Consider the following 72,089-nt stretch of genomic DNA (forward strand, 5'->3'; position numbering starts at 1 on the left):
ATAACCAAACCCCGAAGGAAATAGGGAGTAAGAAATGCTCCGCCTTCCTCACTAACCTAAACAGGGCGGCTTTTTCTGGTAACTGTGAATATAGAAACTGAGGCGGGCAAAGGGGGTGAATAGATCCAGGCCGCCGCAGCAAAAACGGCCGAACCAGGCTGTGGCTCAGAGATCCAAGCCGAGGAAAATCTGATCCTGTGGCAACCCGGGCAATACAAGCTAACACTCGCGCCAAACCCAAACAAAGAAAGACAAGCGGAGCGGCCATTTTACCCGGTCTCCTGGTCGGTGCGCAGTTAGTGGAAGAGAGATTTCTTCCTAAGCCGCGGAAGTGGGTACCCGTGTTGCCCCACGGAGAGGCAGGGTCAGAGGCCTTTCTGTGGGCTGAGGGCAGAGTCTCTGGGCAGCCCCAGCGCTCTGGGAAAGCCACGCACGGGAGGGAGTGAGAACTAATCCCAACGGTGGAGATTTTCCGTGCTGGAGGCTGTTTCACTCAGAGCGAAACGCGGCCGGCCTCATATCCTGGTTTGCGCGCGCAGATAAGGAGTGAGCGATTCCTCTGAGTGCCTCGGCAGTGCGCGCCCGTGTTATCGCACAGAGGGGCAGAGTCAGGGGCCTTTGTGTGGGCCAAAGCGGAATCTCGGGCCGCCCCAGCGCCTTGCAAAAGCCGCACACGGGGACGGAGCGAGACTCAATTCCAACGCTGCAACTTTTCCCTGCGGTTGGGGGTTTCACTCAGAGCGTGAGACTGCTGGCCGGATATCCTGGTTGCAGACAGTGAGTGAGAGTTTCCTCCAAGCGCCCCGGAAGTGGGCGCCCGCTTGTGTTACCGGATAGAGTGGCAGAGCCAGAGGTCTTCGAGTGGGCGGAAAGCCCGCCTGATTATGCTAGCAGCTCTGACTGACTGAGCCTTACCCAGAGCCCTGTGCTGAGTGGAAATACAGTGGGGAGTTGCCAGCAATTTGAGCCTCTTACTATCCAGGCAGAGGCAGCAGCAACCCCATACCTGGACTATCAGGCTACTAATTGAGGAAGGAAAGACTAGGAGAAAGGCTCCAGGAACACGGACTCTCTCACTGTCGGAGCCTATAAATGCTAATGAGCCTCGACTCCCAACGAGAATAAAGCACAATACATGACATTGCCATAGAGACTTATCAACTGCAAACCTCTACCTGAGCGTGCCAAAGGGGCAGAACCCGGGGTACAGAGTCACCGACCAGGAAGAGGGAGAGAAAAGAAAAAGCAAGAAGATAACCTCTCAAAATCAAGAATAATCTGCAGACTTTATAACCTATCCCATTTTATTATATTTGTTCGTTTGTTTCTATTATCTTCATTCTTGAGACTTTTTTTTTCCTCCTCCAATTTGGCCGATTAACTCTCTACCGGTCTTACTCTCTCCTCTCCCTGAACTACACTACCCAAAAGTGTTACATCTCCCATTATCATTTCTCTTCTCTTCCTTTCTCTCTATGAGGGTTGCACTCCAAAACCCTTAACTCTCTCTCTCTCTCTCCTTTCTTTTTTCTTCTTTTAGTGGTTCCCTCTTTTTTTCTCTCTCTCTCTTTCTTTTCTCCCTCTATATTAGTTTCTTCCTTTCTCCTTTACATCTCCTCTCATTCAAACCTCAATAACAAACAAATTATCTTATCTGGGACTCAAACCTATGTTTGTGGCATTTTGGGGGGTTTTTACTTCACCTTTTTAACTCACTAGCAGTGCTCCCATCCCTGGCTCTCCATATTATCTAGTTCTTGTTCCACTAAATACAATAGTAAGTTTTTAATTTGTCCCCCCATTTTTGCATTTTCCTCTTATTCCTCTCATCATAACTCTTAGAAAACCAACACCTAAAAGCAAATCATTTTATTCTTGACCCAAATTTTTTCCTTATTTGCTTTTTGTGGGTCCATACGCTCTTTTTTTTTTCTTTTATCTTTTTTTTTTTTTTTCCTTTTTTTTTTTTTTTTTTCTTTCTCTCTTTTTTGCCCCTTTATTACTTTTCCCCAAATCAGGCCCTCCATCACAGGCATTGTTTGTTATAACTCACAGTCCACCACAAGATTTTCTCAAGAAAGAGGGGAGAGGAGAGGAGAGGAAAAAAAGAGGGGGGGAATAATTTCCTTTTTTAAAAATTTTTATTTTATTTTAATTTTCTTTATTTCATTATTAATTTTTTTTAAAAAAAACAACTCTTTTCGATTTGTTATTTTTTTATTTTTTTTAACTTTTTATTCTTTATTAAATCTCATTAATACTATCAACAAAACCACCCTCAGATGCCATTAAGGAAGAGAAAATCGAATATCATGGATACAAAAGAAAGAGAGGTAACACAGCTAGATGAGGAAAAATCTATGGAGAAAAAATTTAATATATTGGAAACCTTGGAGCTAAATGACAGAGAATTCAAGATAGAAATCCTAAAAATCCTCCGAGATATACAAGAAAACACAGAAAGGCAATATAGGGAGCTCAGAAAACAACTCCATGAACACAAAGAATATATGTCCAAGGAAATTGAAACTATAAAAACAAATCAAACAGAGATGAAAAACTCAATTCACGAGCTGAAAAACGAACTAACAAGCTTAGCTAATAGAACAGGTCAGATAGAAGAGAGGATTAGTGAAATAGAAGACAAGCAACTTGAGGCACAACAGAGAGAAGAAGAAAGAGACTCAAAAATTAAAAAAAATGAGATAGCCCTACAAGAATTATCTGACTCCATCAAAAAGAATAACATAAGAATAATAGGTATATCAGAGGGAGAAGAGAGAGAAAATGGAATGGAGAACATACTTAAACAAATAATTGATGAGAACTTCCCAAGCCTGTGGAAAGAACTAAAGCCTCAAGTTCAAGAAGCAAACAGAACTCCAAGTTTTCTTAACCCCAACAAACCTACTCCAAGGCATATCATAATGAAATTGACACAAACCAACAGCAAAGAAAAAATTCTCAAGGCAGCCAGGGAAAAGAAGAATACAACATATAAAGGAAGGCCCATTAGATTATCATCAGATTTCTCAGCAGAAACTCTACAAGCTAGAAGAGAGTGGACCCCAATATTTAAAGTCCTGAAAGAGAGGAACTTTCAGCCACGAATACTATACCCATCAAAGCTATCCTTTCAAATACGAAGGAGAAATAAAAACATTCACAGATACAGAAAAGATGAGGGAATTTATCATCAGAAAACCCCCACTACAGGAATTACTAAAGGGGGTTCTCCAATCAGATACAAAGAACAAAAAAAAACAGAGCCACAAGTAAAAGCTCCAAGAAGAACACAATAAAACCAAATTTAAACTGTGACAACAACAAAAAGAAAGAGGGGGAGAAGATGGAGATTAACAGTAGCAAAGGACGATGGAGTGCAAAAGTACTCACAAAATAGTTCGCTACAATGAACAGGGTAGGGACCCTTTTCATTACTCAAAGGTAACCACCATTGAAAAAACCACCACAGAAGCACATGAGATAAAAAAGATAGCAACAGAGGAAAGATGTATGGAATACAACCAAATAAAAACAAAAGATAGAAAAACGAAAGAGAAGGATCAAACAAGACACAAAACTAACAGAAAGCAAGATATAAAATGGCAATAGGGAACTCACAAGTATCAATAATTACACTAAATGTAAATGGATTAAACTCACCAATAAAAAGGCACAGAGTAGCAGAATGGATTAAAAAAGAAAATCCAACTGTATGCTGCCTACAGGAAACTCATCTAAGTAACAAGGATAAAAACAAATTCAAAGTGAAAGGCTGGAAAACAATACTCCAAGCAAATAACATCGAAAAAAAAGCAGGTGTAGCAATACTCATATCGGATAATGCTGACTACAAGACAGGAAAAGTACTTAGAGACAAAAATGGCCATTTCATAATGGCTAAGGGGACACTGAATCAAGAAGACATAACAATTCTTAATATATATGCACCAAACCAAGGAGCACCAAAATATATAAGACAGCTACTTATTGATCTTAAAACAAAAACTGACAAAAATACAATCATACTTGGAGACCTCAATACACCGCTGATGGCTCTAGATCGGTCATCCAAACAGAGAATCAACAAAGACATAGTGGCCTTAAACAAAACACTAGAGCACCTGGATATGATAGACATCTACAGGACATTTCATCCCAAAGTGACTGAGTATACATTTTTCTCCAGTGTACATGGATCATTCTCAAGAATTGACCATATGTTGGGCCACAAAAACAATATCAGCAAATTCAGAAAAATTGAAGTTGTACCAAGCATATTTTCTGATCATAAAGCCTTGAAACTAGAATTCAACTGCAAAAAAGAGGAAAAAAATCCCACAAAAATGTGGAAACTAAACAACATACTTTTAAAAAATGAATGGGTCAAAGAAGAAATAAGTGCAGAGATCAAAAGATATATACAGACTAATGAAAATGACAATACGACATATCAGAATCTATGGGATGCAGCAAAAGCAGTGATAAGAGGGAAGTTCATATCACTTCAGGCATATATGAACAAACAAGAGAGAGCCCAAGTGAACCACTTAACTTCCCACCTTAAGGAACTAGAAAAAGAAGAACAAAGACAACCCAAAAGCAGCCGAAGAAAGGAGATAATAAAAATCAGAGCAGAAATAAATGAATTAGAGAACAGAAAAACTATAGAAAAAATTAATAGAACAAGGAGCTGGTTCTTTGAAAAGATCAACAAAATTGACAAACCCTTGGCAAGACTTACCAAGGAAAAAAGAGAAAGAACTCATATAAACAAAATCCAAAATGAAAGAGGAGAAATCACCACAGACATCATAGATATACAAAGAATTATTGTAGAATACTATGAAAAACTTTATGCCACTAAATTCAACAACCTAGAAGAAATGGATAAATTCCTAGAACAATACAACCTTCCTAAACTGAGTCAAGAAGAATCAGAAAGCTTAAACAGACCTATCAGTAGAGAAGAAATAGAAAAAAACATTAAAAACCTCCCCAAAAATAAAAGTCCAGGCCCTGACGGCTATACCAGCGAATTTTATCAAACATTCAAAGAAGACTTGGTTCCTATTCTACTCAAAGTCTTCCAAAAAATTGAAGAAGAAGCAATACTTCCAAACACATTTTATGAGGCCAACATAACCCTCATACCAAAACCAGGCAAGGATGGCACAAAAAAAGAAAACTACAGACCAATATCTCTAATGAATACAGATGCTAAAATACTAAACAAAATACTAGCAAATCGAATACAACAAGATATTAAAAAAATAATACATCATGATCAAGTGGGATTCATCCCAGAATCTCAAAGATGGTTCAACATACGTAAAACGGTTAACGTAATACACCATATCAACAAAACAAAGAACAAAAACCACATGATCTTATCAATAGACGCAGAAAAGGCTTTCGATAAAATACAACACAATTTTATGTTTAAGACTCTCAACAAAATGGGTATAGAAGGAAAATATCTCAACATGATAAAGGCCATATATGATAAACCATCAGCTAACATCATATTAAATGGCACTAAACTGAAGGCTTTCCCCCTTAAATCAGGAACAAGACAGGGTTGTCCACTCTCTCCACTCTTATTTAATGTGGTACTAGAGGTTCTAGCCAGAGCAATCAGACAAGACAAAGAAATAAAAGGCATCCATATCGGAAAAGAAGAAGTAAAGGTATCACTTTTTGCAGATGATATGATCCTATACATCGAAAACCCCAAAGAATCCACAAAAAGACTACTAGAAACAATAAGCCAATACAGTAAGGTCACAGGATACAAAATTAACATACAGAAGTCAATAGCCTTTCTATATGCCAACAATGAAACAACTGAGAAGGAACTCAAAAGAATAATCCCCTTCACGATTGCAACAAAAAAAATAAAATACTTAGGAATAAACATAACAAAGAATGTAAAGGACTTATATAATGAAAACTATAAACCATTGTTAAGGGAAATCGAAAAAGATATAATGAGATGGAAGAATATACCGTGTTCTTGGCTAGGAAGAATAAATATAATCAAGATGGCTATATTACCCAAAGCAATATACAAATTTAATGCAATTCCCATCAAAATTCCAATGACATTTTTTAAAGAAATAGAGCAAAAAATCATCAGATTTATATGGAACTATAAAAAACCCCGAATAGCCAAAGCAATCCTAAAGAAAAAGAATGAAGCTGGGGGCATAACAATACCTGACTTCAAACTCTATTATAGGGCCACGACAATCAAAACAGCATGGTATTGGCAGAAAAATAGACACTCAGACCAATGGAACAGAATAGAAAGTCCAGAAATAAAACCACATATATATAGTCAAATAATTTTTGATAAAGGGGCCAACAACACACAATGGAGAAAAGAAAGCCTCTTCAATAAATGGTGCTGGGAAAACTGGAAAGCCACATGCAAAAGAATGAAACTGGACTACAGTCTCTCCCCCTGTACAAAAATTAACTCAAAATGGATCAAAGATCTAAACATAAGACCTGAAACAATTAAGTACATAGAAGAAGACATAGGTACTCAACTCATGGACCTGGGTTTTAAAGAGCATTTTATGAATTTGACTCCAATGGCAAGAGAAGTGAAGGCAAAAATTAATGAATGGGACTACATCAGACTAAGAAGTTTTTGCTCAGCAAGGGAAACTGATAACAAAATAAACAGAAAGCCAACTAAATGGGAAATGATATTTTCAAACAACAGCTCAGATAAGGGCCTAATATCCAAAATATACAAAGAACTCATAAAACTCAACAACAAACAAACAAACAATCCAATAAAAAAATGGGAAGAGGATATGAATAGACACTTCTCCCAGGAAGAAATACAAATGGCCAACAGATATATGAAAAGATGCTCATCTTCTTTAGCTATTAGAGAAATGCAAATCAAAACGGCAATGAGATACCACCTCACACCTGTTCGATTAGCTGTTATTAGCAAGTCAGGTAATAGCAAATGTTGGAGAGGCTGTGGAGAAAAAGGAACCCTCATACACTGTTGGTGGGAATGTAAAGTAGTACAACCATTATGGAAGAAAGTATGGTGGTTCCTCAAAAAACTGCAAATAGAACTACCTTATGACCCAGCAATCCCTCTACTGGGTATATATCCCCAAAACTCAGAAACATTGATACGTAAAGACACATGCAGCCCCATGTTTATTGCAGCATTGTTCACAGTGGCCAGGACATGGAAACAACCAAAAAGCCCATCAATAGATGACTGGATAAAGAAGATGTGGCACATATACACTATGGAATACTACTCAGCCATAAGAAATGATGACATCGGAACATTTACAGCAAAATGGTGGGATCTTGATAACATGATACGAAGCGAAATAAGTAAATCAGAAAAAAACAGGAACTGTATTATTCCATACGTAGGTGGGACATAATAGTGAAACTAAGAGACATTGATAAGAGTGTGGTGGTTACGGGGGGGAGGGGGGAATGGGAGCGGGATAGGGGGTGGGAGGGGCACAAAGGAAACAAGATAGAAGGTGACAGAGGACAATCTGACTTTGGGTGGTGGGTATGCAACATAATTGAACGACAAGATAACCTGGACTTGTTATCTTTGAATATATGTATCCTGATTTATTGATGTCACCCCATTAAAAAAATAAAATTATAAAAAATAAAAAAATAAAAAAAAAAAAGAAAGTTTAAAATATAGTCAATGCCTAAATAAATATCAATAAACCACAGTTAAATACAAATAAATTCTTAAGTGCAAGTGAAAGTTATATTTTTTAACTTAATTCTAGATTAATTATAAGTTAAGACTAAATAAATAAGTAAAGTATATACAGCACACAGAAAGAAAAAACAGAAAATATAGAATGTGAATATTGTGGAAAAGAAAAGATAATGCGGAGTGGCAAGATGGCGATGGAGTAGGCGAATGTCCCAACTTCCACCTCCCAGAACCAAAGTGGATTACAACTTAGTTTTAAGAACCATCATCTAGAAAAACCAACTTTGGACTAAGCTAAGAGGAGTCTTCAACCAAGGAACACTGAAGAAGCCACACTGAGACTGGTAGGAAAAGCAGAAATACAGAGAGAGCTGCCCAGCTCCCTGAAGCAAAAGGCAGCCTGGAGAGTCTCACGTGGTGGGAAGTGAGTTTAGTGGAGAGGGGAAGAATCTGAGCCCCAGGAAAAAAGTCCCAGCCTGAAGCCCCAGAACCTAGAACAGGCATATGGACAGTATTTAGCTGTGAAACACATCAAAATACTGTTGTGAGAGATAGAAAGAGACATTTCTCAGATCCAGGATTCTTCTTAAAGGGACCATGCAGAAAACCTCTCTCACAACCACCCACCCAGGGCTCAGGGGGACAGGGAGAGAGGAGCAGACCAGAGCAGCAGAGAGTGTAATATAAGAGGCACAAAGAGAAACACTTTGAGGGACAGCAACCCTAACCCCTGGGCTAAGTCACTCCCTAAATCTGAAGCAAATACAATGTGTCTGTAAAGTCATGGTGCAGTTTTGACCGGTCACCGGAAAGCAACAAAAGATAATAGAAATGTGAAATCTGCACCAAATACAGGGAAAACTCTCCCAATTTCATACTTATTCAGTGCAGTTTGATGTGGGCTCACGCACAGATTTTTTAGGGCTCCTTATGTAGTTAGCTATCCCATATAGCCTCTATAGACTCATCATTGACTGATGGCCTACCAGAACAGGGTTTCTCAACCAAACTGCAGCTTTCTTTCAACTGCTTATCCCACAGAGTAATGTTATTCCTATGTGGTGGCGCTTCGTTATAAACGCTCTGATATTCACGTTGCACTTTGGTCACAGATTCAAATTTAGTGAGCCACAGAACACACTGAACTTTCCTCTGTACCATCCACATCTTGACTAGCATGGCCATGAGCTGCTCTACTGTATACACGGTGCTACATCATCATCTGTGCATGCGCACATGCTGTCACATCATTCTATAGAAACTGGAAGAGATTTTTGGTGCAGATTTCACATTTCTATCTTCTTTTGTTGCTTTCCTGTGACTGGTCAAAAGTGCACCATGACTTTACAGACACACTGTATTTTCCCCTGGAAACAGCAATACCAGCAAAGGGAAGCAGGACACCAGCCAAACAAGCTCTCCTGCAGCACTCAGAGCTGAGTCAGTTAGAAGGAGGGAGCTTTTTGGACTACAATATTTAGTGTTAGGGTTTGAGCTGCAGCGCCCCCACCTACACAGCTGAGGGCTCTCTGGAGGGCAGTGGCGGTGGGATGCAGAAGGTTGGTTCCTTTGGCAAGCTTGGTAGCTGGCTGGCCACAACTGAGGCCTGGGCATGAGCTCAGTCTTGCCTGGCAGGGGGTGTGTGTGTGCAAAAGTGGTCAGGCCCAGCTGTGGGCCAGCCTGCAATCCAGCTTGCAGGGGAAGAGCGGGAGCCTAGAAAAGGGCGGAGACCTGCTGCTGAGCAAGGGGGCATGGGTGCACAGCCTCACCCAGCCTGCGGAACTGAGGCTTGTGACCCATTGTACGAGCTGGCTCCTCCAGCGGGGGTGGGGTGAAAGCCCAGAAACAGGCAGAGCCCCACAGCTGAGCAAAGGTGCTCACCCCTGCCTGTAGTGCCGAGGTTTGCAGCCCAGTCATGGCTCATAACCTCACCCATGGAAACAAAGAAAAGGCAGAGGCTGCTGAGGCTTGTAGACCCAGGAATGTGATCACAGCCCCTCTTGTGGAGGAGAGGCAGAAACTGCAGCAACAGCCCCAGTGGGCTGGCACTGGCAATGCCCATACCCGAATGCCCTAGGCAGCAGTGGTAGAGGGGGTGGCAGGCCTGCTGACAGATCACACTTAGGGAACACAGAGGTCACACACATTGGACTCCAGAGGCCAAAATCTTCTTATACACAGAGAGTATGACAAGGCAAGAAATGCAACACAAATAAATCAAGAGAAATCCCCAGAAAAGGACCTGAATGAGTCAGAGATAATCAAATTACCCAATGCAGAGTTTAAAATAATGATTATTAGGATGATCAAAGATATTAGAACAACAATAAATGGTCATTACAAACACCTAAATAAAAAGATAGCAAATATAAAAAAGGGCATTAAAATAATAAAAAAGAATCAATCAGAAATGACAAATACAATATCAGAAATGAAGAACAAAATGGAAGGAATTAAAAGCAGGATGGATGAAGCTGAGGATTGAATCAGCAAGTTAGAGGACAAGATAAATGAAGGCATGGAAGCAGAACAGAAAAAAGAAAAGAGACTCAAAAAGTCTGAGGAAACTCTAAGACAGCTCTGTGACAACATGAAGAGAAATAACATCTGCATCATAGGGGTTCCTAAAGACAAAGAGAAAGTACAAGGGATAGAGACTTTGTTCAAACATATCATAGCTGAAAACTTCCCTAAATTAATTCAAGAAAAAGACGCACAAGTTCAAAAAGCACAGAGAACTCCATTAAAGAGAAACCAAAAAAAATCTACACCAAGACATCATAATTAAAATATGTGATAAAGAGAAAATATTAAAAGCTGCTAGATAAAAAAAGACTATCACCTACAAAGGAGCCCCATAAGGAGCCCTGACTTCTCAACAGAAACACTTGAGGCCATTAGGAAATGGCAAAAAATATTCAAAGTAATACAGAACAAAAGCCTACAACCAAAACTACTTTATCCAGCAAGGCTATCATTTAAAATTGAAGGGGAAATAAAAAGCTTCCCAGACAAAAAAAAAAAAAACAAAACTCAAGGAATTTACTATAACCAAACCAATGCTGCAAGAAATGCTAATGGGTCTGTTTTAAACAGATCAGAGGGGAAAAAGAATATAGTAAAAGAGGAATACAAGTTTAAAGAATAAAAAGGCAATAAACAATTACATATCAATAATAACTTTAAATGTAAATAGGTTAAATGATTTGATCAAAAGACATAGAGTAGTTATGTGGATAAGAAAACAGGACCCATACATAGGCTGTCTACAACAGACACACCTTAAAACAAAAAATGCACATAGGCTGAAGGTAAAAGGATGGAAAAATTATTTCATGAAAATAAAAATTTTAAAAAAGCTGGCATAGCAATACTTATATCAGACAAAATGGACTTAAAACCAAGGCTATAGTAAGCAATAAAGAAGGTAACTACATAATGATAAAGGGAGCAATCCAACCGGAAGATAGAACCATTATGTATATCTACGCACCTAAAATAGCAGCACCTAAATATATAAAGCAGATTTTTATGGATATAATGGGCGAGATCAGTAGCAATACTATAATAGTAAGGGATTTCAATACCCCACTAACATCACTAGATAGATCCTCAAGAAATAAAATTAACAAAGAAACAGCAGACTAAAGGACACACTAGATCAACTGAATTTAATAGATATCTTCAGAATCTTTCACCCTAAAGCAGCAGAATATACATTCTTATCAAGTGTTCATGGTACATTCTTTAGGATAGACCATATGTTAGGGCACAAAAGTGATCTCAACAAATTTAAGAAGATTGAAATCATATCAAGCATCTTCTCAGATCACAATGGCATGAAACTAGAAATCAACCACAACAGAAAAACTCAAACACATGGAAACTAAATAGCATGTTATTAAATAACAAATAGGTTAACAATGAGATCAAAGAAGAAATTAAAAAATTCCTAGAAATTGATGATAATGAGCATACATCAACAGAAAATTTATGGAATGCAGCAAAAGCAGTCCTGAGAGGGAAGTTCATAGCATTACTGGCATACCTTAAGAAGCTAGAAAAAGCTCAAGTAAACAATTTGACCCTGCATCTAAAAGAACAGCAAGTAAATCCCAGAGATAGTAGAAGGAAGGAAATAATAAAGATCAGAGCAGAAATAATTGACATAGAGGCTAAAGAAACAATATAGAGGATCAATGAAACCAGGAGCTGGTTCTTTGAAAAAATAAACAATATTGATAAACCTTTAACCAGACTCACCAAGAAAAAAGAGAGAAGACTCAAATAAATAAATTTAGAAATGAGAGTGGAGAAATAACAACAGACACAACAGAAATACAAAATATTGTAAGAAAATACTATAAAAAACTATATGCCAAAAATTAGACAACCTAGATAAAATAGACTAATTCTTGAAACATATAATCTTCCAAAAATTAATCTGGAAGAATCAGAAAACCTAAACAGACTGATTACAACAAATGAGATCAAAACAGTTATCAAAAAACTCCCCAAAAAGAAAAGTCCTGGGCCTGATGGCTTCACAAGTGAATTCTACCAAATATTCTAAGAAGAACTAACTCTTATTCTTCTCAAGCTATTTCAAAAATTTCAAAAGAAAGGAAGACTTCCAAGCTCCTTTTATGAGGTGAGCATAATTCTGATTGCAAAAGCAGGCAAAGACAACACAAAGAAAGAAAATTATAGGCCAATATCCCTGAAAAATTTAGATGCTAAAATCCTCAACAAAATATTAGCAAACTGGATCCAGCAATATATGAAAAAAATCATACACCATGATCAATCAGGATTTATTCTGGGGAGGCAAGGCTGGTACAATATTCACAAATCAAACAATTTGATTCATCACATAAACAAGAGGAAGGACAAAAACCACATGATAATTTCAATAGATGCAGAAAAGGCATTTGATAAAATCCAGCACCCATTCATGATCAAAACTCTCAGCAAAGTGGAAATACAGGGAACATACCTCAACATGATAAAGGACATCTATGACAAACCCACAGCCAACATCATACACAATAGGCAAAAATTAAAAGCAATCCCCTTAAGATCAGGAACAAGGCAGGGGTGCCCCCTTTAACCACTCTTATTCAACATAGTTCTGGAAGTCCTGGGCACAGCAATCAGACAAGAAGAAGAACTAAAAGGCATCCAAATTAGAAAAGAATAAGTAAAACTATTATTATTTGCAGATGGTACAATATTGTATATAGAAAACCCTAAAGTGTCAGTCAAAAAACTACTGGACCTGATAAATGAATTCAGCAAGGTGGCAGGACATAAAATTAATATTCAGAAATCAGAGGCATTTTTATACACCAACAATGAACTGTCAGAAAGAGAAATTAAGGAAACAATCCCCTTCACTATTGCAACAAAAAAAATAATGTACTTAGGAGTAAGTTTAACCAAGGAGATTAATGACTTGTACTCGGATAATTATAAAACAGTGATAAAAGAAATCAAGGAATATACAAACAAGTGGAAGCATATACTGTGCTCATGGTTAGGAAGAATAAAGATCATTAAAATGTCTATATTACCCAAAGCAATTTATGAATTCAATGCAATACCAATTAAAATATCAATGCCATACTTCAAAGATATAGAACACATATTCCAAAAATTTATATGGAACCAAAAATTAACATAAATAGCCTCAGCAATCTTGAAAAGGAAGAATAAAGTGGGAGGTATCACACTTTCTGTTATGAAGTTATACTACAAGGCCACTGTACTCAAAGCAGCCTGGTACTGGCATAAGAACAGGCATATAGATAAATGGAACAGAACAGAGAACCCAGAAATAAACCCACACCTTTATAGACAACTGATATTTGACAAAGGAGGTAAGACAATGGAGTAAAGACAGCCTCTTTAACAAATAGTGTTGGGAAAATTGGACATCTACCTGTAAAAAAAAAGTGAAACTAGATCACTGACTTACACCATTCACAAAAATAAACTCAAAATGGATAAACGACTTAAATGTAAGCTGTGAAACCATAAGCATCTTTGAAGAAAACATAGGCAGTAAGCTCTTCATCATCTCTCTTAGTAATATATTTGCCGATTTATCTCCACAGGCAAGTGAAATAAAAGACAGGATAAATAAATGGGATTATATCAAACTACTAAGCTTTTGCACAGCTAAAGATAATAAGAACAGAATAAAAAGACAAACTACACAATGGGAGAACATATTCAACAATACATCTGATAAGGGGTTATTAACCAAAATTTATAAAGAACTTGTAAAAAACTCAACACCAGGAAGACAAAGAATTCAATCAAAAAATGGGCAAAATAAGTGAATATACACTTCTTCAAAGAGGACCTAGAGATGGCCAATAGGCAGATGAAAAAATGCTCAACATCACTAATCATTAGAGAAATGCAAATTAAAACCACAATAAGATATCACCTCACACCAGTCAGAATGGTGCTTATCAACAAAACAACACAGAATAAATGCTGGCGAGGATGTGGAGAAAAGGGAACCCTCCTGCATTGCTGGTGGGAGTGTCGACTGGTGCAGCCACTATGAAAAAAAAGTATGGAGATTCCTCAAAAAATTAAAAATGGAACTGCCTTTTGACCCAGCTATCCCACTTTTAGGAATATACCCCAAGAACACCATAGCACTGTTCCAAAAGAAGAAATGCACCCCCACGTTTACGGCAGCATTGTTCACAATAGCGAAGATCTGGAAGCAGTTCAAGTGTCTGTCAGTGGACAAGTGGATTAAAAAACTTTGGTACATATATACTATGGAATACTACTCAGCCATAAGAAATGATGACATCAGATCATTTACAACATGGATGGACCTTGATAATATTATACTGAATGAAATAAATAAATCAGAAAAAACTAAGAACTATATGATTCCATACATAGGTGGGAGATAAAATCAAGACTCAGAGACATGGACAAGAAGAAGGTGGTGGTTACAGGGTGGGGGGAAGAGGCAGGAGGGAGGGGGGCACAAATAAAACCAGATAGAAGGTGACGGAAGACAATTTGACTTTGGGTGATGGGTATGCAACATAATCAAATTTCAAAATAACCTGGAGATGTTTTCTCTGAACATATGTACCCTGAATTATCAATGTCACCCCATTAAAATTAATAAGAAAAATAAAATAAAATAAAAAAAGATAATGCTTAGATATTTTCAATTATATTCATAATGTGTTGTTTCTTAATTTTAATTGAAGGTACGTACATAAATGCTCATTATAGAACTATTCTTAATATGTATCTACATAATATATTTTATTCAAAAATTAAATGTAGGTTTAGTTTTATACATACATATATAATAAGGTCCATCATGTTTTATATATTAGTATATATTTTATATATTAAAATATTTCCAAAAATTTTTTAATTTTATATCTCACAAAAACTTTTTTTTATGTGTAGGTATTCATATCTATTTTTTGTTTTAATTTCTTCAATTATTTTATATTTACACTATTTCTATCCTGATATAAAATAAACATTTGGTTATAAGTGCTTCTTTATCTTTTTATTTTCCCCAAATATGTAACTACTTAATCCCATGAAACTAATTTTGGTAAATGCTATTAAATTAGGATTTACATTTCCTTTTCAGTAAACCAACTTTCCTAACTCTAGGTCTTAAACAACCACCTTTTCCCCATTAATGATTAACACCTACTTTACACGTTTTAAATCCTAATATAAATTTTATTACATTCAGTTTTGTGATTTACACCAGTCTCAAGGTTTGGGAATTAATTTTGTTAATGGTATAGGCTGAAACATAAATTCTTTATCAGTCTGGAACCTATGGTGGATGGGGAAAATAACTCAGAGTTCTGGGAAATAATGAGAATTAAGGGAATTTTATTCCTAGGACTAAGATCTTGGGATCCTGTTTTCTTTCCTGCTAGATGCCTCCTTGAATTGGAAGATGTGGAGAAATAGGGCCCAACTTTTGCCTCAGGGATTGGATGGAAATTAGATCAGTTTGTCACTTAAGCAAAGTTTTTTCTAGTTCCTTTGTACATGTGGGTCAAATGAAGTATGAATGCTTCCTGTTACCAGACATGAATCACATGGAGAGAACAACTGGTATTACATCATTTTGTTTTTGTCTAAGAGAAAATTCTCGAACCAGGGCTGCCTTTGGAGTGATCAACCCTCAGTGAGGCAGCATCATGTCATAGAATAAGGGAGACACTGAAATGCCCATCAAAGGAGCCATCAGAAACTCGGTTCTGCCACTTAGCTTCATCCAATTTCAGTAGAAAATTGCTCCCACATGTGAGACTATGCTCCTTTCCCCTAATCTTCAAGCTGGATCAGAAAATATGATACATTTAGGAAACTGGAAGAGAGACAAATACTAGGCAGGAAACGAGGTACAAGGACAAGCTCTTTTTGCCATGAACAGCCAGCCCACTCAACTGACAGATATGTCATTCATCAAGTTTGCCATTGTGCCTGTTTCTCAGTCTGCATATTCTAAGGTTTGAACTGAGGCCAGGACTGTGATTTTATATGACAAATTACTTTCTATTACTCGGGAAGAGCTGTAAAGTCACTAGGTCATTCCATGTCTTCATCTAGGAATTAGAAGGCCATCCTATTGAGTAAAATGTTAAGAACAGTAGCATATAATAAAAAAGTTATATTTTCATTATATTCTACAAGCTAGGCTTGCTTTACATGAGGGATACAGATATTATCTGCCTGCAGAAATGCTTGGGTGGCTAGATAGGTCTTCACCGAAGGATGAGATTGAAAGTGAGCCTTCAAGGACGGATAGAATGGCAAAATGTCCAGATAATGGAGAGGAAATCAAAGCCAACCTCATATAGAGGAAAGAGCAAGTACTGGGGCTAATAACAGTAGTAGTGCCAGTAGTAGCAGTAACAGTACATATAAAATAATAGTAGAATATAGCCTTTATTAAAAGACTTAAAATATTCTGGATACTGCGCTATGGATAATAAATGCTACTGCTTCCCACATAAAAGTCATCAGGATGTACAAGTCTCAGTTCTATCTAGGGAAGGGTGAGTTGTTCAGTGTGTCAGGGACATGGGTTTCACAAGGCAGTACAAATGGTGAACCTTAGAAATTAAGTTGGGAACATTTTCTGCCGGATCTTAAATGTAGTGCTTAATAAGCATATGCATTGCTCAGCAGAGAGCCACTGTTTTTCAGAAGTGGAGTGACAAGTTCATAAATGTGACATAGGGAGTGTATTTGGGGAAAAAGTGTAGAGGATTTATCAAAGCTGGAAAGGGAAGAAATAGGCAAAGTTTTCAGGGATCTTAGCGCAAGAGCAATATTTACACCCAAAAGTGCCTGGGACTAAACTGATTGCAGAAGTAGTGAGTAGGAAACGTGTATTTTAAAATATTTTCCTTTTCTGTTTTATTTATATATTCACTTTTTCTTTTCTCTCTCTCTCTCTCATGTGTGTGTGTGTAGGAGGAAGGTTTTTGGAGGGTAGGTAAGCAGTAGCAGGATGGGTGCACAGAGGGAGAGGAACATGGAGGACCCGGTTGGAGCCTTCAAGGTGACCAGAAACCCCAGAATTCTGAAGCAATATTTAGAAAAAGAAATTAGAGCCTTGTACAGCAATGCTTGGCCCAGATGACACAGGACAAAGTGGAGCTGAGGGCATTTATTTCTCTCACAGGCTCACCCCCATTCACCTCAATTCAGGCCAGAATGCTCCCTCTGCCTCTGAGGTTCCAAGGCCTGCAGGGGACACCGTAGAAGAGAACAGAGGCAACCCAAGAAGAAAAAGTCCTTTCGCAACAAACTTCTGAACAAACTCCTTGTTTATTGTCTTATATCAATCAGAGAGCACCCTGTAAGAAGACAGGATGAGAAGTGGCTTAAGGGCTTTGACCTGAGGGTTTGAGGGTAGCCACAAAGATAGGATCCACACCAGCCAGCGGATGGGAATTTGGGGGAGAACTGGCATTTCTGGAGTCCAAAGAAGATATTGTTCTTGCAAGTTCAGAGTCTCCTCTGGGTCCACTCAGACTCTGAGGCAAGTCTCTGAGAGGGGAGATGACATCCTTGACAGTTTGCTTTCCTAAGTCAGCTCTGCTTGGCTGAGGGTCCACTTCAACAGCAGCCTCCAGAGGACTGACCACTGCCCCCTCCGCAGCAGCTGGAGTCTCCTCCGCAGCAGCCTCCAGAGGACTGACCACTGCTCCCTCCACAGCAGCTGGAGCCCCCTCCGCAGCAGCTGGAGCCCCCCGAGGGCTGGGGGCAGCACTCAGAGCTTCGGTGTCTGAGGCGGAAAGACCTGCGGTGCCTGTGGTGGCTCAGGCAGCAGCCACCACCCCCAGAGCTGTGGCCACAGCAGCCACCACTCCCAGAGCTATGGCCACAGCAGCCCCCAGAGCTGACACTGCAGCAGGAAGAGACTGGCGGGCACTTGGGGGGACACTTAGGAGGGCATTTTGGTGTGGGGCACTTGGGTGTGCACTTGGGCGGGCACTTGGGAGGGGGCTGGCACTGCTGCTGGTTCTGCTGGCAGGACATCTTGAGGAGTGGGCAGACGGGCGTTCAGGACCTGAGGGAGAGTCAGACTGAGAGTCAGCCCTACACACAGGCCATCCCTGTCCCTGACTTTTTGGCATCATTTCTACTATATGTATTTAAATACCTTGTTTAGGATCAGTCTGAGAAAACAAATCCCTTTCACTGTTATCATTTCTAATACTGTACCTGGCAGTGTCTCCTCTGCACCACAGCTTACCCCTTTAAAGTAGGAAGGTATCATCATTTGTTTTACCAGTTGGAAAACTGAGACCAAATGATGGTAAGAAAGTGAAGAACAAAGTTCTTCCCTTATGCCATCCAAATGCTGAAACCGTTCCACAGAGACTAATTTAGAACTGCAATATTTCCTTCATGGATAAACATGTCTTGTGAAAATAACACTCTAAATAGTTTTATATTTTAGACTCTGGTAACATCAGCTTAGAAACAAACCTTGGCCATTTCCTGGCTGGCTCATTTTATTCAACAGGAAGTGAGTAGTTTTCTTGACTCATAGACTGATCCTCTGATCTTTTCAGAAATACCACCTCTTAACCAATATCTTAGCCTAGTGATTATTCAACTTCCTGTGTTTTTTTCAACTCCAGAGTTTTAAAATGCGATCCCAGGCCTTGTATTATACCCATGTGTGCAGCAATCCCTTAAATGCTTCTGATCTGCTCCTCATTTGAGAATCGCTATCCCCAAATTGTACCTTCAGGGGATACAGTGGTATCTTACAGGTAAAATTCTCTCTGAAACCTCTCTGGGACATCAGAGCAGTCAGAGGTCTCCTTCCCTCATCCTGAGAGTCCTGCACAGGTGCAAACAGGCTCCTTCAAGCACACAAAGCCTTTGCTAGAACATGGTGCTCTTATAGTCTTTCTGCCTGTTCCTGGCTCCCTTCTTCTGGGCCTGCTCTCTTTCTAATACTATAAACTCCAACCCCCACTCTCCCAGGCTTTCCCCCTGCCCTCCTGCTCTGGTCTGAGTGTCCCTCTGTGGAAAGCCTGTTTCTTCCCCAGTGGACACTTACCAGGTACACAAGCAGCACAGGGTCTGTCACCACCTCGGAACGGAGTGATGGAGTTGCTCTGTCCCCAAGGCCCTTTTATCTTGGCCTTGGGCTCCGCTCCAGTGGGTGAGACAGGGCATGAGCATGAGAAGACTGCCTCCTGTCACCCCCACTGTCCTGTGACAGAGATGATTGGCAGTTCCTCCCTTCCTCCCTCCATGGGACTCAGTCCATCCCCACCATCAATGCCTCATCCTCCTGACAGCCATTTCGCCATCACACCTCCTTCTTGGAGTTTGGCCTTTTAAATCTTCATGTTCTATGGTCCTGATGGTCTGCTTTGAGCTAAGACTAACAGAAACTTTTCTTTTTTTAAGTAGGATTTAATTTTATAAAAATGTCTTCCTGATTCAAGTGACAGAGAGTAGTTTTAAGAACAACGTAAAATATCCTGTTTCCTACCATCCAAAAGTAAGTATTAAACATGCTCATCTGTATCTTTCTATTTGCCCTTAAAATGGTATCTTGACATTTTCACATTTTTACCATATATATACCATTTTTATCATATATATACACACACACATATGTGTACAAATGTGCATTATATATACTGTAGAAACAAATATGTAATTTATAGAAACATGAAATGATATGAATATGAGAGTGAATTATATATATATACATATATATGTATATTATGCATATACATATACTTACTAGCCTCATTTCTCTCATTCAGTTTCCTGAAATACAAAAGAAATGATAAAAATTACTCTCAACAGTGCTGTGAGGGTCAACAGAATCATGGACAGACAATGTCTGGAAAAGGTCCTGTAATATGGTGGCCCTTCATGTGTGAACTCTCCATCTATAATAAAAAGAGGATACATTTTTTTAAAATTCACAGCCATTTTTCAGGAGAGATGCATCTGATGTATAAATAGCCTTTTTTCTCAATTGAGTTCTTTCATATAACAATTTTTATATAACAATATCCCTGTATATGAACTAGAGAGAATCGGCATTGCTTGGCACAGTAGAATGAGATTTGTTTCCCAAGGCTCTGACACAGGGGAAGATGGGGAGCCCATAAATAAGGAAACAGAAAGAAGAGACAGTGGGAGGGCTATGCCTGGGGCACATGTCAGGGAGGACCCTGTGGAAATGATCCTGCCGCTTAGGCCCCAAGTAGAGGAGACAGGAAGACCATTCAGAACATGAGGGTTTGAGATTCAGCAGGAATCTCTAGTGTTACTGCTCTGTTCCTACATAGACACCAGGGATACTGAAGATATTTTTTTGTATTTGAACATTTTTAGAAGATTAAGATAAAGACTAAAGTTAATTTGCTATATGGCTGGTACTTTTTCCAAGCTTAGAGGGTAATATTATAAAAAACCTAACCCAATTAATTAGATAAGCAATTTTTAACTGGTGTGCCACAAGAATTTTTAAAACATGCAATACTTGACTATTTGGTCAGGGGCATAGATCTCTTTTTCCTTAGATTGTCAAATTTAAAAAAGTGACAACAGCCAACACAAAAATAGCCATGTGGTGTGAATGAATCAAATTATATCTGTTTTTTTGTCAGATCAGAAAAAAAAATTTTTTTTGATGTGCTGCAGAATTTTGGTAATTAGTTTATGTGTGTCCTGAGATGGAGAAGATTGAAAATCACTGACTTAGATGAAGGCATATCAGACCTATGGGTATTTACAAGAAAAAAAATCTTCCCTCCAGAAGTGTCCAGAATAATTTTCCAAAGTCTGGAATAAGATATGTGGGTATTTAGACTGATTATATTTGAAAGAATATACATGTGTATAAATGCATGCAAACATAGAGATATAGAGATATAAATATGGACACAGATATATAGACACAGAATCTATTTTTCTATTGTTCTCAGCATCAGATATCTTAAGGTGAGTGGCCTTCCCCAAAGTTCCACTGCCTCCCATCTGTGTATTTTCTCTTTGATTCTAATCTTCACTGGGATCCAAAAGTTTAATTTCTCTATCATTCTCTACTCCAGAAATCATTAGCCCTGACCTTTAAGGAAGCCCCATCCAAGGCTTTGCAGTGTGTTCAGGGTAAGGACATTCAAAGCTGTGTGCAATGTGACCCAGAACAATTTCTGTTTTGCTTTCCAAGAAGAACTGGTATTTTGATGCTACTGTAAATCTGTCTCTTCCTACCCTACTCCTATGCTTTATTCCATGATATTATCTCTATGAGACAATGTGGTTCAAGTCCTACTTGCTCCATTATCCTTTTTGTGACGTATCTTACAAATGAGGTTTTAAGAAATCTTTTAAAAGGACAATTGTGCCCTGTTTTTATTCCCCATCAGCATCTAGTACGAGGTTGTTCACAAATGGTGGTTTTAAAAACCCTTTCACTACATTAGCAATGACTTTATAGTTTACAAATAGCCATTGCTTCTGACTTAGGTTATCTTTCTATGGGGACCACACTCTGAGACACAGGGAGGCGTGGTGGCCACATCACTTTGTAGAGATAGATCTGCCACTGTTTCATCAGGCATGGCATTTGCTCAGGTTGTTCCAATGGGCTTAGTTATGGGGGTGTGGCCAGGATAGCCATGCCTTGGCTCACACAGGAGCCCAGCTTCTGATTCCTAAAATAATGGGGTGAAGAGGTCATCTGGGCCACGCCTCTGCCTCAAGAGAGGGCAGCAACCAAACAATCGATCTATCGTTATAACCATAGCATTTGAACTGAGGTCTTTCATACATTTTCATTTAGAATGGATGTTTGACTGGCCCTTTGGTCTTGGACATTAGTTATCAATGGTTCTGAAACAGTTCAAGAAACATTTTGATGAGCAAAGGCTTTCTAAGGTGACACATTTATCTAAGAGGTCTGTCTTTACCTCTTCATTCTCTCATCTCAGGAGCCTGGGGGGGGGCACTGCTGAGAGTTTATGGGAAATAATTCAGACTGAATTAATTTTTCTCTGTTTTTCCACTCTCCTTCCTTCTGAACTATAAACTAACACTTTTACAAATTTTAGAGTTTTTCCTTCCTGAAAACCTTTCTTTTAATAATAAAATATAAAAAAGTGTCCTAAAATAAATAGAAAATATAAATAACTGTTGCTTAATTATTAAACAGTGGAAGGTATTTTTTTATATAAATAAATTTTTATTTTAATGGGGTGACATCAATAAATCAGGGTACATATATTCAAAGAAAACATTTTCAGGTTATCTTGTCATTTAGTTCTGTTGCATACCCATCACCCAAAGGGAGATTGTCCTCCGTCACCCTCTATCCAGTTTTCTTTGTACCCCTCCCTCTCCTCCTCCCCTCTCCCTCCTTCCCTCCCCCCACCCCCCGTAACCACCCCACTCCTGTCCATGTCAGTGGAAGGTATTTTAAGAATGGCATAAATCCTGTAGTATATAAAGAAAGGGATTGATAACTTAAATTACATAATAGTTAAATTTTATATAATATAAAGTATCACATATAAGGCTAAAAGACAAATCAACTGGGGAAAAAACAAACACACATGACTAGTAAAAAATGACTATTTCTAAGATGTAAATCTATCTTACAAATCCAAAAATAAATAAACATACAAAAGCATAATGGTCAAAGGTTACAGATCTCTCTCTCTGTCTCTCTCTCTGTCTCTCTGTCTCTCTGTCTCTCTCTCTCTCTCTCTCTCTCTCTCTCACACACACACACACACACACATTGTATTGGTCAGACATCTTCAGAGAAACAGAACTAATAAAATGTATACCAATATAGGCAGAGGTTTATTTTAGGAAATTGTCTCACACAATTGTTGGAGGGTGCAAGTCTGAGATCTACATAGCAAGCTGGCAGGCTGGAGACTCAGGGGAGAGTTGATGTTACAACTTGTAGTCTCAAGGTCATCTGGACGTAGAATTTCTTCTTTAGGGAACCTAGGCTTCACTTAACATTTTTAATGGATTAAATGGGGTTCACCCACATTTGGAGGGCATTTGGCTTTGCTCAGTCTACTGACTTAAATGTTAATCATATATAAAAATATACCCTAGCCAAGTTAATACATAAAATTAACCATTATAATTCATCTCTTGTCAACTTGGCACCCATACACCTTTAATCTATAATCTCCAAATAAAAACTGAGACAAGGTCACACTTCCAGCCAACATGATAAAATTATCCTGAGTAAAACTGAAAATACACTAGCCTTTTCCTCAGAAGAGGGTGCAAATCCCTTGAGTAATGCTTCTCTTATTATCAATATCCTGTAACTTAAATACTGTAATATAAAATTGAGCAATACATCATCAGTCAATACAGCTTATGTTATATAATAAGAGAATAAGAGTGGGGAAAACCTAAAGATACTTGAGATATAAATACACACAGATTTATAACAATACAAGAAGGAGATACTCATATTAATTACAGTCCTGGTTGTGGTTCTTTTAACCTGGTAGGGTGACTCAATATTCATTCCTGAAGGTTCTGGACTATTAGTATTGAATCTGAGTTGTAGTTTTTCATTGGTTTTAATCACAGGACGTGATGATACTAAGGGACACACTAAGGGATCTCCTATATTCCACACATATTTTTCTTTACATACATTGTAAAATAGCAATACAATTTTTCCTTAGTCATCAAGATCAATTACTGTATCAAGCACAGTAACTTCCTTTTTGGTTTGTTGATTCAGGCAAAGTGGCCTCTTGAGGAGACCAAAGTGGCCTGGTGTCAGTCTTAACTTCCAGTTCAATGGAATCATGTCTCCTGGTAGAAGCATTCCTCCCTTTGGCACTAAGACCTTTAGACTAGCAGAGCTTAAGGTCAAAGGGATAAGAGCCAAATATTTTGCTAGCAGATCACTAAGGGTAATAGTGAGTGATGTCTCTCCCATTCCACCTTTTGGTTCCTGAACCTGTGTATTCTGGCTATAAAAGAAACAGAACCATATATTGAATGCTGCTGTAGAGTATATACAGCCTTCTGAAGAGCTTTTCCTCAGCCTTGCAAGGTTATTACCACCTAGCTGATGCTGTAACTAGATCTTTTAAAGACCATTCCACTGTATTATCAAGCCAGCTGCTTGAAGATGATGGGGAACTTGGTAAGAAAGTGAATTTCATGACCATGATCCATTACCATACTTTATTTACTTTTTAGTAAGTGTCCTTCAGAGGAATATCTATCTATCTATCTATCTATCTATCTATCTATCTATCTATCTATCTATCATCTATCTATCATCTATCATCTATCTATCTATCTATCTATCTATCTATCTATCTATCTATCTATTATCTACCATCTATCTATTATCTATCTATCTGTCATTTGTCTATCATCTGTAAGAAATTGGCTCATAAAATTAAGAAGCCTGAGAAGTTCCAGGTTCTTCTATTTGTAAGTTGGAGACTCAAGAAATCTGGTGGTATAATTTAGTCCAAATCTGAAGGCTTAAGAATCTAGGAATCAGTGGCGTAGATTCTAGTTTATGTCTGAAGGCCTGAGAACCAGGAGAACCAGGCACAAGAGAAGATCAGTGTTCTGACTCAAGCAATCATATAAGAAGTAAAAAGGACCAAATTTCTCCTTCCTCTGCCTTTTGTTCTCTTCAGGTCCTCAAAAGATTAGATAATGTTCACCCACATTGGGAAGAGTAACCTATTTTCCTGAGTCCACCAGTTCAAAAATTAATCTCATCTGGAAACACCCTTGCAGACATACTGAGAAATGTTTTCTCTGGGTCAGTAAAGTTGACAGAGAATTAACCATCATGGAAACAATGCTGTGAGGAATACCATAATAGGATGGACAAGGCATCTGTAAGTCCATAAATGAGAGCTTTAGAAGAAGCATGGCTTGAAGAGAAAGCAAATACATGTGAAAAGTCTCTATCCCAGTGAAAACAAAACACTGCCCCTTCCATGATGGACATGGTCTCTAATATAATCAGTCTGACACCAGGTAGTTAGCTGATCATCTCGGGTAATTGTGCTATATTGAAAACTCAGTATTGGTCTTTACTCCTGGCATATTGGACTCTCAGCTTTTGCTGTAGACAGATCCACCTTGGTGAGTGAACTCAATGTTGCTGAACGTATGCATAACCTCCATCCTAGTCACCATGGCCACTTTGACCACGAACTCATTAGGCAATGACAAGAGTGATTGGTAAAAGAGGCTGTCTGGTACCCATAGAATAGGTCATCCTATTGATTATTGGATGAAGTCATCATCCATTTGATTATTAAAATTTTCTACTGAGGTCATTGTTTAGTGAACGGTCACATGAGATACAATTTTCTTTACCATTTTTGTTCATTTGAGAGGTCTGTCTACATATCATTTCCTCATATTTCCTTGCCACCAATCTTCTAATCATTGTTCCTTCTAAGTTCATGGCCATCCAGCCAAACCATTGGCCACAGCCCGTGAATCAGCTTATAATTGCATGTCTGGTCATTTCTCCTTCCAAGCAAAACAAAGGTACACTGCTTAATGTTTTTCCCACTGTGAGAATTTCCTTTCACCATTGTCCTTCAATGATGTCCCAGAAAGTGGCTATAGTGCTACAGCTGTCAACTTTCAAATGGTGTCTGCATATAGTGCACAACCATCTGTAGACCAGGCTGGTGTTTTCTCTTCTTTTTTCAGCTGATTCTAGGGAATTCCCTTGAGGATGTAGGTGCAGGCTGGGAGAGACAAGGTAATGTAGCAGGAGGTACCATGGACATTTGGACCACTTCTTCATGAACCTATTATGTCTTCAGGACTTGCTCAAGCCTGATCTCATATGTACCACTTCCATTTGATGTACACTTAACTTCGTGGCTTGGTGGGTCAGATGATACCCAGCTCATGAAGAGTAGAAGCTCAGCTTGTAAGGTAACTCTTATCCATGTTTATGTTTAGTTTCTACCATTAGAAAGCAAAAGCTGTTTCTCAAGATAAAAGTAGTTATCCACAGAGGATTGAAGGACTTTGCTCTAAAATTCTAAAAATATACACCATGATTCATTTATAGGGGCCTTCCAAATTCTCTAAATAGCATCTTTGTCTGCCCCTGACACTTCAAGTATCACTGGACCTACTGGATCAGATGCCTAAGTGACAGAGCAGCTTGCACACAGCCTGGATATGTTGCAAGAAACTGTTCCTATTCTGAACCCCATTCAAAATTAGAATGGGGCTAGTTTTGGCTCCCTGGGTAAATGGGCCGGAATAACACACCCAGGTGAAGATTATGTTACCTCCAAAATCCAAAGAGGCCCACTTGGTGTTGTGCTTAATTTTTGCTTGTTGGAGGGGCCAGATCAGTGATAGGATGCAGTCAGTTCGCATCTGTTTGGCAGTACCAATATCTAATTTTTTGTTGAGTTTGGCGAATCAGTTGTTAAAATGGCACTTGTAATCAGAGTTCTCTCTAAGGTGGGCACCTGGACAGCGCCCAATGTAGAAATCACAAACTTACAATTCTTACTCTTTTTTAATATTCATCTGTGCAACAGCATATTCTAAGTGCCCATAGTAATGTTCATTCCATCCATAGGTGAAAAAAATTTGATAGAACCATGCTTGTAATATTCATTTTTTCATTTCATGAAACTCATTATACTATTGATGAAGTATTATATTTTAATTCTGTCATGTTTGTTGCTTCAGTAAACAAACATCTAAAGTAAACAGAAAAAGTGCCGAACAACCAGGGAGTGACAAGCTGTCATTGGGAATAACTTAAATAACAGTTTTATTGTTTCTTGTCAGGTATTATTTAATATTTTTTATTAATATTTTAAAACTTTTTATAACATAATGTAGTTTTGAGTACCTCTTTTATTGCTTTAAAGCAGGGGTCTCAAACTCGCGGCCCGCCGAACAATTTTGTGCGGCCCGCAGACTAATCCACGAAGTTCAAAATATTTTGGATAAAATTAAGTAAGCCCGTGGATTAGTCTGCGGGCCGCACAAAATTGTTCAGCGGTCCACATGTGGCCTGCGGGCTGTGAGTTTGAGACCTCTGCTTTAAAAGCATGAAATAATAAACTACCTTTTGGTATATATGTATGTGTGTGTGTGTGTGTGTGTGTGTGTGTGTGTGTGTGTGTGTGTGTATATATATATATATATATATATATGTTTTTTACTTAAAATGGTCATTAGGACAGAGAACCGGTGGTTAAATTATTTGAATCCCACCACTGGGCCAAATATAACAACTTTTTCATATTAAAAGGGCTATCTTGATATGCTCCACATGACAGGACTGCCAGCAATATCACTGAGGTAGAAGGCTCCTGATTTTTTTAGTTATTTACCACTCTCTGATGTACAAATGTCTTACCAATAAATTTAATGTAGTTGCTACTTCTTGCTATGTCCAATCAGCATATTATCATTGAGAGGTCTTGTGGAAAGGAAATACAATCAAGATGTCTAAGAACTAAATTACGACTTAGCTGGAAGGTGATAGACTCCTGAGGAAGGACAGTGAACCTGTATTGCTGGACTTGCCAGCTGAAAACAGACTCTGCTTCTGGTGGTTTTTACTAAGAGGTGTGGAGAAAAAACACATTTGCCAGGTAACTAGTTTCATACCAGTTCCCAGGGGATGTGTTAACTAGCTCAAGCAATGAAACCACATCTTGTCCAGCACCTGCAGCTGCAGGTGGACTCACCACCTGGTCCAACTTATAAGAACTTGCTATCATTCTTCAAGATCCATTTGTTTTCTGCACAGGCCAAATAGGTGAGTAGAAAAGGGAATCATCATCTTTGCATCCTTCAAGTCCTTCATAATAACACTCCTGGAATGTGGTTATGATTTTGTTTTATTGTTTCTAGGCTGATGCGGTACTAATGGCTTCCATTTGATCTCTTGCACCATCATAGTTCGCCTTTCACAGGTCAGAGAAACAGTGTGAGGATTCTTCTAGTTGCTAAGTATGTCTGTTACAATTTTGCATTCCAGACCTGGGGAAATAACCACAGGGTGGGGTGACATCTAGGGGCCCACTGTGAGATGGACCTGAGCTTCATTGAGTGCCTGACCTCCATAAGTCCCTATCTGACCAAACTAGGACCAAAGTGAACCAAAATTATGTGTTGAGTCTTCTGAAATCAGTGTCAGTTCAGACCCTGTTATCCCCAAAAAGTCTGATTATTTCCTTTTCCCCAGTACACTATCTCCCTGGTGAAACCTGCAGATCCCTTTGGAGAAGGTTTGGAGGGCAGAATTAACAGTGTAACTTTTGGCAGTGTATCAGTGTCCTTCCTCAAGGGGACCTGGCTTCCCCTTCACTCAAGGAATGCTGGGTCTGTAAACTGACTCAAGTCTGGCACTTGAATGAAGGACTGCAATCCTCTATTTTTATGATTGTTTTGTTCACTTGACTTAGAACTTTTCCACTTATACATATCAAGTAAGAACTTAGTAGATTTGCCATTTATTTTACTCCTAGAGACACCATGATCAACTAGCCAGAACCATACCTCTCTCTGCTTCAGAATATCCTAATTAGTGCTTTGACTTGGCTGTCCATTGCAGTAACCACACCCACTTTGCCTTTGGTGAGTCAGTATTATCACTTGTCCCTACCACCCTGGGATCAGTTATCCCTATTGCATTAGATTTCCCAATTCTGGAACAGCAGGTCTCATTATAATTTCTGACCTGCAGAGAAGAACAATCACAGAGCTTTTCAAGGATGTTGGGGCTCCTCTCACAAATATATTTTTCATAGTCGTGGTGAAAGATGAGTCCTCTAGACCCTTCCAAGTGTAGATGAGCAAATCTTAAATGATATTTCCACTCAAATATTCAATAATCCTAAATCTTTGGGTCTTTTCCTCTAGTACACCAAGGCAGTTCTGATGTTTCATCTTCATTTAGTCACCTTTTATACATGTTTCAGCCAACAAATCAAACTGTTAGAGCTCTGACTGAATGCCAAACTACAACATTAAGTTTGGAATGTCTGCTTAGTGGACCTACTCAATAAGCTTAGCCCGATACAACTGTATGTCTCTTCCACAATTATACCACGCACTTAGTATTCATTCCACATGTGTTCCTTGGGTTTCTGTCTGCATAAATTGGTGAAAAGTTATGCAGTTCTTTTACAGTGTAACACATCTGTTCATGGAGTACACTTTACACTTCACCTTTTGGAACATACTGAGACTTGACTGCAGTTATATGTCTAGAAGCAAGGAGAGATGGTAGGGTGGGTCCTGAAGAGAACCAGCTGTGTCACATAAGGCAAATACTTCAGGAAAAGCCATTACAGCAAGGGTCGGGAACCTATGGCTCACGAGCCAGATGTTGCTCTTTTGATGGCTGCATCTGGCTCACAGACAAATCTCTAATTAAAAAAATAATAACATTAAAAATATAAAACATTCTCATGTATTACAATCCATTCATTTCCTACCGCTCATGTTCATGGTTGTGGGAGGCTAGAGCCAATCACAGCTGTCCTCCAGGACAACACCAAATTTTTATTGGATAATGCATAATGTACACGCATCATTGTATGGCTCTCATGGAATTACATTTTAAAATATGTGGTGTTCATGGCTCTGTCAGCCAAAAAGCTTCCCGACCCTTGCATTACAGTTTCCTCAGGCAATGCAGGGTTAACCTCCTCAGAGAGGGGTGTAAAGGCTACTTCTACTGGCAAAAAAAAAAAAAAAAAAAAGACTTGGCAGAATTTAGAATTTCAGCATCCCAGCTTTATCAGGATCTTCCCAAAAGTCTCTACAGTAATATTCAGGATCTCAGGAATAAGACAATTAGACATTATGTGAGAGATGATATCAGGTTCTGAAAACAGCACAACCTCTGGGTCTGTGTGCACATGCATGACTGAATCTAGGCAAGAAGAAACATCAGACAAAATAAATTGAGGGACTTATGCAAAAACAAAGGACTCTTAGAAAATGTCTAGGTTATGCAAGACAAAGAATGCCTGAGGACTGTCACAGATAGGAGGAGACTAATAAACCATGGCAACTAATTGCAGTGTTGGATCCTGTGTTGGATTCCGAACCAATGACAATGTGTTTTGCTATAAAGAACGTTAGTGGCACAAGTGGCAAATTTGAACAAAGGCTGTAGATACTGAGGCCTCAGGGAAGCAGGGTTGAGCACAGAGCATGAGAAAGATAATAAAAATCAGGCAAAGGCAAGAGCAAATGCAGATCTTAGTTTTATTGCTTCACATCAAGCTGGCATGTGCCCACAGGTAAACTGTGGAGCGGTACAGCTGCCCTAGGGTTCCCAGGGCAGTCCTGTGCATAGCACATGGGGCAGGGGTTTAGAAAATGGGTTTGGGAGAGATGTTTGGGCTCCTGGACACCAAGGCACAGGGATTCTCTGCACCAGGTCTGCGATCCGCACCCAGGCCTCTCAGCAGTAGGGCAGGCCCAGCAGGAGGAGCTGGATGAGGAGGAAGTAGGTGGCCAGTTGCTGCTCCTGAGTCAGCTCTGCTTGGCTGAGGGTCCACTTCAGCAGCAGCCTCCAGAGGACTGACCACTGCCCCCTCCGCAGCAGCTGGAGCCCCCTCCACAGCAGCCTCCAGAGGACTGACCACTGCTCCCTCCACAGCAGCTAGAGCTCCCTCCACAGCAGCTGGAGCCCCCCGAGGGCTGGGGGCAGCACTCAGAGCTTCGGTGTCTGAGGCGGAAAGACCTGCGGTGCCTGTGGTGGCTCAGGCAGCAGCCACCACCCCCAGAGCTGTGGCCACAGCAGCCACCACCCCCGGAGCTGTGGCCACAGCAGCCCCCAGAGCTGACACTGCAGCAGGAAGAGGCTGGCGGGCACTTGGGGGGACACTTAGGGGAACATTTTTGGGTGGGGCACTTGGGTGTGCACTTGGGTGGGCACTTGGGCGGGGGCTGGCACTGCTGCTGGTTCTGCTGGCAGGACATCTTGGTGAGCAGGCGTTCAGGAGCTGAGGAAGAGTCAGATAGCAAGTCAGCATCATGCACAGGCCACCCATGTTCCTTCCTATAACTTCTTGTTCTATCAGCATCACTTCTAGCCTTTTCATTTTGAACTATTTAAATGGAATCTTTGATAATTAAACACTGAAAGTTTTGTTACTTCTAATAGGCAAACACTCTCCCAGTTCCTTTTTTGAGTCTCCCAATTTCTATTTAAGATAGGCAGGGATTAATATATTTTTTACAAACAGTAAGAAATAACCTGCTACAATTAAATACTTAGTAAGCAAAGAAGATAGTTTTTCTATTGTTTCAACCAGAACCCTGAAAGGCTGCAGTTTAGAAACTGGTTCAGAATATAAATATTCTCTTGGGGAAAGGAAGTTAATGATTGTACCTTCCTACAGAGTTTTGTTCTGTACAGACAGGCATGCAGATTATAAATGGTCTGTGAAGCAGCTAGTTGGTTATTAATGAAAAAGCTGAAGAGCAGTATTTCTGCGTGGACTTCCTAGCTTTGACCTCGGCACCCTGGCTCCAGTCTCATGCCCTGCCTTTTTCAGCCTTGGCCAAGTATCTTGGCACAATGATTTTCATCTTATTATACCGGACTCTCCTCCCCCACTTTTACTGAATTTATTAGGATGACACTGGTTAACAAAATTATACAGGTTTCAGGTGCGCAATTCTACCACACATCATGTGTGCATTGTATTGTGTTTATCACTCCAAGTCAAGTCTCTGTCCATCACCATTTATCCCCCTTATAATCTTCTACAACCCCCAAACCTCCCCTCCCCCTGACAATCACCATACTGTTGTCCATACTTGTGCATTTTTTTTCTTTCTTTTTTTCTTTTTTGGTCAATCTCTCTATATACCCCCAACACAGCCCCCAACCACAACACCCTGCTCTCTATGTATGACTCTGTCTCTATTTTGCTTGTTAGTTCATTGTGTTAATTAGATTCCACATATGAGTGAAATCATATGGTACTTGTCTTTCTCTGACCGGCTTACTTCACTTAGCATAATGCTCTCCAGGTGTGCCTGACTTCTTAATCTCAATTCCATTTCAGATCCATAGATTTGTGAGTTTTATAAATCCCCGAAGAATCCTCAGATTAGCTCTTTCTTTATTGGTTGAAAACTACTATCCCTAGCATGCTTGTGAGGAGGGTCTTGATTTTACTCTCAGAGATGAAGTCTGCACATGAAAGATGTTCTACTAGAGCTTGATGGTCAAGCCTTCAATTTTTCTGACCTGAGTGCGCAGCCAACTAGATCTTAATTTGGTCCAGCATAAAGACACAGCCATCCACTTCTCCCCTGGGGTCCCTGTTGGCCCACTCCCATCATACTCATCCTCCCTCAGTCTTCCTGGGGCCTTTCTCCCTCTATCTACATGGCTTCCAATATGCCCAGACACAGCCCCACCTGCCCACCTGCCCACCTGCCCACCTGCTCTGGTACAGCCATCCCTCTGTGGACACTTACCAGGTACACAAGCAACACAGGGTCTGTCACCACCTTGGGAAGGAGTGGATGGAGATGTTCTGTCCCCAGGGCCCTTTTATGCTGGCCTTGGGCTCTGTCTCAGCAAGTGAGACAGTGCCTGGGCATGAGAGAACTGCCTACTGCCACCCACATGGGTCCTGTGACCTGTGACCAGGTGATGACTGGCAGTTCTTCCCCTGGCTCCCAGAGGACCCAGGGCCACTGCTCTGGACTACAAATGACCCAGCAATTCTACTTCTGGGAATTTATCCTAAGAAATCCAAAACACTAATTAAATATATATATATATATATATATATATATATATATGCACCCTATGTTCACTACAGCACTATTTACAGTAGCCAAGATATAGAAGTAACCTGTGTCCATCAATAGACAAGTAGATATCAATAGACAAGAAAATATGTTGGACAAATAGAGAATGGAATATTCCCCAGCCACAAAGGAATGAAATTTTGCCATATGCAACAATGTTGATGGATCTAGAGGTTATTATGCTATGTGAAATAAGTCAGACAAAGACAAATACCATATAATTCCATTTATATGTGGAATCTAAAAATCAAAATAAATGAATAAACAAAACAGAAATAAACCAAAGACACAGAGAATTGCCAATTTGAAGAGGGTTTGGGAAAATGGGTGAAAAAGGTAAAGGGATTGAGAAGAACAAATCGGCAGTCATAAAAATAGTACAAATACAGCATAGGGGATGTAAAATACAGCATAGAGAATATAGTCAATAGTATTGTAATAACTATGGATGGTGTCTGATGGGTACTAGACTTATTGGAGTGATCACTTTTTAAGTTATATAAATGTTTAATCACTATATCATACACCTGAAAGTATCATAATATAATATTGTATTTCAACTATAACTGAAAAATAAATTAAAAAAATAAAATCATATAAAAAAGAAAATATAAAAAAAGAAAGAAAACAGTAAAAAATGAAAACACGGTAGAAAAACTCCTACACTTATTCCTTACTTCACTCTCCTGGAGGTTACTGCCTTGCTCAGTTTTAGAGCTTGAGTTCCCAGTGTCTCCTTTCTTGCCTCCCAAATTTTAATTCAATGGCTCTGGGCAATCTGGTTCAAACCAAGTTGTATAGAACCCTCCAACTCTTTATTATCTTATATATAAGTGTATGTGCATGTACACGTACGTACATGTGTATGTGCGTATGTATCTGTATTATAGCCAATAGGTGCTGATTAAAGAGTCAGAGCTAAGAGAGAGACCTTGTATTGCTATCTATTAGCTCTGTGATCTTGTGAAAAATTCTACACACCTTTCTTGTCCTCATTTTGTTGATCTACAACAGAGATAATATAAAAATAATGCTTAAGGGATGTGTGAGAGTCACTGAGCTAATACAAAGAATATCTCTGGCAGAGAGTTATAACATGCTATATTCTCTTTAAAAATGACAACACATTCATTAAAAAAATTATAGCTGCTCTCTAAGAAGAGTTAATCTGGTTAGAAAATCAAGAGCCTCTTGTTTTATTGCTAGGTTTTAATAAGAAAATGTGAACCAGGTATGAAGTGTTATAGAGGAGAGAGATGGCTTGATCTGATAATTAAAGTGAGAATTCAGATTTTCCAGGGATCACACCAGAGGGTTGAGGTGAAGCTCACAGGTGGACAGGAGAGAAGGTAGTGAGGAGATCATGAGACTGATCCCTGGACCCTGCTCGATGTAAACCTGCTGAGGAACAGACAGCCCTGGTGGAGTGGAGGCTGGAGGATGTTTAGGAACAGCAGTGTCTAATACTTCATAGGATTTTTTTTTCTCTGTTTCATAAGCCTCTTAACTCCTAACCTCAACTTAGTTATCTATATGAACACAGGCTTTTCTCAAAAGCAATATTGGAATTTCCTATTTTTAGGAGATTAAGGGAAGGGCAGGGTTGGTAGGTAAATTCAGATAATAAGAGCCTCCTATATGTTGCACGGTTATTAAACAACTAAACTAAATTATCATATGAAGGAGAATTAGAGCTAGAGATGACCTTATGAAGAGTGTCTACTTGCATCCTGGCTTGAATTCCTTAGAGCCTGAATGGATGTTGATTTCATAATATCTAGGTTCATACTTTGTGCAGTATGAACCCTACTAGTATGCCATTGAGATGTGTGTGTGTACTTGTGTATACTTCTACTTAGAGATCACAGAGAATATCATAGAGTCTAATTATACTCACACATACACATATACACATACATATCTTTTTTTTGTTATTTTTTTTGTTTTTGTTTTTTTTCTGAAGCTGGAAACGGGGAGAGACAATCAGACAGACTCCCGCATACGCCCGACCGGGATCCACCCGGCACGCCCACCAGGGGCCACGCTCTGCCCACCAGGGGGCGATGCTCTGCCCCTCCGGGGCGTCACTCTGCCGTGACCAGAGCCACTCTAGCGCCTGGGACAGAGGCCAAGGAGCCATCCTCAGCGCCCGGGCCAACTTTGCTCCAATGGAGCATTGGCTGCGGGAGGGGAAGAGAGAGACAAAGAGGAAGGGGGGGGGTGGAGAAGCAAATGGGCGCTTCTCCTATGTGCCCTGGCCGGGAATCAAACCCGGGTCCCCTGCACGCCAGGCTGACCTTCTACCGCTGAGCCAATCGGCCAGGGCTACACATACATATCTTATCATGCTTCTCTCAGCATCTGGTCTTTCCTCGTATCTAACTTCTGCCTCTCATTTGCCTAGTTCTTCCTTTTTAAAATTTTTTTATTTATATTGGGTTTCAATTTCTCATTAAGTTCTGGTACTCATTGGATTCCAACCCTCATCCTCAGAAATAATTGCCTCAGATTATCAAGGAAGCTTCATCTTGGGGTCCCCACTGGGTGTGATGAGCTCCAGTTTCTACTGACTGATATTTGAGGCCTATGCAACATGACTCATTGCTACATCTCTAGTTTAGACCTTGTTACCTCCCTCTTGAAATGTTTTTTTAAGCTTAAATGATCTATGTTGTCTACTTTGAGTTTGCTCTTTCCTCTCAAACTTCTTTGCTTTATTCCATGATCTTTGCAAGTCTAAAATGGTGCTATTCAAATAAGACTTGTAATATCCTTTATGAGTCTGTTGTCTCAAATATATTTATAATGAACTATTCTTGAATTCGTAACCTGAGTCTTCTGTTCTCTATCCACTAGCAGCTCTTCATTCAGGGTTATGCATTCAATGGATAATCAATTAAAAAACCTATTTATTAATATTAGCATTAACTTTACCCTGATTATGACTTAAGCCATTATCATCACTATTCTCATTCTGAGATAGTCACATTACAATGCACTAGCCTTATCACCCTGCAAAAATCTGCCACCAAACTGTCTGGGTGTGGTTTATGTTGCTTCACAGAGTGTATTTAATGAGAGTGTAGTCAAATATTGATTACTTTGCTCTCACAGGTAGCTCTGATTCAGGAGCCCAGCTAATCCATTCCAAAGATAATGAGTCTTAGAAGCTTTTCTGTCTACACCTCTGTCACCACAAAGGGCACTACCAACCATCAATTAATTTGACTTGGGTTTAGGAGGTGACAGTATAGTAGCATGATGTAACAGCCTGAAGACTGGTGTTAGAGCTCAATGGCTTGGGTCCCGTTTAAACAATGTGCATTAGCAAAGAATTGATTTTCTGAAAGAGTATGTTTCTTATGTTATCAGGACCTCATAATCTCAAAACATAGGAGGAAAGAATGCTGAGATCTTGTGAGAACTCAAATTCAGCAACTGCTACTCTATGCTCCAGAGCCAGCACTACAAGTCTCTATTATAATAGCAATAATAAATTAACTCCAAAATTGCAAGAATATGTTCCTAGTTACTTCTTTATAATTAGTTTGGTAAATTTTTAAGCATGGGAAAAATTTGACCATGTAGAAAAATATATCTTGATGGTAGAAAGCAACATTTAAAAAGATTAAAAGAAATAATAAGCTGAAGAAAAATAAAATACTTAAGTCAGTAATAGAATTAAAATTCATAATAAACAGTGAGTTCTTACAATTGTATAGAAAATAAACAACCCTACCTATAAACTAATGTGCAAAGCACATAAACATATAGCTTAGAAAGAAATACAAATGATAGATAAAATTTGAAATGATTTTATTTCATGTTTGTATATATGTAAATAACCAAAGATGTAGATATAAAACAAGAATGACTTTTCAGAGATGAGGTCTATCAGATTAATTCTTTTATATTGAATTGAAATAGACTTAAAATGAATAGCAAAACTCAGTTTTGCTGAAGGTGATCAGGAATGTGTTATTGTAAATATAAACTGGCATAACAATTTGGATGGAAATTTGATGAATAGTTATTCAACAAGTAATTATTGTGTCTAGAAGTTAAAATTTAAACTTAACATATTCTTTTATATAGCAATTGAATTTCTAAGAATGTAACCTAAGAAGAAAATATTAATAAAGAAAATATATGCTAAGAATGATTACTACAAAACAATTAGAATAATAAGAATTAGGAAAGTTGCAAGATACAAGATCTGAATACAGAATAAATTTGATTTCTATTGACCAGCAATATATTAGAAAAATATAATTATAGCAATTGCTATTTTAAATAAAAAATATATTTAATGTGTAAAATATCACTTTAGTGTTAAGTATTTTTGATAAAATTGGAAGACTATTAAAAGGTATTACAGAATATAAAATTAAATAGACATATAGCATATTCATGGATGAATCAAATGGTAAATTATAAAATTTAACATTTCTTCCCAAATTAATGCATACATATATTAAATAAAATTGTCAACAAAATTCTTATGACACGTTTTTGTTTTGATTTTCTTAATTTGTGGTAAATGACAAGCTGATTTTAAAGTTTATATGAAAAAATAAAGGTCTATTAATCACAAAGACAATCTTAAGAAGAGAAAATTATGAAACCTGTGTAAATAGATATCACAATTGATTATATACTTACAGTAATTAAGGAAGCAGGATATGTTCAGAAGGATAGAGATATTAGCAATGAAAATAATTATCAGTCCAATTACAGACTACACAAGTGTGGAAACTCAGTTAAGACTGAGGTGGTATTCAGACTGGTAGGGAAAGTAAAATATTTGATTATGAAAAGTAGATATCTGATTATTCACTTGGAAAATTGTTAAAATAAATATGAAATGTATGAAAATCTCTTCCTGGGTTGAATAAAGAACCTAATTAAAAAACATTTTTATGACTTAAAAATAACAGAAAAGGACAATTTCTAAGGTTAGGGATGGTTGAGTTTTCTTAAAATCACAAAAAATATAAACAACATAGTGTTGCAGAAATGTAGCTATATTAAAAATAAAACACATTTCATCAAATGACACCATTTAAGAGCAAAAAAGAAAATGTATTGGAAAAAGATAGTCACAATTTATTTAATAATAGTACATTAATAATCAGAATATGTAAAGAACATTTACATATTTTAATAAACAAAGACAACCAATAGAAAATAATTTATAAATAAAAACAGACAAATGGCCAACAAACATATATGAAGATACTCATGATAACTATTACTAAGCAGGAAACCCATATTAAAACTACAATGGTACTGATTCACATGTATCAAATGACAATGATTTAAATTTAGAAACAAGATGCAGAAGAGTGATTCTTATATACCTCAGATAGAAATAGAAATTGGACAGACTATTGTGGAAAGAGGAACATGATCTAAAATTCAACATTTCCACTTACAGGTACTGAATTTAAAGAGTCTCTTCAACATAGCAAACAGACACATAGAAATTTCCATGGCTACAATATTTATAGTGTAAATAACCTTAAAGTCCATTCAAAGAGACAGGCTAACAAAATCATGTTATGCTCATTAGACAAGCAATATATACACTAGTTGTAAAAATGAATAAACTATAACTACACAGATTAACTTGAATAACTCACAACAAAATAAAGCTTAAAGAAAAGAATAAATTACATGTGAGTACCTCAAGTATAATAATGCCATTTCTATAGAATTGAAACCTCATATGTGGTAATATATATTGTGTCAGGGTTACCAGCATAGGAATCCTTTAAAAATCTTGTTTAAACCAGGTTGTAAGCAGTCATAAAACTAATATTTGGGAGACAAGAAAGGTATTATTGTGGGGCAGGGCTTCCAAAAATGAGAGGTGAGAGCCTTCAAGACAGGCATCCCCAGGGAGGACAAGATGGAAGTGGTGATAAAAAATTTCCCACCCAACCCTATTTCTAAGCAGCCCTATTCCTAGCCTGGAGCAGCTGCCCCAAGTCCTGTGGAGGGAGGCAGGGAGGAGTTGCCAGTCATCATCTGTCACAGGACCTTGTGGGTGGCAGGAGGCAGTCTTTTCATGCTCAGGATCTCTCACACATGCTGGGAAAGGGACCAAGGTCAGCATAAAGGGCTTTGGGGACAGAGCACCACCATCCACTCCCTCCTGAGGTGGTGACGGACTGTGTTACTTGTACACCCAGTAAGTGTACACTAGAGAAGGAACAGGTCTTCCACAGAAGGATGCTCAGAGCAGGAGGGCAGGAAACCAGGGCCTTTGCAGTGTGTGTGTGTGTGTGTGTGTGTGTGTGTGTGTGTGTGTGTGTGTGTGTGTAGGGGAGGTAGTTAGGGGACTGAGAATAGGATGAGGCTCCTTCCATGTTAGCAAAACGAAGACTGAGGGAAGAGGCAACGGGGACAGGGTGGGAACATGCATTGTGACTTAGTTGTTTAGAGAAACCAAATTGATCTGTTTGTTGGGTCTCTTGTCCAAACATTTTGCAACACTGACCATCATAATAACTTATAACTGTGTTCAAAATGAAAGTTTATCTTTGCAAACATAACTCTCCAGCCAAGAAAGGTTGAGATGGAACAGTGGTTCTCAGTTGGTACAGGGGAAATTCTATCTGATTGACTTGGTTTAATACCACTGATTTATATTGCTACAACCCACCCAGATCTTGGTGCTGAAGGTTGAATTTGGGGTGTGTGTCTGCTGAGAATGCCAGAGCACTGGGCTGGATGAGGAGCCTCGGTGCAAGCTTACATTAAATAGTGCTTTTCCTCAGCTAGCTCTCTCAGGTCATCTCTGACATTCTTGGCTATTGTGAACCCCTATTCCCTGCAGGACAAGGATATCTAAGGAATTCCCCAAGACAGAATGACTGTTTCCCCTAAAGAAATGATTCTATTTCTAAATTGCTTGTTAGATTATGTACATGATTCTTTTGGGGGGGGATACAGAGACAATCAGAGAGAGGGACAGCTAAGGACAGACAGACAGGAAGAGAGAAATGAGAAGCATCATTTCTTCATTGTGGAACCTTAGTCATTCATTGATTGCTTTCTCATATGTGCCTTGACTGGGGGTGGCTATAACAGAGTGAGTGACCCCTTACTCAAGCCAGAGAGCTGGGGCTCAAGCCAGTGACCTTGAGTTTCAAACCAGCTACCTGTGAGCTCAAGCCAGTGACCATGGGGTCATGTCTATGATCTCACGCTCAAGCCAGCGACCAGGCACTCAAGCTGGGGAGATGGCACTCAAGCCAGATGAGTCCATGCTCAAGCCAGCGACCTCAGGGTTTTGAACCTGGATCCTCTGCATTTCAGCCCTATGCTCTATCCACTGTTCCACCACCTGCTCAGGCTGTCCATGATTCTTGTGCTATAATTGCAGTAAAATATCTCCACATGATAGATGTTTGATTTTGAAAACATTTTTCTAACTTTTTATTTTTGGCCTCAGTGTGCTAAGTTAAAATGCTTCATAAGCACACTACGTTCAAAAAAGACAAGATGAGAGCATTTGAGTAACTATTAGAAATAGTAAAACAGTTTACGACATACCACCTTGAAGTGCCCGATCTCATCTGGTCTCAGAAGCTAAGCAGGGTTGGGCCTGGTTAGTACTTGGATGGCAGAAATAGTAAAACTTGTAGTGTTTAGTTATCTCAGATTATATTAAGCAAGTTATCAAAATAGAGAGGCTAGAAATTATTCTGAAAGAATAAGAAGGGACAGGAAGTGACAGGTGGTCTCTATGTGTGGGGCTGACCTGCTCTCTGACTCTTCTTCAGCTCCTGAACGCCTGCTCACCAACATGTCCTGCCGGCAGAACCAGCAGCAGTGCCAGCCCCCGCCCAAGTGCCCGCCCAAGTGCACGCCCAAGTGCCCTACCCCGAAATGCCCTCCTAAGTGTCCCCCCAAGTGCCCGCCAGTCTCTTCGTGCTGCAGTGTCAGCTCTGGGGGGTGCTGTGGCCACAGCTCTGGGGGGGGGTGGCTGCTGCCTGAGCCACCACAGGCACCGCAGGTCTCTCCGCCTCAGACACCGAAGCTCTGAGTGCTGCCCCCAGCCCTCGGGGGGCTCCAGCTGCTGTGGAAGGGGCAGTGGTCAGTCCTCTGGAGGCTGCTGTAGAGGGGGCTCCAGCTACTGTGTAGGGGGCAGTGGTCAGTCCTCTGGAGGTTGCTGCGGAGGGGGCTCCAGCTGCTGCGGAGGGGGCAGTGGTCAGTCCTCTGGAGGCTGCTGCTGAAGTGGACCCTCAGCCAAGCAGAGCTGACTCAGGGGCAGCAACTGGCCACCTCCTCCAACTCCTCCTTCTGGGCCTGCCCTACTGCTGAGAGGCCTGGGTGTGGATCTCAGACCTGGTGCAGAAGATTCCTATGCCCTGGTGTCCAGGAGCCCAAACCTCCCCCCACAAACCATTTCCAGAACCCCTGCCCCACATACTATATACAGGACTGTCCTGGGAATGGGAGCACAGACCTGTGCCCCTCCACAGCTTACCTGTGGGCACATGCCAGCTTGATGTGAAGCAAAAAAACGAGGCTCTGCATTTGTTCTTGCTTTTGCCTGATTTTTATCCCTATGTCATCTTTCTCCTGTTCTGTGCTCAACCCTGGTTCCCTGAGGCCTCTCTCTACACAGCCTTTGTTCAAATTTGCCACTTGTGCCACTAAAGTCCCTCATAGCAAAACACATTTTCCTTGGTTTGGAATCTAACACAGAACTCAACACTGCAATTAGTTGCCATAGTTCATTAGTCTTCTCCCATCTGTGACAATCCTTCAGGTTTTCTTTGTCTTTCATGACCATGACATTCTTTTAGAGTTATTTGTTTTTATAGAATGTCCATTAATTTGTTTTGTCTGATGTTTCTCCTTGCCTAGATTCAGTTATACATGTGTGCAGGGACCCACAGCAGTAAGGTGAGGCTGTGTCCTTACAACCTGACATCTATCTTCATATGGTCCCTAGTTTTCCCAATCCTGGTGGTGTAGCTTTACTACTTAGTTTAGGTGATGTCTGTCAGGTTTCTATGTTGAATAGTTACTATTTTTTCTTTAGTTAATTTAGTCTGAATCATTTCCCATAAGCTCTTAGCAGTGGCCCCCATCCCAATCTCTTGAGGTGAGAGAATGAAGATTTAAAGATGGACCTCTTGAACAAATAGGTTGCCTTAGAAAGCTTTTGCTAGTCAAAAGTATTTCTTAAACAATTTCTAAGCCATTGATAACTAATATGCAAGGCTAAAGGGTCAGTCTAATGTCCATTTTAAATGGAAATGTATGAAAGACCTCAGTCCAAATGCTATGGTTATAACCACACTGGATGTTCGTCACCTAGTCCAAGCAAACTCTTAGTTTGGTTGCTGTCTTCCCTCGAGGCAGAGACAGGGACCAGATGACCATTTCACCCCATCATTCTAGGAATCAGAAGCTGGGCTCCTATGTGAGCTAAAGCATGGGTATCCTGGCCACCCTCCCCATGGGGGGGAGAGGAGTTATGGGGGGGGAGGGTGGCCAGGATACTCATGCTTTGGCTCACATAGGAGCCCCCCCATAACTAAGCCCATTGGAATAACCTAAGCAAATGCCATGCCCTGGTGAGATAAGTACGGATCTATCTCTGCAAGGTGATGTGACCACCACACTTCTCTGTGCCTGTCTCAGAGTGTGGTTCCCTTAGGAAGACGACCTAAGTTAGAAGGCATGGCTATTTATAAACTGTAAATTCATTGCTAATGTAATGAAAGTATTTTTCTAATCACCATTTGGGAATAACCTTGTACTAGCTGCTCATGAGGAATAAGAACAGGGCACAAGTTGTCCTTTTAAAGGGTTTTTTAAAACCTCATCTGCAAGATATGTCACAAAAAGTATAATGGAGCAAGTGGGACTTGAACTGCATTGTCTCACAAAGGAAATATGGAATAAAGTATAGGAGTAGGGTAGGGAGAGCCACATTTACACTAGCATCAAAGTACCAGTTCTTCTTGGGAAGCAATATAAAGATTGGAGAAGTTTTACAAAGTTGTACATTTGTAGTTGTACAAATATTTCACAGAGCCTGGGATATAGGTAAAAAATGTAGGCTTCAATCCTGAACACACTGTGGAGTCCCTGAGGTGGCTTCTTATAGATATTCAGAGATATTCAAAGTCTGTGAATCTTAGTTCAAAGCAGATTATCATCACCTTAAAGGTCATGAGTAATTATTTCAGGAGTAGAAGATGGTAGAGAAAGAACGTGTTTGGATTCTAGTAAAGATGAGAGTCAAGGAGAAACCATTACAGATGGGAATCACTAGAACTTTAGGGAAGGTCATAGACCTTAAGATATTTGATGTTGAAAATAATAGATGCTACGGATTCTGTGTCTATATATGTCTTTGTCTATATAATATATTTAATTATATACATATATACAAACATACATGATGCATATATGTTTGGTTCAACAGTTTAAAAATCCACAATTATATCTACACATACATTTCTCCAGATATTGGATATCCTTGCCTGTCATGGCCTGAGTGTGGATGTTACTGTGTCATGTGTACCTCATCTCAGGCTCTGGAGAATTATTTTGTATACTTCTGGAGAGAGGACTTTCTCCTGATAAGTACTTTTAGGTCTAATTTGCCTTCATTTAATTGTTCACTTTTAAATAATGCTGCCCTTTAGAAAGGGAAGGAGCATCTGCTACACACCAAATCAACACTAGTCTTAACATCTAAAAATACCCAAATATAAAAAAACTCTTCAGGATCCCTGGGTTTATGTAGGAACAAAGCAGTAACACTAGAGTTTCCAATCAAATCCCAAGCTTTTCTGTTCTCTAAGGTCCTCCACTCTGCTTGAGCCAGAGGCTCATTTCCACAGGGTCCTCCACCTGTGCCCCAGGCATGGCCCTCACAATGTCTCTTCTTTCTTCTTTTTCATCCATGGGCTCACTCTCTTTCCCCCTACAAGAGCTTCAGGAAGCAAATATCATTCTACTGTGCAAGGCAAGGCCAATTCTCTCTCTAGTTCCTCTACTCCGATATTGTTGTATGAAAAGGTTCAAAAGAGCTCAGTTGAAAAACACAGTCAATGTAAAAGTCAGATATAACTCTCGTAGAAAATAGCTGTGATTGTTCAAAATCAACTCCCTCTTTCTATTATCAGTGGATACACAGTTCATTTGTGTTACAGAACCTTTTTCATCATTTTCCTTCCATGATTCCTTCACAGCACTCTTGAAAGCGGTTTTTATCATTTCTTTTAAAGTTGAGGAAACTAAGACTGAGAAAAGTGAGGTGATTTCCACCAAATCACACAGTAAGTAGTAGGACCTGGATTATGCCCCAGGTATATATCACTTCTAATCCAGGCTTTTACCTGTGATGGTATAAACTTGCATATGTGTGCATATGCTCACACACACACACACACACACACACACACACACACACACACACAGAATCTGCCTGGGTGGCTGGGAATAAGTGAACCACTTAGAAGCTTCTATGATCTTACTCAAAGCAGACCAGCAGAGCCATAGGACATGAAGATTTAAAAGGCCAAACTCTAAGAAGGAGGTGTGACAGCCAGACAGCTGTCAGGAGGATGAGGCATTGATGATGGGGATGGCCTGAGTCTCATGGAGGGAGGCAGGTGGAAACTCCCAGTCACCACCTGTCACAGGATCATGTGGGTGGCAGGAATTGGTCTCTCACACTGAGGCCCTGCTTTACTGCTGGGGCATAGCTCAAGGTAGCATAAAAGGGCTCGCTGAGTCTATTCCACTATGAGATCCAAATAAAAACCTCTCCTGTTCCTATAAGTAATTAATACCAAGGAATTAACACAGTCTTATTCGTGGCTTCACACTATCTATGGAAGAAAGGCCAAAATTCTAATGTGAAGTGTGAATGCATGTTCTGTCTATGCTTTTAGCATTTTGCAACCCATGTTTATAGATATTCTGAAAATGATTTAGTTCTTCTTGGACATTGATTATGTCTCTGCACTGTGTGCCATGACTATTGCCCGGCCAGGACAGTGCAGCTCAGATCCCACCTGCTCTTTGATCCTTTGTGTGACATGACACTCAAGTGAGATTATCATTTGGCTTGTCTTATATTTCTGCACCTGCATTAATTCATAGAGGTACAGCTATGCACAGAGTGTTTGCTAAATGATTTTAAAATCCTATTACTAGCATAAGCACTGTTGTTACAGTTTACAAATAGCTATTTCTTATGACTTCATTCACTCTCCCAGGATACCACACTCAGAGACAAGCACAGAGAGGTGTGGTGGCCACATCACCCTGCAGAGATCTTCCACTATCTCACTTGGGTATGATATTTGCTCAGGTTGTTCCAATGTACTTAGTAATGGGAAGTGGTCAGGGCATGACTTTCTGCTCCTGATTTCTGGTATGATGTAGTTGGGATGCCATCTGGTCCATGGCTCTGCCTTTGTGCAGGACAACTCCCAAACTGTCAATTGACCTGACTTTGATGTAGATGATATGTCAGAAGAATAGTTGAACCATGAAGATGCCAATTCAGCCTTGGCTATGAGATCTCCTGGCTTTGCTAGGAGTTCAACGTAAACATTTTGTCCATTAGAACATTGGTTTTCTGAGCTTTCCTATTTGGCAAGTTGTCTGCTGCCTCCCTCTGATTGTTGAGCAGGCATACCAATCCCATGGGAGGACTCTAAGCACATCTTCCCACTGTATTGTGGCATTGGAGATGCCAGAGAAAACACAAAGCAGCTAAGCACTGGATGGAGCGATGCTTTACGCACATAGAGAAGAGTCCAAGCAGGATCAGCTCAGTAGTGGGCATCTGTCATTCATGGTCATCATTCTCTCCCCTCTGATGACACAGCAATTTGCCTGCATGTAACCCTCTCATACAGCAATGCAGGAACACTGTCCTTCCCCTGGGAAAAAAGATATAATAGTGAGGTTGGTCAGGGGCTATATGATGCATACACTTTAAACAGATACAAAAGAGCACACATTAAGCCTAAAACAAAAACAAACAAAACAAAAAAACGATATTTTACACGAGATAATAAACCTGGCTTAGGCTGTGTGGGCTCTTTAACTCTTTGTAAGAAGTGTTCCAGGCCCAAGGTCCATTGTATGCAGGTAAGTGGGGTTGAAAGATTGTGCAAGTAAGTTCCCTTTCAAAAACTCCTACACTGTCAGCTCTTCACCACCTCATGGCAGGAAACACTGCTGAGATCTAATCAAAATTAATTCAAACAGCAATAGATATTTTCTGTGCTCTAAAGCACCAAGCAAATTGCTGTGTTGTGTTCTCCACCTCTACCAACCCTTTAAACAATTATAAATAATAAAATAATACTCTTAAAATCTAGAAGAAAATTCAGTGACTATTTTAATAGCACCTTTTAAAGTTGTATTTTCTGAGTGTTGTTAGAGTTGTACTGAACTTTCCCTTTATTTCTGTATTGCTTTGGTGAACATTTCTATGCATTTATTCTCATTTTTTGAATTTTTATCTGATTTGGATAAATTCTAAAATAATTGCTACATAAAATGATATATTCATGTCAAATTTTAATTCACAGATGAAATCAGAATAATGTCAGCATGAGAGATACTCCAGATCTCTCCCTTTGAAATTTCAACAATTTGAACAACTATAATGCAGTTGTGGGCTCTCAGTCTTGCTTGAAAGATCCACACACCAAGTGGACTAAAGAACAGAGGTGCTCTGTGTCTGGCCCAAAGGTCTGTTGAGACATGGGAAGGAGTGCCCAGAAACCTGAGATTGCCTTTCCTAGAGCCATAACGCAGGAAGGCTGAATCAGTAAATCAGAAGCCATAAGGCCAAAGCCACAAAGCCCGCTCGCAACATGCCCTACCCACCAATGCTACTGAAGCCTCATCTACATCATTGATATCATTGCTAGAGCAACATCTCAGCAGAAGATAGCCCAAAAACTTCATAGAGATAAAAGTTGCAATACAGCAAAACCTACTGGAAGAAACTTCTCAAAATCAAAATTTGTTTTTCCTTTTTTTCCTTCTTATTTCTTTTTCTCTTTGTATTTTTAAATTCTATTTTTTAATTTTATATTTTTATTCTTATTTTTCTAGGTGTTTTTTGTTTTTATTCTTTGCTTTAGATCATTTTTCCTGTAGCTTTTCTTTTTTACTTGTCATAGTTTTTTACATTTTAATATTTTTAGAGTTTTTAAAAATTATTCAATATTTTTTTTTTGGTTCTTAACAATACCACTTTCAAATGTCATCAAGGAAAAAATTGAATACCATGGCTACACAGACAGAACAGAGTTCATAAAGATAATAAAAATTCTCCAGAAAAAAATCTCAATCACATGGAAACCTTGGAATTAAATGATAGAGAATTCAAAATCTAAGTTCTGAAAATACTCGGTGAGATATGAGAAGACACAGTTGGCAACTTAATGAGCTCAGAAAACAAATTAATGATCAAAACAAATACCTCACCAAGGAGACTGAAACTTTAAAAATATAGATGAAGAACTTAATACATGAATTAAAGACTGAGGTAGCAAGTTTAGCTAGTAGAACAAGCCAGATAGAGGGTATATTAAAAGAAGAAAAAAGAAGGAAAGGAATGGAGATTCTATTCAAACAAATAATTGATGAGAATTTTCCAGGCTTATAAAAAGAGTTAAGAAACAAACAGAACCCTTAGTTACTGCAACCCAAACAGACTTACTGCAAGGCACATTGTAATAAAATTTTCAAAAATCAATGATAAGGAAAGAATCCTCAAGGCAGCTAGGGGAAAGAAGATCATAACATATAAAAAAAATTAAGTTATTGTCAGACTTCTCAGCAGAAACTTGACAAACCAGAAGAAAGTGGAACCAAACATTTAAAGTACTAAAAGAGAAAAATTATCAACCAAGAATACTATATCCATCAAAATTATTCTTCAAATATAAAGGATAAATTAAAATTTTTATAGACATACAGAAGCTGAGGGAATTTATCACTAGAAAACTCCCACTTCAGGAAATAATCAGGGGATTATTCAAACAGACACAAAGAACAAAACAAATTAAAACTACAAATAAAATCTACAACAAGATTACAATAAAACAAGGATAACCTGTAACAACAATAACATAAAGGGGGGGAGGATAAAGATCTGCAGTAGCAAAGGAGGATGGAGTTCAGAAACACTCATAAGACAAAGAACTCTTATACATATGAAAATTTTTTCTTAACCTAATGGTAACCACCCATGAAAAAGCCACTACTGAAATGCACAGCTATAAAAAGGAAAAACAGGGCAAAGTAGTATAAAATATGCACAAACAAAATATGACAGAAACAAAAAAGAGAAGAACCAAACAAGACACAGAGCTACCAGAAAAAGAAACATAAAATGGCTATAGGAAATCTCTAAGTGTCAATAATTACCCTAAATGTAAATGGACTAAACTCATCAATAAAGAGGCACAGAGTAGAAGATTGGATCAAAAAACAAAACCCAAACATATGCTGCCTTGAAGAGACATATCTAAACTGCAAGGACAAAAGTAGATTCAAAGTGAAAGGTTGGCAAATGATTCTCCAAAAAAATGACATCCAAAGAAAAGCAAGTATACCCATATTCATATCTGACAATGCTGACTTCAAGACAACAGAGGTAACCAGAGACAAAGATGGACATTTCATAATGATAAAGGGAAACTTATATCAAGAAGACATAAAACTTCATCATATATATGCATCAAACCAGGGAGCACCAAAATATATGTCATCTACTAACCAATCTAAAAATAGAAGCAGACAAAAACACAATCATGCTTGGAGATTTTTAACACACCATTGAAAGTTTTGATAGATAATTCAAACAGAAAATCAATAAAGAAATATAGACCTAAAACAAAACTCTGGCCCAAATAGACATGATAGGCATTTACAAGACATTTCATCCCAAAATGTCAGATTACACATTCTTCTCCAGTGTACATGGAGCATTCTCAAAGATAGACTATATGTTGGGCCACAAAACTAACATCAACAAATTCAGGAAGGTTGAAATTATACCAAACCTACTTTCTGATTATAAGACTTTAAAAGTAGAATTCAACTGTAAAAAGGAAACAAAGAAAGCCACAAAAACATGAAAATTAAACAACATACTTCTAAAAAATGACTGAATCAAAGAAGAAACAAAAGCAGAAATCAAAAGATACAGACAAATATGCAGCAAAAGCAGTTATAAGAGGGAAGTTTATATCATTACAGGCTTATATCAAGAAACAAGAGTGATCCCAAGTAAACAACCTAACATCACACTTTAAAGAAGTAGGAAAAGAAGAACAAAGCCAACTCAAAGTCAGCAGAAGAAAGAAAATAGTAGAAATGAGAGTAGAGCTTAATGAAATAGAGGGCAAAAAAAATTTAGAAAAAATTAATATAACAAAGAGCTTGTTTTTTGAAAAGATTAGTAAAATTGACAAACCACTACACTCACTAAGGAAAAAAAAAGGAAGGACTCATATAAACAAAATCTAAAATGAAAGAGGAGAAATTACCACAGATATCATAGATATACAAAAGATCATAGTAGAATATTATGAAAAATTATATGCCACCAAATTCAACAACCTAAAGGAAATGCATAAATACCTAGAACTATGCAATCTTCCTAGACTGAGCCACAAAGTGGAAAACCTAAATAGACCTATAAGCAGGGAGGAAATAGAAACAACTATCCAAAACCTCCTCCCAACAAAAGTCCAGAACCAGATGATTACAGTAATGAATTCTACCAAACATTCAAATATTTGATAACTATCCTTCTCAAAGTCCTCCAAAAAATAGAGGAAGGAGCAATACTACCCAACACATTTTATGAGGCCAAAATATTCCTTATATCAAAACCTGACAAAAACAACACAAAAAAAGAAAACTATAGGCCAATATCTCTAATGAATACAGATGCAAAAATTCTAAACAAAATACTAGAAAAATGAATACAACAACACATTAAAAAAAACAATGCATCATGATCAAGTGGGATTCATTCCAGGAGCACAAGGATGGTTCAACATACAGAAACTGATCCACATAATACACCACATTAACAAAACAAAGAACAAAAACCACATGGTCCTATCAATAGATGCAGAAAAGGCATTCAATAAGATACAACATCCATATATGTTTAAAACACTCAATAAAATCAGAATAAAAAGAAAGCACCTCAACATAATAAAGACTATATATGACAAACCATCAGCTAATATCATACTTAATGGTTAAAAAAATTGAAGTCTTAAAAAAAAATGAAGTCTTTTGCTCTATAATCAGGAACAAGACAAGGCTGCCCACACTCTCTACTATTATTTAACATAGTTCTGGAAGTTTTATCCAGAACAATCAGAAAAGAGAGAAAAAATTATTCATAACAGGAAAGAAGATGTAAAGTACCACTTTTTGTAGACAACATGATCCTGTATATAGAAAACCCCCAAAATTCCACCATAAACTATTAGAAACAATAAACCAATACAGTCAAGTCACAGAATACAAAATCAATATACAAAAGTCTACAGCTTTTCTCTATGCCAATGATGAAACTTCAGAAAATGAACTAAAAAACAAACAAACAATTTCTTTTACAATTACAACAACAAAATAAAGTACCTAGGAATAACCTTAACAAAGAATGTGAAGGACCTATGTACTGAAAACTACAAAACATTATTGAAAAAAATTGAAAAAGACACAGTGAAATGAAAAACTATTTCATGTTCATGGATCAGAAGAATCAACATACCATAGTTAAAATGGCTATATTACCCAAAGCAACATACAAATTTAATGCAATTTCCATCAAAATCCCAATGTCATTTTTTAAATAATAGAATAAAAAATGATCAGGTTTGTATGGAACCATAAAAATCCCCGAACAGCAATCCTGAGGGAAAAAGATGAAGCCAGAGGTATCAACTACCTGACTTCAAATTATACTATAGAGCCACAATAGTCAAAACTGCATGATATTGACAGGAAAACACACAAGCAACAGGAACAGAATTGAGAGCCCAGGAATAAAACCACATATATATGGTCAAATTTTCTCCACAAAGAAGCCAAAAATAGACAATGGAGAAAAAAATCCTTTTCAGTAAATGGTGCTGGAAAAATTGAAAAACAACATGCAAAAGAATGAAATTTGACTAAGTTTGTCCCCTTGCACAAAAATTAATTCAAAATGAATCAAAGACCTAAATACAAATCCTAAAACAATAAATTACATAAAAGAAAACATAGGTACTAAAGTCATGGACTGTGGCCATAAAAAACAATTTATAAATTTGACCCCAAAGGCAAGGGAAGTAAAGGCAAAAATAAATGAATAGTACTATATCAAACTAAAAATCCTTTGCCCAGGAAAAAAACAAAAAACTGACAACAAAACAAATAGGTAACCAACTAAATGGCAGATGATATTTGCAAAACACAACTCTGATAAGGGGTTAATATCCAAAATATATACAGAACTCACAAAGTTCAGCAACAAGCAAGCAAACAATCCAATTTAAAAATGGTAAGAGGGCCTGAACAGACACTTCTCCTAAGAGGACATACAAATGGCCAACAGATCTATGAAAAGATGTTCATCTTCACTAGCGATTAGAGAAATGCAAATTAAAACTACAATGAGATTTCAACTCCTGTTAGATTGGCTATTATCAACAAGACAGGTAATAACAAGTGTTGAAAAAGCTGTAGAGGAAAAGGAACCCTTATTCACTGTTGGTGGGGAATGCAAACTAGTACAACCATTATAGAAAAAAATATGATGGCTCCTCAAAAAATTAAGAATATAATTACCATATGACCCAGCAATCCCTCTACTGGGTATTTACCCCCAAAACTAGAAAACATTAGTACGTAAAGACACACGCACCCCCATGTTCATCGCAGTACTATTCTCAGTGGCCAAGACATGGAAACAATCAAAGTGTCCCTCAATAGAGGATTGGGTAAAGCAGATGTGGTACATATATACAATGGATACTACTCAGCCACAAGAAATGGTGATATAGTGACATTTATGAAAACCTGGATTGACCTTGAGAACATTATACTGAGTAAAATAAGTAAATCAGAAAAAAAAAACAAGAACTGTATGATTTTACACAGTTATATCCCACATAGGTGGAATATAAAACTGAGACTTATGGACATAAATAAAAGTGAAGTAGTTATCAGGGGGAATGTTAATGTAGGGGAGGGGGAAGGGGACTTGAGTGAATGGAGAGGGGGGCGGGAGGAGGGGAGGGTGTAGAGAGGGACAATTATTAGGTGATGGAAAATGATTTGACTTTGGGTGATGTGTATACAACATAATCAACAGTTTAAATGCTATAGAATGTTCACCTGAAATTTATGTACTCTTTTTGATCAATGTCATCCTCTTAAAGGTAAATTTTTAAATAAAATTTAAAAATTAAAAAAAATATAATTTATACTATGAATTTTGTTGCATGAATGATTATTTGTTGACAAATATTTGTTGAATAAATGAATGAATAAATCACCATAATCATTATGCTGCTTTTCATTCCCAATAACAGAGCCTAAGTGACCATCATCATAATCCCATCAACATTTTTTGTGTTTTTTAATCCATGACAATGTGTTATGAATCTAAAAGTTTTATCCTAAGAACTGAGTTATATTTCTTCTCTATTAGTGAGGTAGAATTGTTTTGCCAATCTAATTATTCAATCTAATTTAGTAAAAATTAAAAATATTTTTATATTAATTTAATTTAGGCAATTAATTTTAATGGGGTGACATTTATTAATTAGAGTACACAGATTCAGAGAAAATATCTCCAAATCATTTTGACATTTGATTATGTTGTATATCCATCACCCAAAGTCAAATTGTCCTCCATAACCTTCTATTTGGTTTTCATTATGCCCCTCCCTACCCCTACTCTTCCTTCTCCTCTCTTCCCCGCCCCCTGGTAACAATTGCACCCTTATTCACGTCCATGTGTCTCAATTTTGTATCCCACCTATGTATGGAATTATACAGTTCATAGTTTTTCTGATTTACTTATTTCACTCAGTATAATGTTATCGAGGTCCATCCATGTTGTCGTTAATGTCCTATGTTATCATTTCTTATGGCTGAGTAGTATTCCATTGTATATATAATATGTACCACTTCTTCTTTATCCAAACTTCTATTGAAAGGTTTTTTGGTTGTTACATGTCTTGGCCACTGTGAACAATGCTGTGATACACATGGGGTTGCATGTATCTTTACACACCAATGTTTTTTAGTTTTGGGGGTAGATACCCAGCAGAGGAATTGCTGGGTCATATGGTAGTTCTAGTCTTAATTTTTTGAGAAACCACCATGCTTTCTTCCATAATGGTTGTACTACTTTACATTCCCACCAACAGTGGATGAGGGTTCCTTTTTCTCCACAGCCTCTCCAACACTTGTTACTACCTGTCTTGTTGATAATAATTAATCTAACAGGTGTGAGGTGGTATCTCATTGTAGTTTTAATTTGCATTTCTCTAATAGCTAGGAAGATGAGCATCTTTTCATATATCTGTTGGCCATTTGTATTTCTTGTTGGGAGAAGTGTCTGTGCATGTCTTCTTCCCATTTTTTTATTAAGTTGTTTGTTTGTTTGTTGTTGAGTTTTGTGCATTCTTTATATATTTAGGATATTAGCTCCTTATCTGAGCTATTGTTTGAAAATATTATCTCCTGTTAAGTTGGCTGTCTGTTTTGTTGTCAGTCTCTTTTGCTGTGCAAAAGCTTCTTAGTCTGATGTGGTCTCATTAATTTATCTGCCTTCACTTCCCTTGCCTTTGGAGTCAAATTCATAAAATGTTCTCTATGGTCAAGGTCCATGACTTTAGTACTTTTGTTTTATTCTATGTAATTTATTGTTTCAGGTCTTATATTTAGGTCTTTGATCCAGTTTGAATTAATTTTGGTACAAGGAGACAAACCGTAGTCAAATTTCATTCTTTTGCACATGGCTTTCCAGTTTTCCCAGCACCATTTATTGAAGAGGCTTTCTGTTCTCCATTGTGTGTTTTTAGCTCCTTTATCAAAGATGATTTAACCATATATATGTGGTTTTATTTCTGGGCTCTCTATTCTGTTTTATTGGTCTGAGTGTCTATTTTTCTACAAATACAATACTGTTTTGATTATTGTGGCTTTATAATATAATTTGAAGTTAGGTATTGTAATGCCCCCAGCTGCATTCTTTTTCCTTAGGATTGCTTTGACTATTTGGGGTTTTTTATAGTTCCATATAAATCTGATGATTTTTTTGTTCCATTTTTTTAAAAAATGACATTGGAATTTTGATGGAAATTGCATTAAATTTGTATATTGATTTGGGAAATATGGTCATTTTAATCTTCCTATCCAAGAACAAAAATATTTTTTCATTTCATTGTATCTTTTTTGATTTTCCTTAACAATGCTTTGTAGTTCTCATTATATAGGTTCTTTATATTCTTTGTTATGTTTATTCTTAGGCATTTGTTGTTGTTGCATCTGTAAAAGGCATTTTTTAAAGTTCATTTTCTGAAGTTTAATTGTTGGCATATAAGAAGGCAATAAACTTCTGTATATTAATTTTGTATCCTGTGACCTTACTGTATTGGTAAGACCTTACTGTGACCTTACTATTATCATTTCTAATAGTCTTTTTTTGTGCAGTCTTTGGGGTTTTCAATGTACAGGTTCATATCATCTGCAAAAAGTGAAATCTTTACTTATTCTTTTCATATATGAATGCCTTTTATTTCTTTCTCTAGTCTGATTGCTCTGGCTAGGATTTCCAGCACTACATTGAATAAGAGTGGAGAGAGTGGACAACCTTTACTTGTTCTTGATTTTAGAGAAAAAGTTTTCAGTTTTTTGCCATTTAATATGATGTTAGCTGATGGTTTGTTATAAACGGCCTTTATTATGTTAAATTATTTTCCTTCTATACACATTTTGTTCAGTGTTTTAAACATAAAATGATGTTGCATTTTATTGAATGCCTTTTCTGCATCTATTGATAGGAACATATGGTTTTGTTGATATGGTGTATTATGTTAAATTTATTTATTTATTTATTTATTTATTTTTTACAGAGACAGAGAGTGAGTCAGAGAGAGGGATAGACAGGGACAGACAGACAGTAACAGAGCGAGATGAGAAGCATCAATCATTAGTTTTTCATTGTGCATTGCAACACCTTAGTTGTTCATTGATTGCTTTCTCACATGTGCCTTGACCGCGGGCCTTCAGCAGGCTGAGCAACCCCTTGCTGGAGCCAGCGACCTTGAGTCCAAGCTGGTGAGCCTCGCTCAAACCAGATGAGCCCACACTCAAGCTGGCGACCTCGGGTCTCGAACCTGGGTCCTTCCGCATCCCAGTCCGACGCTCTATCCACTGCGCCACCACCAGGTCAGGCTATGTTAAATTTTTATGTATATTTAATCAACTTGTGATTCTGGGATGAATCCCACTTGATCATGATGAATTATTTTTTTAATATGTTGTTTTATTCAATTTGCTAGTATTTTGTTTAGGATTTTAGTATCTGTATTCATTAGAGATATTGATCTGTAATCTTTTTTTGTGTGTTGTTCTTGCCAGGTTTTGGTATGAGGGTTATGTTGGCCTCATAAAATGTGTTTGGAAGTATTACTTCTTCTTTAATTTTTTGGAAGACTATGAGTAGACTAGAACCCAAATCTTTTTTGAATGTTTGATAGAATTCACTAGTATAGCTGTCTGGCCATGGACTTTTATTTTTTGGGAGATTTTTCATAGTTGTTTCTATTTCCTCCCAGTTTATGGGTCTGTTTAGGCTATCTACTTCTTTGTGACTCAGTCTAGAAAGATTGTATTGTTCTAGGAATTTATCCATTTCTACTAGATTGTTAAATTTGGTGGCATATAGTTTTTCATAGTATTCTACAATAATTCTTTGTATATTTATGATATCTGTGGTGATTTATCCTCTTTCATTTTGAATTTTGTTTATATGAGTCCTTTTTCTTTTTTCCTACTGATTCTTGCCAAGAGTTTTCAATTTTGTTCATCTTTTTAAAGAACCAGCTCCTTGTTTTATTGATTTTTTCTATAGTTTTTCTATTCTCTATTTTATTTGTTTTTGCTCTTATTTTTATTATTTCCTTTCTTCTGCTGGTTTTGGGTTGTCTTTGTTCTTCTTTTTCTAGCTCCTTAAGATGTGATGTTGTTTACTTGTTTGTTCATATAACCCTGTAATGATATGAACTTCCCTCTTATTACTGCTTTTGCTGCATCCCAGAGATTCTGCTATGTTGTGTTGTCATTTTCTTTTGTCTGTATATATCTTTTGATCTCTGATTTTATTTCTTCTTTGACCCACTCATTTTTTAGAAGTATGTTTTTTAATTTCCACATTTTTGTGGGTTTGTTTACTTCTTTTTTGAAGCTGAAATCTAGTTTCAAACCTTTATGGTCAGAGAATATGCTTGGTATAATTTCAATCTTTCTAAATTTGTTGATGTTAGTTTTGTGTCTCAACAGATGGTCAATACTTGAGAATGTTCCATGTACACTGGACAAATGTAAACCCTGATATTCTGAGATGAAATATCCTGTAGATGTCTATTATATCCAATTGTTCTAGTATTTCATTTAAGGCAAATATTTCTTTATTGATTTTCTGTTTGGAAGAACAATCTAGAGCCATCAGTGGTGTTTTGAGGTCTCCAAGTATGATTGTATTTTTGTCGGTTTTTATTTTTAGGTCAGTTAGTAGATGTCTTATATACTTTGGTGCTCCTTGGTTTGGTGCATATATATTAAGAAGTGTTATGTCTTCTTGATTCAATGTACCCTTTATCATTATGAAATGACCATTTTTGTCTCTGATTACCTTTGTTCTTTTGTAGTCAGAATTGTTAAATATGAGTATGGCTAAACCTGCTTTTCTTTGAATATTATTTGCTTGGAGAATCATTTTCTAGCCTTTCACTTTGAGTCTGTTTTTATCTTTGTAGCTTAGATGTGTTTCTTGAAGGCAGCATACAGTTGGATTTTCTTTTTTGATCCATTCTGCTACTTTGTGTCTTTTTATTCATGAGTTCAATTTATTTACATTTAATGTAATTATTGACCCTTGAGGGTTTCCTATTGCCATTTTATATATTGCTTTCTGATACTCTGTATATTGTTTGGTTCTTCTCTTTTGTTTTTCTGTCATTTAGTTTTTTTTTTGGTTTTTGGTTGTATTCCATATGTCTTTTCTCAGTTTCTTCTTTTTTTATGCCATGTGTTTCTGTAGTGGTTTTTTCAGGGTTGTTAATCATTAGGTAATAAAAAGGATACATATCATACTCATTGTAGTACATTATCTCATGAGTGCTTCTGCACTTCATCCTTCTTTGCTACTGTTAATCTTTGATCTCTCCCCTTTTTTGTTTTTCTTTAAAGATTGATCTTGTTTTTATTGTGATCTTGCTAGAGTTTTTACTTGTGATTTTTTTTGTTTTGTTCTTTTTGTCTGGTTGGATAACCCCCTTTAGTATTATATGAAGTGGGATTTTTTGTTGATAAATTTTCTCATCTTCTCTATCTCTGTAAATGTTTTTTTTCCCCTTTAGTGTTTGAAGGATAGCTTTGCAGGATACAGTATTCTTGGCTGAAAATTCCTCTTTCAGTAATTTAAATATTGGGGTCCACTCTGTTTTCCCTTGTAGAGTTTTTGCTGAGAAATCTGATAGTAACCTAGTGGGCCTTTCTATATATGTTGCATTTTTCTTTTCCTTGGCTGCCCTGAGAATTTTTTCTTTGTGATTGGATTGTGATGATTTCATTATAATGTGCCTTGCAGTAGGTCTGTTTGGCTTAAAGTAACTCAGTGTTCTGTTTGTTTCTTGGATTCGAGGCTCTAATTCTTTCCACAGGCTTAGGAAGTTCTCATTGATTATTTGTTTAAATATATTCTCCATTCCATTTTCTCTATCTTCTTCTGATATACCCATTATTCTTATGTTACTCTTTCTGATGGAGTCATACAATTCCTGTAGGGCTTTCTCATTTTTTAAATTTGTAAGTCTCCTCTTCTCTCTGTAGTATCTCTAGTTGCCTGTCTTCTGTGTCACTAATTCTCTGCTCTATTTGGCCTATTCTATTAGCTATGCTTGTTGCCCCATTTTTCAGTTCATGTATTAAGTTTTAAATCTCTGTTTGGTTCCTTATTATAGTTCCAATTTCCTTGGTGAAGTGTTCGTTTTATTCATTAAATTGTTTTTTGAGCTCCCTAAATTGCCTTTCTGTGCTTTCTTGTATTTCTTTGCATATTTTCAAGACTTCAATTTTTAATTCTCTGTCATTTAACTTCAAGGTTTCCAATTAACTGAATTTTATTTTGTAGAGATTTTTCATCATCTGTCTGAGATACAACTCTGTCTTTTATATCCATAATATTTTATTTTTTCTTTAATGACATTTTAGAGTGGTATTATTAATATTACTAATAAGATATATTTAATAAAATAAAATAAAAATTGAAAAGATACGCAGAGCGGCAAGATGGTGATGGAGTAGGTGGATGTACCAACTTCCACCTCCCAAATCCAATGTGGATTACAACTTAATTTTAAGAACTATCATCTGGAAAAACCAACTTTGTACTAAACTAAGAGGACTCCTTAACCAAGGAACACTGAAGAAGCCACACTAAGACTTATAGGAAAAGCAGAAATGTGGAGAGGGCTTCCCAGCTCCCCAGAACAAACTGCAGCCTGGAGAGACTTGCGTGGTGTGAAGAGACTTTAGCGAAGGGGAGATGGAACTGAGCCTCAGTAACAAAGCCCCAGCCTACAGTATCAGAGCCTAGAAGAGGCATACAGATAATATTTAGCTGCAAAATAAGTCAGGATAGTGTTTGTGAGAAAGACAGATTTCTCAGACCCAGGATTCTTCTTAAAGCAACCATGCAGAAAACCTCTCTCACAATCACCCACCTGGGGCTCTGAAGAATGGGAGACAGGAGAGGACTGGAGCAGTGGGAAAAGAGTGTAATTTAGGAGGTACAAGGAGAAACACTTTGAGGGGCAACCACCTTAATCCCTGAGCTGAGTCACTCCCCAAATCTAAAACAAATATTTCCCATAGAAACAGCAATACAAGCAAAAGGAAGCAGGAAACCAGTCAAACAAGCCCTCCTGCAGCACTCAGAACAGAGTCTCTTAGAAGGAGCAAGCTTTCGGGATTACAGTGTTGAGTGTTAGGGTCTGAGTTGCAGCGCCCCCACCCACACAGCAGAGGGTTCGCTAGAGGGCTGGTGGCAGTGAGACATAGAGGTGTGGTTCCATCGACAAGAGCAGAAGCCAGTTGGCCACAACTGAGGCTCGGATGTGAGCTTGGTCTTGCCCTGAGGGGGCAGAGGAGATGCACAAGCTGTGGGCTACCTGCAGGGGAAAAAGCAGGAGCCCCAGAAGGGGCAAAGACCCTCCACAAGCAAGGGGACGCAGGCACACAGCCTCACCCAGCCTGCAGAACCAAGGCTTGCAGCCTATCTGACCCAGCTTCTTCCACAGTGGAGAGGCAAAAGCCCAGAATAGGTGGAGATACACGATTGAGCACAGCCCTGCCTGGCTTGCGGAGCTGAGGCTTACAGCCAACCCGGGAGCTGACTTCTTCTGCAGGGGTGGGGCAAAAGCCCGGAAACAGGTGGAGCCCCACAGCTGAGCAAAGGTGCTCACCCCTGCCCACAGTACTGAGGCTTACTGACCGAGGGCGGTGCATTACCACACCCATGAGGGTGGGGCAAAGGCTGAGGGTGTGAGGATTGTAGACCCAGGCATGTGATCATAGCCCATCCCGTGAAAGAGAGGCAGAAACCACAGTGAAAGCTCCAGCGGCCTGGCACTGGCAAGGCCCATAACCCAAAAACCCTGGGCAGCAGAAGCAGAGGAAGAGGCAGGCCTGCAGACAAATCACAACTAGGGAACACAGAGGACATACCCATTGAACTTCAGTGACCCAAACCTTCTTATACACAGACAAAATGGAAAGGCAGAGAAATGCAACACAAATGAATCAAGAGAAATCCCCAGAAAAGGACCTGAATGAGTCAGATATAACCAAATTACCTGATGAAGAGTATAAAATAATGATTGTTATGATGCTCAAAGATCTTACAACAACAATAGACGGTCATTACATACACCTAAATAAGGACATAGCAAATGTAAAAAAGGACATTGAAATAATAAAAAAGAATTAGTCAGAAATGACAAATACAATATAAGAAATGAAGACCACAATGGAAGAAACTAAAAGCAGGAGGATGGATGAAGCTGAGGGTCGAATCAGCGAGTTAGAGGACAAGATAAATGAAGGCATGGAAGTAGAGCAGGAAAAAGAAAAAACACTCAAAAAGTCTGAGAAAATTCTAAGAGAGCTCTGTGACAACATGAAGAGAAATAACATTGGCATCATATGGGTTCCTAAAGATGAAGAGAAAGAACAAGGGATAGAGACTTTGTTTAATCATATCATAGCTGAAAGCTTTTGTAAATTAGTGCAGGAAAAATTCTCACAAGTTCAAGAAGCACAGAGAATTCCATTAAGAGAAACCCAAAGAAATCTACACCAAGACACATCATAATTAAAATGTCAAAACTAAGTGATAAAAAGAAACTATTAAAAGCTACTAGAGAAAAAAAAGCTATCAGCTACAAAGGAGCCCCCATAAGGATGACATCCTTCTTCTGAACAGAAACACTTGAGGCCAGAAGGGAATGGTAAGAAATATTCAAAGTAATGCAGAACAAGAGCCTACAACCAAAACTACTATATTCAGCAAGGCTATCATTTAAAATTGAAGGAGAAACAAAAAGCTTCCCAGACAAAAATAAAAAAAACCTCAAAGAATTCACTACAACCAAACCAATGCTGCAAGAAATGCTAAGGGGCCTGTTGAAAACAGATAAAAGGGGAAAAAGAATATAGCAAATGAGGAATACAGCATCAAAGAATAAAATAACAATAAACAACTACCTATCAATAATAACCCTAAATGTAAATGGATTAAATGATCCGATAAAAAGACATGGAGTATCTATGTGTATAAGAAAACAGGACCCATACATATGCTGTCTAGAAGAGACACACCTTAAAACAAAAGATGCACATAGACTGAAGGTAAAAAGATGAAAAAAATATTTCATGCAAATAGAAATGAAATAGAGCTAGGGTAGCAATACTTATATCAAACAAAATGGACTTTAAAATAAAGACTATAGTAAGAGATAAAGAAGGTCACTACATAATGATAGAGAAAGCAATCCAACAGGAAGAAATAACCATTATCAATATCTACACACCTAATATAGGAACACCTAAATATATAAAGCAAACTTTAATGGATATAAAGGGAGATATTAACAGCCAGACTATAATAGTAGGGGATTTCAATACTCCATTAACATCACTAGATAGTGTCTCAAGAAAAAAATTAACAAAGAAACATCAGACTTAAAGAACACATTAGATCCACTGGATGTAATAGATATCTTCAGAACTGTTCAACCTAAAGCAGCAGAATATAGATTCTTTTCAAGTGCTCATGGTACATTCTCTAGAATAGACCACATGTTTGGGCATAAAAGCAGTCTCAACAAATTTAAGAAGATTGAAGTCATATCAAGCATTTTCTCAGATCAATGGCATGAAACTAGAAATCAACCAAAACAGAAAAACTAAAAAATACTCAAAAACGTGGAAACTAAATAGTATGTTATTAAATAATGAATGGGTTAACAATGAGATCAAAGAAGAAATAAAAAAAATTCCTAGAAACGAATGATAATGAGCATACATCAACTGAAAATTTATAGGACACAGCAAAAGTAGTCTTGAGAGAAAAGTTCATAGCATTACAGGCATACCTTAAGAAGCTAAAAAAGCCCAAATAAACAACTTGACCCTGCATCTAAAAGAACTAGAAAAAGAACAGAAAGTAAAGCCCAGAGGAAGTAGAAGTAAGGAAATAATAAAGATCAGAGTGGAAATAAATGACATAGAGGCTAAAGAAACAACACAGAGAATCAATGAAACCAGGAGGTGGTTCTTTCAATAGGTAAACAAGATTGATGAACCTTTAACCAGACTCACCAAGAAAAAAAGAGAGAGGACTCAAATAAATAAAATTTAAAAAGAGAGTGGAAAAATAAAAATTGACACAACATAAATACAAAATATTAAAAGAAAATACTATGAAGAACTGTATGCCAAAAAATTAGACAACATAGATGAAATGGACAATTCCTTGAAACATATAATATTCCAAAAATTAATCTAGAAGAATCAGTAAACCTAAACAGACCGATTACAACAAATGAGATTGAAACAGTTATCAAAAAACTCCCAACAAAGAAATATCCTGGGTCTGATGGCTTTACTCGTGAATTCTACCAAATATTCAAAGAACTAACTCCTATTCTTCTCTAGCTTTTTTAAAAAATTCAAGAGGAAGGAAGACTTCCAAGCTCCTTTTATGAGATGAGCATAATTCTGATTCCAAAACCAGGCAAAGAGAACACAAAGAAAGAAAATTATAGGCCAATATCCCTGATGAATTTGATGCTAAAATCCTCAAAAATATATTAGCAAACCAGATCCAGCAATATATAAAAAAATCATACTTCATGATCAGGTGAGATTTATTCTGGGGAGGCAAGGCTGGTATAATATTTGCAAATCAATCAATGTGACTCATCATATAAACAAAAGGAAGGAGAAAAACCACATGATAATTTCGACGGATGCAGAAAAGGCATTTGATAAAATTCAGCACCCATTCATGATCAAAACTCTCAACAAAGTGGGAATACAAGGAACATACCTCAACATGATAAAGGCCATCTATGAGAAACCTACAGGCAACATCATACTCAATGGTCAAAAATTTAAAAGCAATCCCCTTAAGATCAGGAATAAGGCAGGGATGCCCCCTTTCACCACTCTTATTCAACATAGTTCTGGAATCCTAACCACAGCAATCAGACAAGAAGAAGAAATAAAAGGCATCCAAATTGGAAAAGAAAAAGTAAAACTATAATTATTTGCAGATGATATGACATTGTAAATAGAAAACCCTAAAATCTTAGTCAAAAAAGTACTGCACCTGATAAATGAATTCAGCACTGTGGCAGGATATAAAATTAATACTCAGAAATCAGAGGCATTTTTATACACCAACAATGATGTCAGAAAGAGAAATTTAGGAAATAATCCCCTTCACTATTGCAACCAAAAAAATAAAGTACCTAAGAGTAAATTTTTTTTTTTTGTATTTTTCTGAAGCTGGAAACGGGGAGAGACAGTCAGACAGACTCCCGCATGCGCCCGACCAGGATCCACCCGGCAAGCCCACCAGGGGTCGACGCTCTGCCCACCAGGGGGCGATGCTCTGCCCCTCCGGGGCGTCGCTCTGCCGTGACCAGAGCCACTCTAGTGCCTGGGGCAGAGGCCAAGGAGCCATACCCAGCGCCCGGGCCATCTTTGCTCTAATGGAGCCTTGGCTGCGGGAGGGGAAGAGAGAGACAGAGAGGAAGGAGGGGGGCTGGAGAAGCAAATGGGCACTTCTTCTATGTGCCCTGGCCAGGAACTGAACCTGGGTCCCCCGCACTCCAGGCCGATGCTCTACCACTGAGCCAACTGGCCAGGGCCCCTAAGAGTAAATTTAACCAAAGAAGTTAAAGACTTGTATTTGGAAAGTTATAAAACATTGATAAAAGAAATCAAGGAAGATACAAACAAGTGGAAGCATATACCATGCTCATGGTTAGGAAGAATAAAAATCATTAGAATGTTTATATTACTCAAAGCAATTTATAAATTTAATGCAATACCAATTAAAATACCAATGACATACTTCAAAGATATAGAAAATATATTCCAAAAATTTATATAGAACCAAAAAAGAACACAAATAGCCTCAGCAATCTTGAAAAGGAAGAATAAAGTGGGAGGTATCACATTCCTGATATCAAGTTATACTACAGGGCCATTGTACTCAAAACAGCTTAGTACTGGCATAAGAACAGGCATATAGATCAATAGAACAGAACAGAGAACCCAGAAACGAACCCACACTTTCATGGACAATTGATATTTGATAAAGGAGGTAAGAGCATACAATGGAGTAAAGACAGCCTCTTTAACAAATGGTGTTGAGAAAATTGGACACCTACCTGCAAAAAGTAAAACTAGACCACCAACTTACACCATTCACAAAAATACTCAAAATGGATAAAAGACTTAAATGTAAGGTGTGAAACCATAAGCATCTTAGAAGAAAACATAGGCAGTAAGCTCTCTGACATCTCTCACAGCAATGTATTTGTGGATTTATCTCCACGGGCAACTGAATTAAAAGACAGGATAAACAAATGGGACTATATCAAACTAAAAAGCTTTGGCACAGCTAAAGACAATAAGAGCAGTATAAAAAGACAAACTACACAATGGGAGAACGTATTTGACAATACATCTGATAAGAGGTTAATAACCAAAATTTATAAAGAACTTTTAAAGCACAACAGCAGGAAGACAAACAATCCAATCAAAAAATGGGCAAAAGAAATGAATAGACACTTCTCCAAAGAGGACATACAGATGGCCAATAGAAATATAAAAAAATGTTCTACATCAATGATCATTACAGAAATGCAAGTTAAAACCACAATGAGATATCACCTCACACCAATTAGAATGTTGCTCATCAACAAAACAACACAGAATAAGTGCTGGCGACTATATGGAGAAAAGGGAACACTCCAGCACTGCTGTAGGGAATACAGACTGGTGCAGCCAGTATAAAAAAACATTATAGAGATTCCTCAAAAAAATTAAAAATGGAACTGCCTTTTGACCCAACTATCCCACTTTTAGGAATATACTCCAAGAATACCATAGCACTGTTTCAGAAGGAGAAATGCACCCCCATGTTTATGGCAGCATTGTTCACAATAGCAAAGATCTGGAAACAGCCCAATTGTTCATTAGTGGATGAGTGGATTAAAAAGCTTTGGTACATATATACTATGGAATACTACTCAGCCATAAGAAACGATGACATCGCATCATTTACAACAACAGGGATGGACCTTGATAACATTATACTGAGTTAAATAAGTATTGACACATCAGAAAAAACTAAGAACTGTATGATTTCATACATAGATGAGACATAAAAATGAGACTCAGAGACATGGACAAGAATTTTGTGGTTATGAGGGGGAGAGTGTAGGGTCACAAAGAAAACCATATAGAAGGTGACAGAAGACAATTTGACTTTAGGTGATGGGTATGCAACATAATGAAATGTCAAAATAACCTATAAATGTTTTCTCTGAACATATTTACTCTGATTTATCAATTTCACCCCATTATAATTAATAATAAAAAATGAAAAGATATGGTGAAAAAATATAAATTTTATAATGATAAGTGGAAATAAACTACAGAGTATAAGGAGCAGAAACTGAGAAAAATGACAAGAGATTTAAAATGAAGTTAAAAACATGCAAAATGCCACAAGGGTAAATATGAATCCAAAATATAATAATTTGTTGATAAATGCTGATTGAATGTGTGAAAAAAAATAAAATAGTAGTAGAGGTTTTTTAAATGAAACCCTCATAAAAATGAAACCCTCAAAAAAATGTAACAACTAAGGATAATGTGAAGTTCAAAAGAAAAAGGAAATAATTTAAAGGAAAGAAAATAAAATGACCAAAATGGAAAAAAGAAGAAAAATGTTATAAAAATGCAATTTTTTTCTGGTTTGAGAGGTAGCTTCTTTCTTTCTTTTTTTTCAGTTTATGCTGTACCACAGGTTTTGCTTCTGTGGGGCTCTTGGGCAGAGGTTTGCTGTAGTGTTGCTGTGGCAACGATGCAGGCTGGGCCTCAATTTTGTTTGTAGGTAGGGCTTATTAGGGCTTTGAGGCTCTGACAATGGAAGTCTCAGTTTTCCAAGTGCATCTCCCCACATCTCTCACACCTGAACTAGCAGCCTGGGGACTTAGTTGTAAGGTTTGCCCCAGTCACAGCTTGCAGAGTAAGAGACTTAAAGAGCAGCCAGGTCCTTCCTCCAGTACTTCACAAAGGAAAGTTCTGGGTAAGCTGTGCCAACCAACCAGAGCCGCCAGTGAGAGCAGGCAGGTCTGGGAACCCATTGCAGATCTAGTGCCTTTCTAAGGGCTGGCAGACAGATCTAGCACATCTCAGTGTTCCACAGGCTGGGAACCGATTGCAGATCTAGCTCTAAGCCACTCACACACTGCCCATGATCACGGATCCAGGAGTGCACAAAGCTGCTGGCGCCGGTGCTGGCTCCTGCGGGCACCCCACACTGGTAACTTTAGTTGGAACCTGCCACCCCTACATGCCTTGTGTCTGCGATCTCAGGCAGAGCTGGCATTTTTTTTTCTTCTGCTTGATCATCCAACCTAACCCAGCTCCTTTCTTCTGCCTCAGACCCTCAGCTTTGCTTGCCTCCAGACAAGCAGCCGTTCCTCAGATCAGTGAGGAAAGTGAAATACCCCATTCTCCATCTTATTTCCTTCAGAGTGGATTATATATTCAGCTTCCCAATTATACCTTTGTGTGGTGTGTGTATATTTCAGGTGCTCCTGAGATTTTCTTTTCTGTATTTAGTTGTTGAATTTGTTGAAATTTCAAAGGGAGATATCGTGAGCACCCCTCGCAGTGCCATTTCTCTGATGTCACTCTAATATTTCTCTTTTTTAAAAGAACTGATTGTTAATAATTTTTCTAAATCTTTGTGTGTGTGTGTGTGTGTGTGTGTGACAGAGACAGAGATAGAGATAGATAAGGACAGACAGACAGGAAGGGAGAGAGATGAGAAGCATCAATTTTTTGTTGCAGTACCTTAGTTGTTCATTAATTGATTTCTCATATGTGCCTTGACTGGGGGGCTACAGCAGACCGAATGACCCCTTGCTCAAGCCAGCAACCTTGGCTCAAGCTGGATAGTCTTGCTGAAACTAGATGAGCCTATGCTCAAGCCAGCGATCTGGGGATTTCAAGCATGGATCCTCCGTGTCCCAGCCCGATGCTCTATCCACTATGCCACCACCTAGTCAGGCTCTAAATCTTGTATAGGAATGTTTACTTGTTTACTTTTAATTTATATGAACCCTATGCTTATTAGGGATATTAGTCCTATAACTATCATTTGTAATTTATTTTCCCAAGGTATATATTTTTATTAAACTTGATTTGTTAGAGCACTTTTAGGTTTATAGTGGAATTGAACAGAAAGTACAGAGATTTCTCATTTACCCTCTGTGTCCCCTATTATCGACATCCCCCACCAGACTGGTATTTTTGTCAGCATTGGTGAACCTACCCTGACATGTCATTATTGTCTGAAGTCCACAGTTTATATTAGAGTTCATTCTTGATGTATATCCTATAGGTTTGGACAAATGTATAATGACATATATCCATCTTAGATCATACAGAGTATTTTCAGTGCCTTAAAAATTCTCTGGCTCAACCTATTCATTCCTCCTTTCCTATTCATACCCACCCACCCCAACAACCCCTGGCAACCACTGAGCTCTTGACTGTCTCTGTGGTTTTGCTTTTCCCAGAATGTCAGTCAAATAGTTAAAATCATATAGTATGTAACCTAAATAAAAGAAAATGATTTTTTTCATTTAGTAATATGCTGTTGTTGCAACCTACATGGTTTTTTCTTTTTATGGCTTGATAGCTCATTTCTACATAGTGCTAAATAATATTCCGTTATCTGGATACACCACAGTTCATTTAGCCATACATCTCTTGAAGGATATTTTGGTTGCTTTCAAGTTTTCACAATTACGAACAAAGCTATGCTAAACATCTGTAAGCAGGTTTTTGTATAGGCATACATTTTCAAGTCTTTTGGGTGAATGCCAAGAACTGTGATCTCTGGATCATATGATAAAAGTACATTTAGTTTTGTAAGAAGTTTCCAAACTGTCTTACAAAGTGGCTGTGTCATTTTGCATTTCCACCAGATTAAATGAGAGTTCCCATAGCTCCACATCCTTGCTAACATTTGCTGTTGTCAGCGTACCAGATTTTGGACATTTTAATGGATGTGTAGTGGTATATCATTGTTGTTTTAATTTGCATTACCCTGATGACTTATCATGTGAAATATCTTTTTATATGTTTATTTGTCATCTGTATATATTCAATGATAAATTATCTTTTAAGGCCTTTTGTCCATTTTCTAATCAGGTTGTTTATTTTCTTATTGTAGAGTTATCAAAGTTCTTTGTATATTTTGGATAATAATTCATCATATGAGTCTTTTGAAAGTATTTTCTCCTAGTGCATGACTTGTTTTAACATTTTTTATTATTGTCTTTCAGAAAGCAAAAATTTTAATTTAATGAAGTATAGCTTATCAATTATTTTTTTCATGTACCATGCCTTTGATGTTGTACTTAAAAAGTCATGACCATACTCAAGGTCATCTAAGTTTTCTGTTATGTTATAATTCTTAATTTTACATTTAGGTCTGTGATTCATTTTGAGTTTTTTTTTGCAGAGGGTATATAATCTGGGTCTAGATTCATATTTTGCATGTAAATGTTTAGTTTTTCTAACAACATTGTTGAAAAGACTATCTTTGTTCTATTGTATTACTTTTGTTCTCTTGTCAAAGATTACTTGACTATTTATACGGATTTATTTCTGGGATCTCCATTCTGTTCCATTGATCTGTCTGGTTTTCCTTTCTTTTTCTTTTTCTTTTTTAAAAAATTTTTTTGCCAATAATAAACTGTCTTTATTACAAAGATAGTGTTTGTTCATCTTACAATCTTCTTCTTCACCTTCAATATTGTGTTGTCTGTTTTGGGTCTTTGCCCTCCATATAAACTTTACAATCAGTTTTTGATACCCACAAAATATCTTGCTGGGATTTTAATTAGGATTGCATTGAGTATATATACTGCTCACAAAACTTAGGGGATATTTCAAAATAAATATGAAGTAATAAAAAAGAATAATTTGATTTTTTTATTAAATAAGAACATCAGAAAAGCAAATGACAAGTCAAAGAAAGTTTTTTGATTATGCAAATAAGATGCAAAATCAACTTTTATTTCACTGGTGAAAATGCACTATACAAAGGGCTGAAAGTACTGGAGTATTTGAACGTTCCCTGATCCCCTAATTTTTGTGAGCAAAGATCAAGTTTGCAAAAACTGATATCTTGACAATATTGAGTCTTTCTACCCACAAACATGTAATGTCACTCCATTTACATATTTCTTGGATTTTGTTAATCAGAGGTTTACAAGTTTTCTTTTATATATATTATTCATATTTTATTAAATTTGTACCTAAGTATTTAACTTAGGTGGGTGCTATTATAAATGGTATTGTATTTTTAATTCCAAATTTTACTTGTTTTTTGTTGATATATAGAAAAGCAATTAATTCTTGCATATTAAACTTGTATCCTGTACCTTAGTACTAGTGGATTTTTTGTGTGTATGAATTTTCTTTTAGATTTTTTTACATAGATGATCTATGTAAAAAAATCTTTTATCTCATCTGTGAACAAAAGCAGTTTATTTCCTCCTTCCTAATCTGTATACCCTTAATTTACTTTTCTTGTGTTATTGTATTAACTAGAAATTCCAGTAGCATATTGACAAGGAGTGGTGAGAAGGGACATCCTTGCCTTGTACTTGATCTTAGAAGGAAAGCTTAGAATAATTTCTCCCCAAGTTAATTTTGTATCCTTTCATTATTTTAATGGTGCTTTCTACTATTTGGAATTTAATTTCCTGCATTTAATGACATAGATTACACATAGCCTCATTTTCCTCTCTGTATTGTGGATTTTGTGTTATTCTTAGAATTTTCTCCAAATAATTATAACTGCCAAACACATTCTTAAGGTGTTGATTGCATTTGTAGTTATATGATTGCATATATTTGACAAAATTCATTGAATTGTATATTGAAAATTAGTGAATTTTATTGCGTATAACTTATACAGCAATTAAAGTAATTTTAAAATTTAAAACATGATTTGTTCATATATGTGTAAGTGTGTGTCTGTGTGTGCACATGTGAACACATACATATGTATTGAAGTTGAAGAAAGAGTCAGGTGAGCGTTGATGAGGAGAAGGGTGTGAAATAGGGAGTGAGGAGAAGAGAGGTGAAGAGGAGGATGATGTCTGTCTCCAGCCATGCTTGCGGGACAGAGTCTCTGTCTCCGGCCATGCCTGCGGGACAGAGTTAGATGTCTGAGGGGAACCAGAATTTAAAGGAGCAAAGTGCTGTTTCGGGACTTTGGTTAAAAGATAAAACAAAAAAATTAAAGAAAAAATACACCATACAAAAATACAAACTTTTCTCTTCTGATCCTTAACCTTGTTCTCTGTCCCCTGAAGCTTTCACAGTCACCACCAGAGGAAAAGAACAGAACAGTGGTGACAAAAATAGGAAATTTAATCAGTCTATGCCAAGTTAGTGAGCAGATTCTGTATTTATTTTTTCAATTCATGCAGCAGAATACATAACATAAGTTACAAAGGAACTTGGATATGTGCTTTGGGATTCTCAAGGTAGCCACAGATATGAGGAGGAAGGTCAGTAACTGGATTTTAGACAGAGGTTTGGGGCTTCTGGTTACCAGGGTAAAGGGATCTTCTAACCAGAGCTCAAGTGCTGTTGGGTCCTTGCTGCCATTCAGGGAGCTTAGGGGGAAGACAAGGCCAGGGTCCACTTTAGCAGCAGCCTCCAGAGGACTGACCACTGCCCCCTCCACAGCAGCTGGAGCCCCCTCCGCAGCAGCCTCCAGAGGACTGACCACTGCCCCCTCCGCAGCAGCTGGAGCCCCCTCCGCAGCAGCTAGAGCCCCCTGAGGGCTGGGGGCAGCACTCAGAGCTTCGGTGTCTGAGGCGGAAAGACCTGCGGTGCCTGTGGTGGCTCAGGCAGCAGCCACCACCCCCAGAGCTGTGGCCACAGCAGCCACCACTCCCAGAGCTGTGGCCACAGCAGCCCCCAGAGCTGACACTGCAGCAGGAAGAGACTGGCGGGCACTTGGGGGGACACTTAGGGGGACATTTTGGGGTAGGGCACTTGGGAGGGCACTTGGGTGTGCACTTGGGCGGGCACTTGGGAGGGGGCTGGCACTGCTGCTGGTTCTGCTGGCAGGACATCTCAGGGGGCAGACGGGCGTTCAGGAGCTGAGGAGAGTCCGACAGAGAGTCAGCCCCACACACAGGCCACCCATGTCCCTTCTTACTCTGTTAACATCACTTATAATCTCCAGTGGTTTAACTGCTTTTAGTAGTTTTCCCATACTCTTGAATCATCTCTTCATAGCCTCAGAATATCTTTGTAAGCCAAACAAGAACTTTTATTTATTGTGTAAAATAGTCAATTAAGACCTAACAATATTACAAAACACATTTTATAAGTCGAAATAGAACTGATTCTAGCTACACCTTTCAAATCTGGAGTTTGTAGGCCATTTTAAGGGAATATAATTTCTTCAAAGATAATTACAATAATCATTTCCTCTTGTCATAAATTTCATGATGACTTTATAAGGTCAGAATTGCAAAGAATCTTAGAGATTACCCACCTTAGTAAATTCATGCTATTAAGAACGAGACTGGTAAACCTCTCAATTATTGCAGAACTGGGACTTGAACTCGGTACCCTGATCTCAAACCAGAGCTCAGGTCTCTGTTCCCCATTTCCTCAAGCTGATGGGGTGGCCTGGTGATTCTCAGGCTTGCTGTGTCCCAGTCAACATGGCAAGCTTGTAACACATTCCCAGAGCCATGGATATATGGGTTTAATAATCCCAAGGAGACCGAGGTCCCTT

General features: G+C 38.1%; 1 protein-coding gene across 1 annotated transcript; it reads right to left on the reverse strand.

Annotated features, from left to right (window-relative positions):
• Window positions 1-30,543: 30,543 nt before the first annotated feature.
• Window positions 30,544-32,809, reverse strand: LOC136323385 (late cornified envelope protein 1A-like). The gene is made up of 2 exons (XM_066255219.1): window positions 32,783-32,809; window positions 30,544-31,293 (listed from the first exon to the last, which is right to left on the reverse strand). The coding sequence occupies exon 2, from the start codon at window positions 31,268-31,270 to the stop codon at window positions 30,848-30,850; it is 423 nt and encodes a 140-aa protein (XP_066111316.1). The 5' UTR covers window positions 31,271-31,293; window positions 32,783-32,809; the 3' UTR covers window positions 30,544-30,847.
• Between the last annotated feature and the right edge of the window lie 39,280 nt (window positions 32,810-72,089).

This window comes from Saccopteryx bilineata, chromosome 2 (assembly GCF_036850765.1).
Source record: "Saccopteryx bilineata isolate mSacBil1 chromosome 2, mSacBil1_pri_phased_curated, whole genome shotgun sequence".
Lineage (NCBI taxonomy): Eukaryota > Metazoa > Chordata > Mammalia > Chiroptera > Emballonuridae > Saccopteryx > Saccopteryx bilineata.

What these genes read in the sequence shown, in the direction of transcription:
- LOC136323385 (XM_066255219.1), bottom strand. Translation starts at nt 31,270, where the DNA reads ATGTCCTGCCAGCAGAACCAGCAGCAGTGCCAGCCCCCGCCCAAGTGC.